At 39.3% G+C, this 72,089-nt stretch overlaps 1 protein-coding gene across 1 annotated transcript; it reads left to right on the top strand.

Annotated features, from left to right (window-relative positions):
* Positions 1-42,042: 42,042 nt before the first annotated feature.
* On the top strand, positions 42,043-67,979 carry LOC121979548 (calcium-dependent protein kinase 20-like). The gene is made up of 5 exons (XM_042531540.1): positions 42,043-42,091; positions 42,414-42,529; positions 42,642-42,809; positions 42,915-43,287; positions 67,774-67,979. Exons 1-5 carry the CDS (start codon positions 42,043-42,045, stop codon positions 67,977-67,979), a joined length of 912 nt encoding a protein of 303 aa, XP_042387474.1.
* The last annotated feature ends 4,110 nt before the right edge of the window (positions 67,980-72,089 follow it).

The following is a 72,089-nucleotide window of genomic DNA, read 5'->3' as shown; positions in this document are numbered from 1 at the left end:
GTTTTATCACATGATTCCCCTTTTTTCTATTGCTTAACAGATGTGAAACAACCCATCATTCATGTGTGGTAGTTGGTGTTTAAAGCTGGGCAGGTAATGATAGTAATTGGCCTTTATTTGGCCATTGAAAGGTAAACCCACTATCTTAACTAAAACATCCCGTACTACTTAGGTATGACTAGACCATACAACCATAAAAGAATAAAAAAATAAAAATAAATAAATAAATAAACAACTACTCTGGTATGTGATTTTCTAGAAACTGATCCATAAACTCCACATTCAAAGGAAACACCATTGCATCATACATTTGTCTAATATAGTGGAAGATAAAATGTCAAAAGAAAAAAAATCCTTATTTAAAGAAACATATGTGACCTCCTACCAAAGCAGGCTAACAAGTAGTCTCCATCCCGTACTACCATAACAATCAAAGGAAAATGACTAATACTGACACCTAGAGCCCTAGACAGCGTGTGATGCATTCAACCTCACCTCTTCGGCTACTCTGCCCCTGAGTCCACTGTCCCATTTTGGACGACATCTTCCTCACCTGCAATCATGAAAGGATGAGTCCACCGACCCAGCAAGTATAATCCGCTAGTAGGTATATAACATAAATCACAAATTGAAGCATAACGTAGGAAGTATAGAGTCGATATCTATTATACATGAATGAAGTCATAGAGTTAGCTTAAAAGAAGAGAAGCTGAATAGTGTGGAGCATGATAACAATAATACATAGAAACAAACTACAATCATCGGTATAACTTATTAAACATCTACTTAAGAGAAAACTTGGTGGTAACCATCAATCGAGTCTGTTTATTCAGTCTATGATCATATCCTAGAGGTACCTCTTTGGGAGACATAAATTGTCTAACCATATCCATTCTACATTCATTTATCATTCATGTTTGAAAGACCCCTCCCTGGAGCTCATCCCAGGACACCCATCCCGTATTGTCACCACCCATACTCATACCTTCTATAATCAACAACACACCATATAAACATTACTATTTCTCAACTCATCGGGCCTATTGATTTAACGAATAAATCTCACCCATTGATAAGTTAAAGAAATAAATACTAATTATAAGTATATGTGCTTGTTATTATATAAGGATTAAGAGGACGCACATCCATAATAACAGAGGTTCTGTTCTTTTATGTAGTCAGTACAAATCAAACAACCTCAAATGGTCCTGCTCAATATATACATAGTATACTAGTGTAATTTTATAGTCAAGTCAGACTAATACCAGATTACACTACAATCGTTCCAATAGTTTGTCCCTATCCATCTTGGTTGTGAGCTACTATTTATAATTTATAAGGAACCGATAACATGATCTTCTGTGTGGCACCACACACCATGTTATCTACCATATAAATTAAATGGACAACCGCACTAATATATATATATATATATATATATATATATATATATATATATATATATATATATATATATATATATATATATATATATAAATATAAAATTCAAACATTTGACCAAAGTGATTCTCATTTCAAAATATTTCAAAACAGATGTTCATACAAAAGCTAGGCTTATAGTATACATCCTAACAATCTCCCACTTATACTAAAAGACTATGCTGCCATAAATATTGTCATACATTTGATTCTCATCCCCTCAACATGCCTATCAAAAGCTCTCGCCGGAAGGGCCTTAGTGAAAGGATCTGCCAGGTTATATGCTGATGTAATCTTGGCGACAACAACCTCTCCTCGTTTTACGATGTCTCGTATCAGGTGGTACTTGCGCTCGATGTGTTTACTTGCCTTATGGGCTCGTGGTTCCTTCGAGTTTGCTACTGCACCACTATTGTCACAATAAATTGTGATAACTTTGGGCAAATCAGGAATCACATCTAAGTCCATCAAGAAGTTTCTAAGCCATACAGCTTCTTTAGCTGCCTCAGAGATTGCTACATACTCAGCTTCTATGGTGGAGTCTGAAATGCATTTCTACTTAACACTCCTCCATGCTATGGCTCCACCTCCTAAAGTAAACACATACCCCGAGATTGATTTACTGTTGTCCCTATCTGATTGGAAGTCCGAATCCGTGTAACCTACAGAGAGCAAATCATCTGCCTGGTAAACCAACATATAATCGCTAGTCCTTTCAGGTACTTTAATGTATGCTTTACAGCAGTCCAATGTCCCGGTCCTGGGTTACTTTGATATCTGCTAACCATGTTCACAGCAAAACAGATATCTGGTCTCGTACATAGCATCACATACATTAGGCTTCCTATAGCCAAAGCATAAGGAACTACTTTCATCTCCTCTATCTCCTTTGATGTATTAGGACACATCCTTTTAGATAAAGGTACTCCATGCCGAAAAGGTAGAAAACCTTTCTTGGAGTTTTGCATGCTAAAATGAGCTAGGATAGTATCGATGTATGAAGCTTGGGATAAGTACAACATCCTTTTCTTGTGATTCCTTATTACTTTGATCTCAAGAATATGTCCATATTCTCCCAAGTCCTTCATATCAAACTGCTTAGACATCCATACCCTTACGTCTGACAACACTTTGACATTATTGCTAATGAGCAAAATGTCATCTACGTATAGTACAAGAAATAGCACCACGTTTCCGTCACTTTTCTTGTATACACAAGACTCATCCGGACACTGAATGAATCCATAAGACTAAATCACTTCATCAAACCAGATGTTCCAAGATCTCGAAGCTTGCTTCAGTTCATAAATGGACCAATTGAGCTTACACACAAGATGCTTTTTGCCCTTCGCAATGAATCCCTCTGGTTGCTTCATATAAATGTTTTCTTCAAGACTTCTGTTAAGGAAAGATGTCTTAACATCCATTTTCCAAACCTCATAATTAATATGAGTAGCAATAGATAAAAGAATCTGGATAGACTTAAGCATGGCTATCGGCGAAAAAGTTTCCTCATAATCGATTCCCTCTTTTTGAGTATACCCCTTCGCAATAAGCCTTGATTTAATGGTTTCCACCTTCCCGTATGTTCCTCTTTTCCATTTGTAGAATCATTTACATCCAATGGCTTTTACATCATTTGGTGGTTCTACAAGCTCCCAGACCTGATTAGAATGCATAGATTCTATTTCAGAGTTCATTGCACTTTGCCAAGATGCTGCATCTTTATCTTGGAGTGTTTCATCATATGTCCAGGGATCAGCTTCATGTTCACCAGGGATCAAGTCCGAAGACTCTTCCAAAAATATGGATCTTTCAGGTTGTTTAACAACCCTCCCACTATGACGAGGCACTACCTGTAATTATGCATCATTTGTGACGCGTGTTGTAGTTACTTGTGGTGTCTCATCTTGTACCATTGGTACTAAAGTAGAAGTGTCCTCTCTTATTTCCTCAAGAACAATTTTACTCATGGGCTTTTGGTTTATTACATAGTCCTCTTCTAAAAATCGGGTATTAGTGCTAACAATGATCTTCTGATCTTTAGGACTATAGAACAAACCAACTTTCGTTCCTCTAGGATATCCCACGAACAAGTGAACTTCTGTACGTGATTCCAACTTATCAGCATCTCCCTTCAGCACGTGTGCTGGACTAGCCCAAATCCAAATGTGTTTCAAACTAGACTTACTCCCATTCCACAATTCTGTGGGAGTAGAGGGTACTGACTTAGAAGGTACCAAGTTTAGAATGTACGCCGTCGTTTCCAGAGCATATCCCCAAAATGAATTTGGTAATTCTAAATAACTCATCATTGATCTAACCATTTCCATAAGAGTCTTATTCCTTCGTTCCGCCACACCATTCTGTTGAGGTGTACCAGGTGCAGACAATTGGGATTAAATCCCGACCTCTGATAAGTAACTCCTAAACTCTCCTAAGAGGTACTCTCCACCATGATCAGACTGCAGTGTCTTGATACTTTTACCATGACGTTTCTCCACATCAGCCTTGTACTCTTTGAACTTATCAAAGCACTCAGACTTGCAGTGCATCAAGTAAATGTACACATATCTGAATAGTCGTCTATAAAAGAGACAAAGTATTCGAAACCACCTCTTGCCTGAATAGTCATAGGCCCACACAAATCAGAATGAACCAATTCCAACACTTCTTTGGTTTTACGCCCCTTTGTCTTAAAAGGCCTCTTGGTCATTTTTTCTTCCAAGAAAGACTCGCAGGTTGGAAATTTTTCCACTACCAATGAACCCAAAGGTCCATCGGCTATTAACCTTTGAATCCTACTCAAGTTAATATGACCCAACCTTAGATCCCAAAGATATATTTGGTTCATTTTTGAAGGTCGCTTTCTCTTATTAATACAACACACACATCCAATCACATCAGGGTTAAGGGTCATAACCATGCACCATGTCACATAACATTCACAATATTTTATGACATAAAATCTACTATGATTTAAATAAAGACTTATGAGTCACAATGCCACGGTGGCCCTGCTAGCTAGTTAGTGAGTGAGATCAAGGCGGCAGCGCCCCCTTGCAGGGTGAGGGGGCAGCACCTCCGAAGCAAAAAAAAATTTTACAGTCATTGTATGAGTTACTGCCATGCCCAAGACCCTGCTACCCATAAAATTTTAGTCAAGACCGTTGGTCAAAATTATACTCATAATCATGTAAATGATAGTAAAATCTCATGCAATTTCTATATCACATATAAAATCTACTACAACTTAGTATATGCCTTCACAACCTTGCTCTGATACCACTGTAAGCAACTAGGGTGCTAAACACTCGAAAGCGCAGTGAAAAATATCTAGTTCCTTTCCAAAAGATCCATGCGAAAGGAAACCACATACTAAGTTTCTCATAAAAAGGAGTTATCCCTTTGTTGTGTGCCCTTCGTAATCTTGACAGCAACGTTTCTTTAGATGCGGATCTTAGCGCGATCAAGTGGTCGTGCCTCTATGGTATCCACACGAACAAGCCTCATTTGTCTCACAAGCTCACAAAGTGGAGAATGAAACAACCAAAGGTTGTGCTAGCAACCCTTCTTGGAAGTTTCGGCCAAGTGAAGAGAGGAGGAGGAAGAAGAGTAAAAACACCAAAAACTCATTATGAAAATGAATCTAAAAATCCCTTTTTATAGATTCATGAAATTACCTTATGCCTTAATGTCAATTTTCTTAATTGACATTAATATTTGTCTTCATCCAATGAATCCAATGCATCCAATGCATGAGTAATTCAAATTGTTCACTCTTCATCCAATGCATCTAATGCATGAGTAATTCAAATTATACACTCCTCTTTCTTCATGAATTCAAATTTATGAAATCACTTAATGAGTCCAACTCATTAATCATCGATTCAATTGACACAATGAGTCTAATTCAAATTAGACTCAATCCAATAGTTGGATCCAATTGAGTCTAACTCAATGAGTCCAATTTGAATTAGACTTAATCTGATAATCCATCATATGAATCCATCTCCATTGACTTGTTCTTTGTGTGTGTCCCAATAGGTTCTCATAACATTGGCAATATCTCTAAAACTATTTTAGATACATAAACAATGAGTGACATCTAGCAAGACATCATTGCTACCCAAGTGATGAGAATGTCGAGATTTGACCTAACCTTTCCGTGTCTATTATCTTGTATGACTGAATCCTTCTATCATTGATATCTAGATTGATCAATGAGGCATGGACTGTGTCATCATAGTATCAATCTTTGTGTTTATTGATCTCTAAGTAGACACACTCAATCAAATAAGCTCAATATCGCATATTGACTCATTTAAGCATGACCTGCATTCTTGTGTCCTTCTAATCAAAGGGCCCACGTATATCACTTTTGTTATATGGAAGGGATAGATATCATCTATATCACTCACATCCCTCTACATAACTTATTGTATACCTAGTGATCAACTTTATGGTTCACCCTATTACAGGTGATGTTTGTCGATACCAAAGTATACAACTCCTTATGTAGGAAACCGTAGTGACTTCAGGTCTAAGGACTATTCATACTAATAGTCATATGAGAATGTTTATAACACTCATATAATGATCCATGAAATATTCTCATGGCGGGTCATTCAATATATATTCTCTAATATATACTCATGTGTCAACCTGATATCTCATATCCATGACTCGTGAGATTAAGTCATCCGTTGACCTACATGCTAGTCTCAACGCATTAATATTATCCTTGCATATTAATGCTTGACTAGGAATAGTTAAGAGTAGTGTTCAATTTATATCTTCAATATTTCACTATCAATTCAACGAATTGATATGTTATATATTAGAATCTCTTATTCTAGGATATTATTATACTTATTCATTCGGCACTGAATTGAAGTAAATATAATAACCAACTTTGCCTTTATGAATAATGAAATATGATACAAAATGAGCCCTTTACAATCATGTCATAATTGGTACTAGGGAAAATACTAAAAAAAATCATAGTTCCACTGAAGTTCATAGGCCTCTTGGACAGTAAATGTGGAAGAACATTGAGTGTACCACTCGTTGAATGTTGACATTGTTAGAAGGAAGGATTAGTAAGGATGAAAAGAAAAGCTAGTGAGAGGTGGAGAATGAGAAATAGGAAAACTAGAGGAAGAAGATGATGCATTAGGGATTTTCCTCTTTTTTCTTTTTAAAAGCCTTAGCCAAGTATCGAAAAAGGCGTCTTAAGTAGAAGCATCAGATCGAGATGATAAAAAAGGTGGGGTCAAGGGTGAACCATTGAATGGATTGATAAGGCGATGGATATAGTGATATGAGTACATTCAAGACATCAGAAACACACATGTCACCAATAGGAGATCGGTGTCAGCAATCGATACAAGGGGTTATGTTCCCAAGGTATTAGTACCATTACCAAGATCAAGCTCAAAAGTTCTAAGATCCCAAGGAATGCCAAATATTTATAATATAGAACATGAGTTATGTTATTTTTGCATTGTTTATATTCTTTTTTATATAAGTGAACTCGATCGGCCATTATAAGTCGACTGAGTCTTAAGACCAGTTAGGAATATATATAAGTATACATGAACTTGATCGGCGGTCAAAGGCCAGTCGAGTATTAAATACAAGCAGAAATAGGCATAGGGGTAAACGAACTCAATCAACTGATAGAGGTCGAGCAAGTGTTACGATCGGGAGATAGTAAGTATGAATTAAAATAAGAGCGATCAACCTTTAGAAGACTAACAAACAATAAATCTAAAGGAAATGGAACAAATTCGATTAGACATTAAAAGCTAAATGAAAGCCAATTCTGATTAAAGGCAAATATTAGTTTGATCAGTCAATAAGAGAATCAAACCAACTTTAGAAAAAGTCAACATAACCTCATTTGGTTATACAAATTTTCATGTATTTAATAGCTAAAGCTAGGGATAGATTGTGCGAATATTTGAAACATCATAGGAAAATATTTGTACTTAAAATTGTTAAAAAGATTCTCCAATACAATGATAAGTTGGAGATTACATCAGCTTAGGAAATAAATCAGGAGGCCTATTCCTAAGTAGCCTCCTGTGGTCAAGAAAGTTGGAAGGAGGGTCAAAGACTAGATATCCTTTCTCTTTTAATTGTTCTATGGCCTTCTCAGCCCCATGATTGAAAGCTTTGACAATAGATTCTACAATAGGAGTATTGAAGTCGGTCGACTCAAGAAGTATCCTCTTTCTCTCTACAAATCAATCATCTTCACCCACTTGATAGTTTGTTAAGGTATCTTGAGAAGCTTTCAGTTCAGCCTCCTTAGCGGAAATATCTGCTTGAGCCTTAGTTAAGGATGAGCATAAAGAGACTATTTCGGCATCCTTAGAATTTAAATCTTAGACTTTAGTAGCTAACTCTAGAGCATGAGAATCGTTTAGCATTTGCAACTGAGATGATAGTTGAGTATTCTCTGTAGCGTGCTTATCTAGTTTTGTTGTTAACTCAGCACGAAGGTTGATCTCTGATTAAACCTGAGATTCAAAGTTTTTGCAGAAGTTTTTCATTGGCTCAGGTTTTTAGATTCAACCTTGAGTAGTCTGCGAGTCTCTTGTAGTTGTGCAGATAATTCAGCTATCTGTTTAGAGGCTTGGGTGGAAGATGCCTCAGAGGATTGTTGCTTCAGCATTTCATTCTCTTGAGCCAAGTTGTACAGTTGATGGGCCATACTTATGTTGGTGACCCAGTGCTATAGAGTGGAAAGTTATCAGTAAAGTGTATGAATGAGAGAATAATTGAATGAAGAACATTTTACCTTTGTTTCTTCGAAAGAAAATTTATCTACTAACTTAGCGATAGTGAGCTTCTCAATCTATTAGCGAGTTTCTGCCCAAGCTGTTGTTAAAGAACCTCCCAATAGTATTTGGAGGGTAGAAGAGGGTCTGGATGAGGATGATAAGGAGGTGTGAATTGAAAGAGGGGGGGGGGGGGAGAGAGAGAGAGAAGGAAAGGAGGATCCTGAGTTTCTTTGAGAGGTAAAGGGATTTGTTCCTGAAAAGTCATAACAAACCTAGGATCTGAACTGGTACTCTGAGTTGGGAGGTCCCCCTGGGGCCAGATAGATGGTGAAGCAAGAATAGGATATAAGGAGGATAATGTGGGTTCAGGAGAAGTAGTTTAGATGTCTCCTTGGACCACATCTTCAAGAACAAAAATGGTCCGCCTCTTGGGGGAGGGTGCTAGGGTCAGTCTGCGCCTTGGACGTTTTCCTTTAAAATCAACTCCTTACACCTTCTCTTACATTTCCAAAGGAGTAGCTTCTAGAAATAGAGGTGAATTTTCAGATATTTCCTTCGAAATGGCTTGTGAGCTAGAGGCAGCCACTTGCTGGATGGAGGTTTCATGCAAAGGAGCAGCAGAGACTTGATTTTGCTCGACATTAAGTTCTTGTTCTTTGGCCAAGAGTGCTCCTCTGCCAAACTATTTCTTTTGTCAACCAGAGCCTCGAATATAGCTTCCACTACACAGAACAAAGAGTATTTTAATTAGTAAAAGATTAATAATGAGGGTGTCATAACTTACCAAAGGAGTAGCACAATTCCTTTTGAACAGGCTTAAACCAAAGAGATACAAAAAATCACTATGTATCCATTTGTGAATATAAAAATGATGACTAAGTAATCTATTGGAATAAGCAGAAAAGGTTGGTTGTTGGTGGAGTTCTTTTATGTTAGGAAAGGGGGGGGGGGGGGGGAAGAAGATTGCCATGAAGAGGGCCATGTGACAGGGTTAGGAAATTTTATGAAAAAAAGTGTAACTTCCAACCCTTGATGTATTAAGGCATTTCTTCGAAGAAAATCATTTTCGGATGGGATTGGAAATGAAATACTCCAAATTCTGATTTTTTAGGATAAGAGAACATGAAGAAATTATGAGGCATAGGAGGAATACTAAAGAGGCGAAACAACATGTACAAACCACATAAATACCGAAAAGGATTTGCGATGAACTGCTACAAAGGTTTACCAAAGTATTGGCTTATGTCTGCTAGAAAGGGATGAATGAGAAAACGTAGGTCTGCCACTAGTTGATCTTTAAAGAAAGTAGCATACTTGTTGGGAGGAAGATAAGGGCAGGCATCAGGGAGGGAAACCTTGATACAATACTCCTTAGGAATTTTGTATTAAAGACGAATGGAAGTTCTATCGGTGGTACCGAAAGATGAATGAACCTGAGCATACAAAGGGACAGACGATTCTTCGGCCATGGCAGAACACAGAAACAACTAAGGGATAAACGACTTACTGAGGCCTTAAGGAAGGGATATAGCAGGAGAAGGTCGAGAAAGATGAAGGGGAGCAAGGAGTTGGAGAAGGTTAAGAAGAGAAATTGTCGGAGGGTGAGTTGAAGAAGGCGAAGGGTAAAGAAATAGGAAATGCTTAGGGGTTTAGTGAGACATAGATAATAAAGATCATCGCTGGATTAAAACGGTTCGTAGAAGGAGAGTCATTGATTTACTGAGGAAAATAGATGATAAGACACTGGTCAAGAAGCATTTGAATGATTGGTTCAAGAAGTAGAAGAAAATGCCACATAGTGCTCACTCATGAATGGGCATTTGTGATGGACATGATAGACCAAATCATGTTAGAGCTGAGATGCCAGGTCTTCATGTGCCTCTAACATTCTCTTTCCATTGAAGGACTAAGTACCAATGAGAGAATTTTGAAAAATTACTCGATCCTCTAGGTATAATTAAGGGAGAAAAGAAAAAAAATATAAAATAATCAATTAGATAAGTGCACAAAATTGGAACTCGTGTCTAGTCAGTCGGCTACACCTCCTTCAACTAGACTTGAAGGGGAGACTAGTGATGTGGGTTATAATAAGTCGGCTCCTCGAAATAGAGGGGAAGGAAAGGTACCCAGCTATGAAGCTGGTCGAAAATATGACGAGTAAAGGATGACTGAATAAAGTGTGCCTTATGCTCGGCAGGCAAAGCCCAACCAATCTTAAAGGCACTTAGCCTTATATAGCTTATAGTATATTACCGGTCGAGTGAAGGCTGAGTGAGGGCAAGTGTGCCTATATGCGCTTGGCCGGGCAAAGCCCGACTGAGCTTAAAGGCATTTATCCTTATATAGCTTACAGTATATTACTGGCCGAGTGAAGTTTGAGTGAGCGCAAGTGTGCTTATATGCGCTCGGCCAGGCAAAGCTCGATCGAGCTTAAAGGTGTAACACCCACGAAATTATAGGATAAGTATATGAGTATTATTTTCTTTAGAGCATAGAAATAAAAAGGATAAGAGAAAAGGGAAAATAGAAACCAAAAATAGAATAAGAAGAGGTGAGGTCAAGGATTGAACTTTGAACCTCCCACAAATAATGGAGATAAATTGATGTATGATAACCACTAGGATAATGAATAATATTTGGATAGAAAGGAATGAAAAATCTAGTTAAAGGTGAGAAGGAAATAAAAGAAAACTAAACAAAAGAGCAAGAGAAAACCAAGTGGCTTACCTCCTCTTCCTCTTGGGTAAGAGAAGAAGCAAGCAAAAGGTAAATTGCCTACTTCCCTCCCTCTCTCTATTTTTCGTGGGAATTAAAGGAGTGGGGGAAAAGAGGAGTTGAGGGAATGAATGAAGACATGTTTCATTGACAAAGGAATAAATAGATTGGGAGAAGAAAAACAAGAGATTAAATCTCTTTTCTTCCTCCTTCTTTCTCCTTCCTCATTCTTCACTGAAACCAAGAGCCTTTCCCTCTCCTCATTCCAAAAGCTAAGCTAAGTTCCTCTTCAAGAAAACTAAATTTTGAGAAGAAGCCTTCAAGTTCTATCCCTTCCAAGCAAAAGAAGAAAAAGGAGGTACAAGAAGAAGAAGCTTTCTCCTTCCTTGGCACTTAGGATATCTTTTTCCTTAAGAAAAACCACAAGTGAAAGGATGTAAGTTTCCCTCACTTGTGGTACAATATCTTGTGTATTCTTTTTATGAGATTTGGTTGCCTAAGGGCCTAGGATACTTTTATCAAATTTTCGGCCAAGACAAGACTAAGAAGAAGGGCCTAGGAAATGTAAAGACCTAAATTTTGACATGCTCAATATGTTTCTTGTAACACGTATCTTATGGTAGGGATTTATCTAATGCTCATATGCTAAAATGTTTGGTTAGAACTTAGAATCACACCCCTAGACTCTCGGCCAAATATGAATAAAGAAGATAGGTAAGCTAAGACTCAAACCAAGCATGTTTCTTATGTTTGTTTTATGATATGTGCCTCATGATGAGGAAGTTGTTAACATGGTATGCTCATATGATGTTTAAACTTCATTTCATGCTCATAGGTATTTCGGCCATGATAGGATTAGGGGCCTAGAAAAAATTGTTAAACCTAACTATGCTCATGTTGTTCCTTGAAATAATTGCTATGAAAGTTGTTTAAGGTTCTCATGCTTTTATGACACTTGAACCCTAGCTTTAAGTTTTATAAGTCTCGGCCACATCATGTTTAAGGGCATTGGAAACTTAGAACCTAACCTAACTATGCTCATGTTGTTCCTTGAAATAATTGCTATGAAAGTTGTTTAAGGTTCTCATGCTTTTATGACACTTGAACCCTAGCTTTAAGTTTTATAAGTCTCGGCCACATCATGTTTAAGGGCATTGGAAACTTAGAACCTAACCTAACTATGCTCATGTTGTTCCTTGAAATAATTGCTATGAAAGTTGTTTAAGGTTCTCATGCTTTTATGACACTTGCACCCTAGCTTTAAGTTTTATAAGTCTCGGCCACATCATGTTTAAGGGCATTGGAAACTTAGAACCTAACCTAACTATGCTCATGTTGTTCCTTGAAATAATTGCTATGAAAGTTGTTTAAGGTTCTCATGCTTTTATGATACTTGAACCCTAAATTCAAGCCTTACAAGTTTCGGCCACAACATGTTTAAGGGCCTAGAAAACTTAGAACCTAACCTAATTATGCTCATGATGTTCCTTATCATAATTGCTATGAAATTGGTTTAGGTTCCATGCTTTTATGACACTTGAAACCTAGTTCCAAGCCTTAAGGGTTTCGGCCACAACAAGTTTAAGGGCCTAGGAAACTTGGAACCTAACCTAATTATGCTCATGATGTTCCTTGTAATATTTGCTACGAAATTGGTTTAGGGTTCACATGCTTGAATGATGATTTCAACCCAGTGTAATGCTTGATAAGATTCGGCCATGATAAGTTTATAAGCTTAAGAAACCTAGAAACCTACCTAAACGTGCTCATGATGCTTCCTTATGGTATATGATATGATATTGGTTTAGGATTCACATGTGGGTATGTGGTTTGTTTACCTAAATCCCAACTATATGTTTCGGCCACTATATGACATTAGGGTTAGAAATCTAAATATGATTCCCATGTATCTCATGTGCAATGTTTTATGATGTGGTAAGAGCTTGCTATGCTTCAATGTTTAATTATGTACACTTATGATCTATGTATGATGGTAACCCTTATACTATGCTGTGTGCCCAAATTATGCATGCTATTTATGATGAGCTGTGTGTCCAAATTATGCATGCTATTTATGATGAGCTGTGTGCCCAAACTATGCATCTATTTATGATGTGCTGTGTGCCCAAATTTTACATGCCATTATGATGAGCTGTGTGCCCAAATTCTGTATGGTATGATATGATAAGAAATACGATGTGCATGAAATAATAAGAACCATGATATGTATGACATGCTACTTTACTTTATATGGCTTGTACCAAGGGTGGGCTCCATAAGCGCCCCGGGGTCGATGGACTAAGAAACGTGCCTCGTTAGGGATGGGCTCCTAAGTGCCCCTAGGTCAATGGACTAAGAAACGGGCCTAGTATGTATGCCTTGTAGGGTTCAAGACTTGCTATCTTGGACCTACACAGGACGCGCGCATTTATGTATGTGGTACAAGCCGGGGCCCTAATCATGTTATGATTATGTTTAAGTATGTATGTAATAAGTTTTCAAAGGACATGTTATATATATTATTGCATGAATCATGTTTTTGAAAGTCATCTCGCATAACCCTTTATGATTATGTTACGATATACCATGATGCTTATGATTATGTTATGTTATGTTAGGATGAACTTTATGATTATGTTATGATATGCTATGATCATGGTTATGTTATGCTAGGATGCACTTTATGATTTTATCATGATATGCCATAATGTTTATGATTATGTTATGTTATGTTAGGATGAACTTTATGATTATGTTATGATATGCTATGATCATGATTATGTTATGCTAGAAAGAACTTTATGATTATGTTATGATATGATGCTTCTATACATGATATGATGAGTTGTCTTTATGCTTTATGCCTTGAAGTTTTAGTTATGCTATACGGTTTTTGTGAGTAGGAAAGGATCTTACTGAACCTTGAGTGCTCACAGCTTACTTTTCTTGTACCACAGATAAGGGCAAAGAATGGATGTACTAAGGGAGCAACAGGAGGGGGCAAGAAGGACGTGTGTAGTAGTGACTCGGTTAAAGAGAAAGACCTGCTTTTAGTTAATAAGAATTATGTTTATGTCGTTCTTTTATGACTCCATGACATTTCATCATGCTCTTTAGTATTATGGTTTAAATTTATGTTAAGCATGTTATGTGATTCATATAATAGGTAGTTAGTGATGATGATTTGAAAAGTAAAGAAAAAAAAGAAAAGTTTTAAAGAAAATGAAAATATACTATAGATAAGACTTTCGCTGTTTTAAGGAGAAATGATAAGCCCCCGTCAGCTTAAGCAGGAAGGGGCGGGGCGTTACAAAAGGCACTTTGCTTTATACAACTTTTAGTATATTGTCGACCAAGTAAAGGCTGAGCAAGCACCAGTGTGCTTATATGTGCTCAGCCGAGCAAAGTCCAAACAAGCTTAAAGGCACTTAGCCTTATATAGCTTATAGTATACTACTGGTCAAGTGAAGGTCGAGTAAGCACAAGTGTGCTTATATGTGCTCGGCCAGGTAAAGCCTGACCAAGCTTATGGGCATTTAGCTTTATATAGATTTTAGTCTATTACCAGCCGAGTGAAGGTTGAGTGAACACAAGTGTGCTTATATGCGCTCGGCCGGGCAAAGCCCGACCGAGCTTATAGGAACTTAGCCTTATACAACTTTTAGTATATTATTGGTCGAGTTATGGCTAAGCGAGCATAAGTGTGCTTATATGCGCTTGGTTGGGCAAAGCTCGACAAAGCTTACAAGCACTTAGCCTTATACAACTTTTAGTATATTACTGGCTGAGTGAAGGCTGAGTGAGCATAAGTGTGCTTATATGCGCTCGGCTGGGCAAAGGCCAACTGAGTTTAAAGGCACTTGGCCTTATATAGCTTTCAGTGTTTTACTGGCTGAGTGAAGGTCGGGCGAGCACTAGTGTGATCATATGTGCACGGATAGACAAAGCCCGACCGAGCTTAAAGGCACTTAGCCTTATAAAGATTATAGTATATTATTGGTCGAGTGAAGGTTGAGCGAGCACAAGTGTCCTTATACGCTCTCAGCCGGGCAAAGCCCAACCGAACTTAAAGTCACTCAGCTATAAAGCTTATAGTATATTATTGGTCGAAACATGCTTAACAGAAGGTATTCTCAATATATATATGACCGGATTGAATGATCGGTCGAGACATATTTAACAGAAGATGGCATACAAGTAGTAAATAGTTTTATGACATCTTGGCAAATTTAACGAGAAATATTCTCTAGAAGCTTCTTCAATTATAGGGGTATATTCCTATTCATATTTCATTAGGAATATGAGTCATAAACAACAAAAGAGGTACATCTAGAGTACAAAAAAGATTCCTTGAAAGATTATTGCACGAAGCCTAAAGTGGTACTTCATCTTCTAACAAACTCTAACAAACCAGGGATCACCTCACAATTGTAAAGGTTATGTAATGTAACAAACCAAATTTTCTCATTTCAAGTACTAAAAGTAATTTAAAAATATTTAAAAATGCTATATAAATATTCTAGGGATTTTTATAAATTTTTAGAGTATTTTTATGTAATTTTTGGAGGTCGTTTGGTATTTTTACTAAACGAAAGAAGTTTCGATAAAAAAATGTCCAAGCCGAGATTCGAACCCGAGACCTCGGATTAAGCCGAACCCTAAGCGAGTCCGGCTGACCAAGTGTTCACGCGGGCGTTTCCAATTAAAGAAGGAGAAAAATCTGTTTAAGCAGTAGTTAAGGAATAGGAAATAAATTGAAATAAAAAGGAGTGGAAGAGGGATCGAACCCGCGATCAGAGGTTTCGGTGGAATCCAGCTGACCAAGTGTGCCAGCGATCGATGTTGATTAGATATGCAATGACAAATATTTAAGGTATAGTATTTAATAAAAAAACCCTAGTTATAAGAGGAGAACTTAGGTAATAACCCGAGACCTAATTCCTCTCCTCTCCTCTCCTTTTCTCTCCCGACGACGCAGCTTTTCTCGGCGAAAACGCAGCAGGGGATCTAGGGTTCCTCTCTGACGGCCGGCCAAGGCTATTTCGGAGGGTTTTCCACAGAGCCGCGATCACGTCGTCAAGGAGAGCATGAGGATACAAGAGGACGCTGAGTTTTTGCGAGATTCTCCGAAGCCCTAAAGGTCGATCTCGGCTGTGAGTCAAGGAAACAAAAGTAAGTCGCTTCTCACCTGCGGTAAGAGTGGTTTCGGATGTTTTCTCCTTGAATTCGAAGCATGTTGTAAGATTTTTTTTAGTTTTGAAATTTTTGCCGTGAGTTCAAAGGAAGAACAGTAAAAGGATGAGTATGGGGAGTAATTTTTGTTTCTTTTAGTTTTTCTGCTGTAGTACTAAACAGGAGAAATTAATGGTGGTTCCGGTTTTCTTTGTTTCTTCTGCAATTCCGAAGCTTGTTGTAAAGGATGTGGTTTTGAAGCTTACGGCCGAGAATCTTAGAGGAAGGAATTAAATTGTATGAACTATGCTTATAGATTAGCCCTTTCAGTCTTATAAATTTGAGTTTCATGGTTTGAGTTCTATCTGCTGTTACCCTAAAAAGGGCAGTTCGGTTGCTGCAATGAAAAAAAAAGAGACAGTCCTTATGATTGGCTTTTCAGACGTAGATTTCCTTGTTACCATACTGTTAGACCAGTTTGTCATAGGATATAGTTAGTATGGCAGATTTAGATATAATTAGTATTCCAGTTTTAGTTTTGTTAAGCATTTCAGTTTTAGATTAAAGCATGCGATTTAATATAGTGCAGATTTTCTTAAGGAATTCAGATGTGGTTTCCTTTATTTAATTCTGTTGTAGCATACTTAAAGAAGTTAGATTCAGTTTTCCTTTGATTTATATCTGTAGTAGCATGCTTAAAGAAGTTAGGTTTGTTTTCCTTTGATTTATATCTGTTGTAGCATGCTTAAAGAAGTTAGGTTTGCTTTCCTTTGATTTATTCTGTTGATATATGCTTAAAGAATCCTGTTGCTCTATAAAAACTCTAGGATCTGCATGTAAGTGGAAAAAAAATAAGAGTTCTATTAAATCCTTAGAGGTTTATAAGTAGTTATAAGAAAGAGAGACCAAGGTCTTAATAGGATCCCTAAGTTTAAGAATTAGGATCAGTAGCACACCAAGTGCTCAAAGAAATGTCAAGGCATTTTGTTATAAGAATATTAAGATAACAAGTATAAGAAAGATAAAGAAAAGAAAGAAAAAGTTCAAGACCTTAAGTAGATCCCAAAGTCAAGACTTTAGGGATTTTGGCACACAAGGTGCTTGTTAAAATGTCAAGACATTTAAAGAAGAAGTAATGAAGATATTTTACTTTGAAGAGACTAGTACCCGACTTCCGAGGATGTCGTTAAACAAATTCAGGTGACCAATTCCGAGGTCTTGGCCCTGGTAAGACCGAGGTCTTTACCCTCGTAGAACTGGTGGCTTGCTACCCCAGTCTCTATTAGGGAGCGCGCATAAGATGGTACTACGCCTGGGCCCAAGAGAAGTTGATTATTATTTTGAAGTATTAAAGTATAAGTTTTAAACAAGTGAAATAAAAGAATAAGTTTTTAAGCAAGTGAAATAAGATTCAGAAAGTGTTTAAAACTCAGCAAGTTTTAATTTTCCTTATGCTAGCATGTTATTCTGATTAGCTTTACATGTTTAGCATTTCAGTTTGTTATTATTCTTTTACTATTAGAAGAGCATGATTAGCTTTACATGTTTAGCATTTCAGTTTGTTATGATTCTTTTACTATTAGAAGAGCATGAGTAGCTTTACATGTTTAGCATTTCAGTTTGTTATGATTCTTTTACTATTAGAAGAGCATGAGTAGCTTTACATGTTTAGCATTTCAGCCTATTTGATTCCTTTACTATTAGATGAGCATGAGTAGTTTTTAATAAGCATTCAGTTAGTTTATGTTATAGATATATGTACATGTATATCGAGATTTTGTGAGTTAGATAGCGCTTACTAAGCAATTTTGCTTATAGATTGCATTTCCTCTTACTGCAGATAAAGGAAAGGAAAGGATATAGCAAAGGAAGGCGACAAGGAGGTGTTCGATGATGTGTGATGCCAGGACTATGGGAGAGATCTGGGGATTTGCTAAGAATTTATTAAGACTGTTTTTGTCAAATTGTTAAAAGAATTTAGAACTTGTACATGCTATTCTATGGATCGTTTTATCGTGCTTTGCGAGAGTTGATTATTTTGGTTATATATGAACTGCGTGGTTGTTTGATATATGTTCCAGCCGCCTGTGGCTGAAGTAGATCGTTTTTGTAGAAAGTTGATTGCTAGAAAAAGAGGATTCTAGGTGCCCGGACATCTGAGCACTTGGAGTTGCTCGAGGCGCCTAGGTTAGCAGCGAAGAGGGAGTGCCTGCCCAGGTGGTTGTTGGGGCACCTAGACAATCCGGGCGCCCGGATGTGTCCAGGCCCCCAAACCAGAAAAGTTCATCTTCATTCTGGGTTAGAGCGTATCGACTGGACAATCCACATCAGCAGTCCAGGCATCCGAAGGTTGTCCGGGGCTCGGACATGGATAGACTTCCAAGATGAAGTTTCAATAAGAACTCACCACGTCAGCATACTCCAAGCGCCTGAGACGGGATCTAGGTGTCACGTCAGCATACTCCATGTAGTCCCTACCAGAAGAAATTTCGACAATATCTCCCCTGTATGGGTGACAATATGAACCATTTCTACATTGCCCTCAGGACCACATATACCTCGGCCAACAATGCCGAAATAATAATAATAAACTAACTAAACAACCACGCAGTTTATATAATCTCAGCCTTTGGCTGACACAACCACGCAGTTTATATAATCTCAGCCTCTGGCTGACACAACCACGCAGTTTATATTTAAAAACAACCTACTCCACTACACAACGGAAAACACAAAACACTACAGAGAAAACAACGCAACGGAGAAACAAATGCAGTAGACCAGAAGTCGATAAAATCCTCGAGCACAATCCAACATCATAAGTATATATGTAAATACATAACATAAAACCATAAGTCCAAAAGGTAGAAAACCGTCGTGACGTGAAGTGGTGGGGGGCTAGCGACTGGAACCTCCTGATAGCATCAACATGAAATATATCAACGGGGGTGAGTCCAACACTCAGCGGATACTAAGTTAACATGCATAGTAAATAATAACCAACAGTAATAAATATGCATACAGTCTCCTGAAGTAATGTAACAATGCATAACTAAAGATAAGGGAGAAGTGGTGCTCACCAGGACCTCCTATCAGGATAACAAGGTTGTCAGACCGAAAATAACATGTCCCTGTATGCATGTCAATTATATGCATCCATCCAATATGCAACAAACAAAGTGCAGCAAACACAAGCAATAAATGCAAATATTCATATGATGTCAATGACATGTCCTGGTCACCCCTGACGCCAGTCTGCCATCTCACACATGATGGTGAGATCGAGTGGGTAGGGCTATAACAAGCATGCACTCTGCCATCACTGCTCCTGAGCGATAGAGTGGACGGGATGCTGTCGGAGTACACCTATCCTCCTAACCCAAATCATAAGTGAGAGAGCGCAATGCTCTCATCTCCCTGAGACAATCCAGAGGAGGGATCCCTGCCGGCTACCACGCTGCATCACACTACCCATGAGCGGACCAACGGAGCCAAACAAAGCAAATCTGTCTGTCGGCTACCACGCTGCATCCCACTACCCAACAGTGGACCAGCGGAGCCTAACAAAGCATAAATGCCACACACCCTGCCTGATATACCACTAATCCATGAGTGGTTGTGTGTGCATATACATGTAACTGGTGATGTGCTCAACAATAATGGAGTTGTCAATCACTCAACATGCAATCATGCAAGATGGTGCATGACACTAAGCAAGCTAAAAAAATATCTTGTTCCTATCCATCTCTATATAATGTGTACCAAAAGGTATATGGATCAAATAGAATATCCTAGGTACACAGGTCAGGTACGGTAGAATAAATCTAGGTCCTGAACATAATAAGACATGGTATGGCATTACCTTAAGGACATAAATAATCAAAGGAACATGAATACAAAAATAGGAAATAAATACAGCATGCTCAGGTAATAGATAATGACATACCGATGTAAAAATGAACATAAATATTACTACTCGTTAAATATTACTAAGCATATCAACATGACATATCAAAATAGATAAGTCAAGGTGTCCGCCTCCAATATAGATCGAGCCAATCAGCCTCTATGTCGAAGTGCTCGTCCCGAATCCAAATCCTGTAATAAATCGTACGGTTTAGCTAAATTTTATTATAAACAAAATAGCTAAACCAAAATCCTAATCCGATTAAGAAACTAGGTTTTCAATTTCATTTAATCTCTGTTAACCACATAATCAGATCTAACCCCAAGCTTAGCTTAGATCCAACATTTTTAACTTAATTAATTCCACTCAACGATCATACTAACATCAATTATTTGGATTAAACCTAACGAACAAGATGAATAGCATCTAACTATGTAACCCTTTTCATACTAACATCAATGCATTTACCTCAATCCAAAAACTCACCCAAATCCGTATACTCAGCTGTTGAGTCACTATCGGAGACGTGTGCTGTGGGGATATAGTGGCTAGGGCTAGGAGATGGTGTTGTGAAAACCAGGTATGCCACTGCCTAACTCTGTTTTTGACTTAGAAGTTATTCAACTTATAATTTTTGTTAAGAAAGATAGAAAATTTTTTTAAACCCTTAGATTTTTTTTCGGAACTCCATTCTTTTATGTGATCAAAGGGGGAGAAGGAAATGTATAAGTCTAGGGTAGGTAGACAATTTTTTTTATCTTTTTGCACTTAATTGCAAATTTAGTTAGCTTATTTTTATGTCTATTTTTACCCTAGCTTAACTTTGGTTGCTCACATCAAAAAGGGGGAGACTGTTGGAACCCCAAGGTTATTTTGGTGTGATCAACAAGTTAAGTTAGGTCCTATGTGTTTTTAACCTTGTGTCTAAGTGTGCAGGAGCTTAGGAGCACAGGTAGTCGAGCAGAAGACACAGCTAGCGAGAAGGACGGCACGCAGTGCGTCCGACGGACGAGGCGCTGCGGAAGAGTACACCAGCGGACGAGAAGGAAGCGTGTAGTAGTTCCGAGGGAGGAGAAGCCGGAGCGGAAGACTACTCGAGGAGCAAGAAACACAGCTAGCGAGAAGGTCGGGGCAGGGTGTGACCGAGGGAAGACTGCAGATGAGTACGCTGGTGGACGAGAAGGAAGCACGCGGCGATTCCGAGGGACGAGAAGCCGGAGCGAAAGCCTGCTCGAGAAGACCGAAAGTTGGGTTTGGGTGAGCCCTATTCCGGATGGCAGAGATCACCCAAGTGAGTGGAAGACTCGGTCTGAGGCGAACGAAGCCAAAGCAGAAGACTCGGGCTGGAAAAGTCAATGGGGTTGACTTTTCCAGCCAAGGTGCCCGGAATAGTCCGGGGCGCCCGGAACCCTTCCGGCCGCCCAGAGTTGAATTTTTGACCAGATTGCATCAATCGTGATCTGAACATTATGGGATAAAGTTTTATCCCTCCAGGTCGCCCCAACCAAGGCTATAAATACAGACTTGGTTCAGAAGCTTTTCAACAACTCAAGCAATTCATTCTTTTTACACTTGTACGCTTTCTTTGTAGTTAAGCTTCTATTTTCTGCGCTTCATTGTTGTAAGAGGCTTCTCCGCCTGAAGGAGTTTTTAGTACGATCATTTTCCTTGGATTAACAACCTCCCCGGTTGTAACCAAGTCAAATCTGGTGCCTTGTTTTTTTTTATTTACTTTCTGTTTAGCTAATTTAGACAAGTGTTAGTTTAAGAGTTTGAGAATGTTTTTTTTTTATATTTTTAGGCTATTCAACCCCCCTTCTAGCCAGCCGTCGTGATCCAACAACTTCAACTAGTGGTTCAGCATCACCAGAGGTTACAAGGCACCCGTCGATAACGTCAGAATTCCAATGGGCACAGAACATTGGAAACCAAAAATGAAGAAGAATGCTCAGATCGACTTCAAGACTCTCAACACACTCTAGTGTGGGCTGATGAAGGAAGAACTGAACCGCGCTAGCCCACACGAAAATGCGAAGGAGCTATGGGATAAACTCATCGAATTGCACGAGGGAACTAACGATGCTAAGGTAACAAAACAGGATCTTTATTTAAATAAACTATTTAATATAAAAATGTAGGAAGGAGAATATGCAAGTCAACTTCATGTAAGAATAAGGACATTCTCAATGGACTTCACACCATCGGCCGCCAAATGGAGAATCGTGACCTGATAAGTTATTCCCTAAACGTGTTTCCTCGAAATGTACTGTGGGCATGTAACGACCCCACCCTCCCCTTAACTAGTCTGTGGGAGTGGGACGTTACTTAACTATTAACTATACACTTTACCAAACTAATATCGTCCACATGTTGATAGTAATACTTAGAACTCTTTGAAAACTCGAAGCATGCAATTTAGTAACAGCTGAAAACATAAATAACTCATCTCAACATTCTACTCTAGCATTTGTTCACAACTAAAACATATCAATCTGCACATGCATGCGACAATGATATAATTCAAATAATGGGACTAATGCGGATAGCAATTTAAACGGAAGAATTCTAAATATATAAAAACATTCTATGAATAAACCATCAACATAAAAGAATAATTCCAACAATGCAAAAATGACTCAATCCACCTACATTTCACAAAATGTCTAAATACAAAATCTTAATAAATTCTTTAAGAAAATCCCAAGGCTTCCATAGTCCAGACATCACACATCCATCCACACTTCCTTGTCGCCTTCCTTCACTATAGCTTTCCTTTTCCTTTATCTGCAGTAAGAGGAAATGCAACTATAAGGAGATGTTTAGTAAGCGCTATCTAACTCACAAAACTCGGATATGCATGTAAACAAGAAGGAATCTAAAAACTGAATGCTTTAAAAGATAAACTGCTCATGCTCTTCTAATAGCAAAGGAATCAAAACATACTGAAAATGCTAAACATGTAAGGCTGCTCATCTAATAACAAAGAAATCATAACAGACTGAAAAATCTAAATAACATGCTAGAATAAAAGAGCTAAACTTACTGATTTATAAACCCAAGTGAAACTTATTTCATTTGTTCCCAAAACTTATACTCTTATACTTCAAAATAATAATAATCAATCTCTTCTTGGGCCGAGGGGTAGTACCAAAGCGCGCTCCCTAATAAAGACTGGGGTAGCGAGTCACCAGTCCTACGAGGGTAAAGACCTTGGTCTTACCAGGGCCGAGACCTCGGAACCGATCGCCTGGATTTGTTTAACGACAACCTCAGAAGTCGGGTACTAGCCTCTTCAAGTAAAATACTTGTTACTTGTTAATACTTCTAATAAAAGAATGCCTCATAAATTACACAGTAAACTAAAAAAAAAATAACTGTTCATATTCATTACATAGCACAAACCGAGCCCAAACGGTAAGGCTATTCGTGCCCTTTTTATGGCACAAATCTGAACTGCACATCAGCTCCTAAGGGGTTGTTCGTGTCCAACAAGTTCCAAAAGAAACCAAAATCTGTAGTGCCAATTAATAAGACTCTTCACACTCAAACCAAGTCAGCAACAAAGATAAATCAGCATGGCTACGAACAGGCTGTCCACTCCTGTTTACTGGCAACAAACAATTTTTAGGACTGCATACTGAAAAGAGAAAACTATTCATGCTCGAATTTAACAAGGAAATTCCGAAATTGAAATACTAAGTTACACAACCAAGGGGTCTAAAAAAAACTGCATGTACAGGACTAATAACAAAAGTTCCAACAGCAGGTTAACCAATTAACAACGCAAGGTCTAAATAAACCACTGCAATCCACTGAACATTCCCATAACTAAAACTATCCATGCCCATCTAAACAATTCCCTTTTCATTTTCTTTATGAGACTCACGACAGCAAGTTTCAAAACAATAACCTTTACAGTATGCTTCAAAATCAAGAAGAAAACAAGAATCTGAAACTACTCCTACTACAAGTGAGAAGCTGTAACACCCACAAAATTATAAGATAAGTATATGGGGGTTAGTTGCTTTAGAACATAGAGGTAAAAAGAATCAAAAGAAGAAATAAAAAGAAGAGGTGAAGGTTTGAACCTTGAACCTCTCACAAAGAATAGAAATAAAACTATGTATGATAACCACTAGGATAATGAATAATATGTGAATGGGAAATGATATGAATTGTAGTTAAAAGTAAAGATAAAAATTTAGTGAGGAAACAAGAGAAAATCAAGTAGCCTTCTTCCTCTTGTTTACCTCTTGGTTAAGAAAAAGAGTAACAAAAGACAAGTTGTCTTTCTCCCTTTTTCTTCTCTATTTTCGTGGGGTTTAAGGGGATAATGAAGAGAAGAGTTAAGGGGAAGGAATGAAGACATATTCTCATTAGAAAAATACATGCATGTATTAAGGAGGAGAAGAAGCAAAGTTCACCTTTGTAACTTCCACCCACTTAGCATAAAAAGGAAAGGAACTAAAGGATTTCATTTTTTTTCCTTCTCCCTCACCCTTGCCGAGACTAGAAGCCTCCTTTCCTCATCTCCACAAGCCAAGTTTAGGTTTCTCTCTAAGAGAAAACTAAACTACAAGAAGGAGTCTTCAAGGTGTACCCTTCCAAGCATGAGAAAACAAAAGGAGTGCTAGGGGAAGAAGCTCTCTACTTCCTCTTCACCAAGGGTACGAATTCTTTAAAGATTAACAAGTTAATACTAGGTAAGCTTCCCCTCACCTGTGGTACAATAGTTTATACGGTTTTTCCATGGAGATAGATTGCTTAAAAACCTAGGACTTGCTTTGAGAAAATTCGTCCAAAAACAAGAAGAAGAGTCTAAGAAAGTTGTAATTAGATATGCTTACTATTTTTCTTGTGACATGTATTTTATGTAAGAGGTTAATCTAAGTTTTCCATGCTAGAATAAATAATGAAAAACTAGATCCATAAGCCTTAGACTCTCGGCCAAGCATGAACAAGAAGATTAGGTAAGTTAAGACTCAAACTAAGCATGTTTCCTTATTCTTTTGTTATGTACCTTATGATAATGAGGTTGTTAACCTTTTCTCTTACTTGTATGTTGTTTGAAACTCCATTTCCATGCTCATGAATATTCGGCCACATAAGAAGTAAAGGCCTAGAAGAGTTTTAAACCTAAGACTAAGCATGTTAAGATTTTTCCTAAGACAAGATATGAAGCTAAATGTTATGACATGATTGTATGTTAGTTATGAATCTTATACCATGCCTATGAAGGTTCGGTTATGATGAGATTTGAATGTCTAGGAAAGTTGAAACCAAGGCTAGGAGGCTCATGACTTCTTGATTAAACAATATGAAACTAGTTGATGATTTTATGGTTGCTTGTTACATAGAATTTTGGTTATATAAAACTTTCGGCCACACCAAGTTTTAAGGCTAGGATGTGTAGATTTTTAACTAAGTTTACTCATGTTGTTCCTTGTTATGATGCCATGAAAAATTATGTAGGGTTTCCATGCTTTTAGGCCATATGAAAAACAAGACCAAGCTCATATGTTTCGGCCACCTTTGGATTAAAGGCCTAGGAAAACTTAGAAACCAACTTATATATGTTCATGATGTTTCTTGTGGTAAACACTATGAAAGGTAGTTGTGTTTTCCATGCTTTTATGCCACTAGAAATTTAGTTCATACTTGATAGGTTTCGGCCAAGACTAGAGTAAGGCCTAGAGAAATTTTGAAACCAACTTACATATGTTCATGATGTTGCTTGTTATAAGTACTATGAAATGCAGTGTGGTTACCATGCTCTTATGCCACTAAAAAAACCTAGTTCCATGAGTTATAGGTTTCGGCCACCTTGAGTTAAGGGGTCTAGGAAGTTTGAAATTTTAAACAAACATGCTTATGTTGTTCCTCATGAAAATGTATAACATGTTGGCTTAAGGTTCAACACTTCCATGCTACTTGTAATCTAGAATGAGACAAGCTAGGGTTCGGCCATGATAAGATTAGGAGCTTAAGAAACTTAGAACCCAAACTAAATATGCTTAACTAGTTCCCTATGAAATATGATATGATATGAGTTTAGGGTTTACATGTTTGCATGTTGCTTAGAACTTGATTTCCCTTCATGAAAGGTTTCGGCCATGAAATAATTGGAAACCTAGGAGGGCTTAAAATTTAGGTTAACATGCTTCTGACCTTTCTTATGTTAGTATGTGAAGATACCATGAGATTTTTATGTTTGTATGTTGTCTAGAAATCATGTGGACCTTTCATGACTTTCGGCCATATGGGTTTAGTGACTAGATATACCTCACATGCTATGAAGAGATGATATTAAATGATTCCATGAATGGTTATGTCTTTTTATGATATGTGTTATGTTCTTTCATGTATGCTTATGACCCATGTAGGTGCTATGTGCTCAAACATGCTTACTTTATGACATGATAAAATGATACGTTCGTTATGCAAGCCTATGATTCATGCATGTGCTGTGTGCCCAAATATGCATGCTTTATGATAAGTGATATGTTCATGATGTATGTTATGATTCATGCATGTGCTGTGTGCCCAAATATGCATGTTTTATGATATGTTAAGAAATATGATATGCATGAAATGATAAGAACTATGATATGTAAGTCATGCTACTTTACTTTATGTATGGCTTGTACCAAGGGTGGGCTCCATAAGCGCCCCGGGGTCGATGGACTAAGAAACGGGCCTCGTTAGGGATAGGCTCCTAAGTGCCCCTAGGTCGATGGACTAAGAAACGGGCCTAGTATGTATGCCTTGTAGGGTTCAAGACTTGCTACCTTGGACCTACATAGGACGCGCGCATTTATGTATGTGGTACAAGCCGGGGCCCTAATCATGTTGAGATTATGTTTAAGTATATATTGTATACGTTTTCAAAAGACATGTTGCATATGTTGCATGATATATGTTTAGGGATTTACCATGTTTATGCTTTATGATTATGCCATGCTAGTTATGATGATGTTATGCTATGACCGGATACGTTTGATGATCATGTTATGTTATGCCATGATACTTTATGTTATGTTAAGATATGCCATGATATGCTCTTGACATGATATAATTGTCTTTATGCATATGACTTGTGATTTTAATATGCTTATCGGTTTTTGTGAGTAAGAAAGGAACTTACTGAGCCATGAGTGCTCACAGCTTACTTTCTTGTACCACAGATAAAGGCAAGGAATGGATGTACTAGGGGAGCAGCAGGAGGGGCTAGAAGGATGTGTGCGGTAGTGGACTGGCTAAAAGAAAAGACCTGCTTTTGTTTAATAAGAAATTTACCATGTTGATGTTTTTACTTTATGACTCTATGACCTTAAGTATGTGTTGGGTATTAAGACCCAAAATTTATGATAGGTATGTTATGTGGATCTTTTATGTCTATTGTGATTTTTAAGTAAGAAAAGGTTTTTAAATTCTCTAAGTAAGACTTCCGCTGTGTTAAGTATGTATGTGTGACAAGGTAACCCCCGTCGCCTTAGCAGGAGGGGCGGGGCGCTACAGAAGCACTTACCGAATCCCCTAGACTCACAGCTGAGATCTGCTTCTAGGGCTTCGGAGAAACTCGAAATCTCGACAACTTCTTCACGTCTACACGTTCTCCTCGACGAGGTGATCGTGATGGTGTGGAAGACTCTCGGATTTGATCCTTGGCGGGCCGCCGGAGACAAAACTCTAACTTCCCTTCTCTTTTCGCCCAAACAATGTCGTCGCACGAGAGAGAGAAGAGGAAGAGATTTTAGGTCATGAGGAAATAACCCAATTCCTTTTTTTATACTAATGGGTATTTTCGGTTTCAATTATTACTTAAATTTATTTCACCATCACTTTGATCATGAAACACCTGTTTGAGCGCTTGGCTATCGCGCTTCACTTAAGTCTTGGATCAGGTCAGAGGTCACGGGTTCGAACCTCAACTGAAACTCTTTATTTTTGCAACTTCCTTCTTTTGGTAAAAATACCAAACGAACTCCGAAAATTACATAAAAATACTCTAAAAATTCCTAAAAATCTCTAGAATATTTTTAAAGCATTTCTAAATATTTATAAACACTATTAGGACTCGTAATGAGGAAATTTGGGTTGTTACAGGGCATCCATCGTGGATGCCTACAAAATTTTGAGGAACCTATCTAAATTAAAATTAGATAAATTTTTTTGTGAACTTGAACTCCATGAACAGACTAACTCAAAGCAGGTCGAGAAAGGTATTGCTCTTTTTGCAGGTTCCTCAAAAGAAAAGTTTAGAACCAAACCTGAACCTAGACTTGACCACGGTTCAGAACTGATGGTTCGATAATTCAGAACCGCCGGTTCGACGGTTCCAAACAGGTTGACCCTTAACCTTAACCGCCCAAGACAGTTATGGTTCACGGTTCGATTCACGGTTCGATTCATGGTTCGTCACGGTTCACCACGATTCAAGATTATTATGTTAAAAAAATTATAAATTATAAATTATAAATTATAAATTAAACATTAAAAATTACAAGTTAAAAATTATTGGAAAAAAGGGCTTGCACTTATTTAAGTTGTCTACGTATCTCCTTAGGGGATCAAAGCCCACGTAGTTCTTTTACATTTTTATTCTTTTACATTTTCACTCACTTTCATTTCCCGTTCCTGTCATATTCGTTCCTTCAGTATCAAAATCTTCGACTTCGTCATCTGAAAGTTGCATTCCTTGGATTCTTTTTTCCACTCTGGTCCAATCGTCAAGTAATGCATAGGCTTCCAATGAGTCAGGAGACAAAGTTGATCGTCGTTCATCTAATATGTTGTCGCCGGCTCTGAACGCCTGCTCCACAGCAACATTTGACACTGGACAAGCTAAAATTTCTTTGGCGATCATGGAGAGTACGGGAAAGCTTTGAGCCTTCTATGACCACCACTTTAAGATATCAAAATTTTCGCTATCTGTATCATTAAAATCAAAAGAAGTCGTAAAATAATTCTCAAGTTCCTGTGTAGGAACTTGAGGATCCTTGTGGATGTTTTTTCCATTTTTTTAATAAAAGTTGTGCTTTTGTAATTTTTAAATTACTACTAGTAGTTTGTTGTATTTCAGAAATATTAATTTGTGTTCCATATTTTGCATAATATTGATTATAAATATCATATAAATAAATTCTAACATTATATATAATATTAACTGGATCAGGAGAAGAAGAATCTTTAATTGGAATTAAAACGTCATAATATAAAGTTAACATTTCTTGTAAAACTTCTAATTTAAATCTAGGATCTAAAGTAAATGCAATTAAATAAATTTCAAGAATAAAATAAAAATATTTTTCCCATTTAGTTTTCATAGCTAAGAAACAAGGAGATAAAGATTCATTATTAATATGTTCATTTAAAGCTAATACTATATTAGAAAAATTTTCTAAAACTAATTGAGCAATGGGATAATAAACACCGGAAAGTTGTTCGGTTGCATCATTAAATACTTTTAAATTTTCACAAATACTACTACAAATATTCCATTGTTGTGAAAATAAATATATATTAGTATTAGTATTTTGTGCAAAAAATAAACATAATAATTCTTTATATTCAAATGAATCTTGTAATAATTGGTATGTTGAATTCCAACATGTTGGTACATCACGTGGAAATTTTTTAGGTCTCATTCCATTAGTTTTACAAAACCTACCCCATGGTTTCATTATAGATGGATGAGACCATAAATAAGAAATTGCAATTCTAATTGGTTTAATATAACTTTATAAAATTTTTAAACCATCTTGAACACATAAATTCCCCATTATTTCATTATAGATGGATGAGACCATAATAAGAAATTGCAATTCTAATTGGTTTAATATAACTTTATAAAATTTTTAAACCATCTTGAACACATAAATTTAAAATATGGCATACACAACGAATATGAAAAAATAAACCACCAATAATAGGTTGACAAACAAATTTTAGATCATCTATACAAGCGGTATTGGAACTAGTATTATCTAATGATATTGAAAATATTTTATGAGTTAAGCCATATTCTTCTAAAATTAAACATAATAATTGTGTGATGTTATGAGCATTATGTGATTCATCAAAAACTCTATAATCTAACAATCATTTTTGGAGGTTCCAAGAGTTATCGATCCAATGGCAAGTCACACCCATATACGAATGTGTTTGCCAATGATCACTCCAAATATCAGAACATAAAGAAAATTTATTATCTAATTTACTAAATTCATCAATTAAATTTTTTTTCCCTTATTTTACTAATTTTTTAATTGTATGAGTAAGTGTAGTTCTAGGAACACGTTTAGCACATGGATTAAGAGATTCTTTACAAAAATCTTCAAATGTGCATTTAGATCCAAAATAAAAGAAAGATGTTCAACGGAAACAAATTTTGCTAATGATTCTCTTAATTTATTATCTGAATATAAAAATAAACCAGAATCGGTACTACCGCCAGTTGAAGAAAATCTTGATAATTGTGTTTGAGAACGGTCAAGTCCAAATTCCGTCGGGTGCTTCATTTCTACATGTCGTTTCAACGACCCATAGCCGCCGCCGACTTGGAATTTGTAGGAAGCATTGCAGTGCTTACATTTTGCACGTATTTATCCCGACGGAAGAGTGACCTTCTCAAAAATGTTTAGTGAAAATAGAAGACTTTAGAGGAGGAAGTTCCTGAACCTTAGAAGTAATTGCATCGATACTTCCTTGTGTTTCGTGTGTCGGATTCGGGAGATGCTCGATCTCATCATCGGTGGATTGAATGTTGGGGTCCTCCTCCCACGGATTCATTATTTCCTTTCCCTTCCGAGCTCAAGATGATGCACCTCCGCGGCCTCCTTCCATTGTAATTAAAAATTAGAAACGAAAGTGTGTAGAGAATACGAAATTGAGATTAAGAGTAGAGAAGATGTGTGTAAAAATGATGAAATAAGCTCTCTATTTATAGAGTTTTGATAGTAACGGACACTAAATCATAGCCATTGATCAAAAATGATCAAATGATCCTAGCCGTTAAAAAAATACCCAACCCCCCCCCCCCCACCCTCTCCCAACGGCTATGAACCGCCGGTTAACCAGTGGTTCAAGCCGGTCAAAAAAAAAAAACAAATGTTGAACCGGTGGGCCAAACCTGTCACGCCCCAAGTAGTCCCTGTCCGAAGAAATTTCGACAGCATCTCCCCTGTACAGGTGACAATATGAATCCAGAATACATATATCTATACCTCGACCACACACGGCCGGAACAATACAATACAAATAAGAAACAAACCACGCAGTTTATATCAACATTCCACACAATTCAACATATACTCATTCCACGCAGTTTAATAAGGAAGGACGATATAGAATCCTCGAAGATATATGTAAACATCCTACTCCACTACAACGAAGAAAACAAATCCACGAAGTAATGAGAAAATCCGCAGCGGAAAACAAAAGTTGCAAACCCGAATTTTCAATGTCCACAATACAAACCCACAATACAAGTATATAAGATGCAAAAGCAAAATATAATCCGACAAAGAAAATCCTCGCGATAATGGAGCTAGCGACTGGAATATCTCCCGACGGCCTCAACCTGAAAAATAGTAACAACGGGGTGAGTTCAAAGAACTCAGCAGGTAATCCAATAGATATGTATAGCAACATATAACTACCAGTAATATCCTAAGGTACAGTCTCCTAAACCATAGAACCTACAGTACAGTCTCCTAACAATATAACAGGTATACATAGCTGAATAAACTGTAATGAGTAACAAGAAGCATGTAATACAGTTTACAGCAAGAATAATAAGAAATGCATAACTGAAATAAACTGTACTCACCTGCGAGGCTTGTGCAACTGACAGTGAACATACACAAATAAACATAGTCAGAGCAAAAGCATGTATCCTGTATGCATGTCAATCATATGAAATCACCAAAATGCATCATCACAAGGAATGCAATCTGTGCATATGATGCAAATGACATGCCCTAGTCACCCCTGACGCCAGTCTACCATCTCACACTCAATGGTGAGACCGAGTGGGTAGGGCTGTGACACCGTGCACTCTACCATCACTACTCTTGATGAGTGACCGAGTGGACGGGATGCTGTCGGAGTACACCTATCCTCCTACCTCAAACATAGTGAGGGAGCACAATGCTCTCATCTCTCGGTACGCGATGACGGGGAGGGATCCCTGTCCTGCTACCACGCTGCGTAACACTAACCCATGAGTGTACCAGCGGAGCCCTCGACAGAGCAACCTACCATGCACACCCTGAGTGCTGTGCCACTACCCATACAGTGGACACGTTGTGTGCAGGCCCTCATGTAGCCGGCTGACGAGCTCAACAATAATGGAGTCGTCAATCGCCCAGCATGCAATCATGCGGTATGGTGCATGCGGCTACAGAATGTCATACCTGAACATATCCTCCTCCATATGCGTAGGTGCCAAAAAGGTAAACGCATATATAACAGAGATATAAACAACATGAATCCAACAATATATAACCAGTATCTCCAGCAACTAATCATGGGTAGATAAGCACCACAAGTAACCATAACCACGAACACATATAAACATGGCAAGAGATAAAAGTAAACCAGACTAATGTAAAACATCTAACAGTAGAAGCATGTGATAGGTATCAACTAAGCTAAGACCAAGGAAGAGATAAATCTACCATCTACTACTAGTAATTATATATAAACTACACATATCATAAGACAATATCAAAAAGATAAGTCAAAGGGTACCCGCCTCAAATAGAAGGTACAATCCAAATCCGAAGTCGAGACGCCCGTCTCGAATCAGAGTCATGCATCAAACACATATAAATATTTTATTTAGCTAAATCCAAATGAATAGCTAAATAAAATCCCTAATACTAAATTAGGGCAAAATCCTAATCAACACAACCTCAATCTACCTAATTAATCTAATGGTTAATTAGGATTAGTTACCTAATCCTTAATCACCTATTAGATTAGAAATCCAACGGTTAACTAGGGTTAATTACCCTAACCCTAACAATTCCATTAGATTAATTCTACATAAATAAATCCAAACATAATCACTAACCATCTAGTAATCATGTAATCCAAATCATACCTAAATCTACACATCAAGTATCAACCTAAATTCCACTAATCAATGTGATCCAACTCATCTCTAATTCATCAATACATAAACCTAATTCCTCAACATGTAACAAAATCCCTACACCTTACCTCAATCAAGCTTCTGGAATGGGGTTGCTGCCGAAACAGGAACACACAACAGAACAGAACAACCTACTGGGATCAACTCCTCTGTTCGGATCAAACTTGCTGCTGACAACAAGAGAAGTTGCTGAACTAGAAACGCTGTTGTAAACCACCTCAATGACCACAATTCCAGCATCACAGCAACACAACCTCGCTGCTAAAATCCTTCCTACTGATCGGATGAAGATAACATCTCAGGCGATCAAGAAATCAACACCATAGAAATGGAACAGAACCTCACCTTGCTGCTATCAATCGGATCAAGCAGGAATCCAGCAGGAAGACTACTGATCAAGCACAACCATAGCTCAAGAAACACCTCTTCAACCGAATCCCCACAAAATAGACTCATTGATCCCCTCCAATCCGTGACCTAATTCAGCCGCAAAGAAGAATAAGGATTAAGATCTGATAGGGTAAACATCTAGCACCAATGATCCGAAGGGGCAAAGCACCGGCAATGGATCTAGGGCATGGATAGCAACCAGAATGCAACCACAGCGAGAAAGAAGGTTTGATTGCTTACCCGTGGAACCCTAATTGTCCCTTCACGCCGGTGATCGGCGATGGCACGACTCGATCCAGCTACGCCGAACCTTGTTCCTCACCGTGCCCTAGCCACCAAAGGGTCGTCGGCTCATCCGTGAGAGAACAGAGAGATCAGAGCTAGAGAAAGAAGGGCTTCGGCTGGATCGGAGCTCAATGGATGTCGATGCCGGCGGAGAAAGCTCACCGAAGCTGAAGCCTCACTCCCGTCGCCGTCCCCCGTCCGCGAGAGAGAACAGAGAAGGAAGAGAGGGGAGATCGGGATCGCGTCGGGGCAGAGAGGGGAGGAGAGGAAATAGAATCGGGTTCAGCGTTTTGGGGGAAACGACGATTTGGGGAGGAAATAAAAGAAAAAGAATTATATAATAAAAACATTTCCTCCCTTAAACGGGTATCCCAAACAGGTTTTATCCGAATTCCCCAATCGATCCCCTCAAAACCCTCCGTATGAGCTCCGAAAAATTCCCAGAAAATTTCTAAAAATTCCAGAAAAATTTTATGAGACTATTTCTGAAATAACCCTATTTATTTAAATTTTCCGAGATCTCACAGAACTAGCGGTCCACCGATTTTGCACCAACAGAACCGGAACTGGCCCATCAAGTTGCTGAGCCGATTTCGATTCAACCCGACGAACCGGGTCAACCGGCAACTGGCCCGTTGACCCAGTTACAGGCCCAGAATGGATCTGGGCCAGACCCGGCTCGGGGTGGGTCTACCTGAACCTGACGTTGAGTCTGACCAAGACTCAGAGGATGAAGAATGTAACGACCCGGCCCTTTGGCCCATTTGGCGACCCATTTGGCGACCCATTTGGCGACCCTTGGGTCGTCGACCGTCGGCCCTTATGTTGTCGGCCCATTTGGCGACCTCTCATGTCGTCGACCGAAGACCCTTGGCCGTACCGTTACTCACTAGGACTTTCCACCCCTGGCAGTGGATTTTTGCCTCCCCCAGGATTCGAACTCTAAACCTCCAGGCTTAAGTATTAGAGTTTATGAATCCTGGTAACCAAGTGAGATGATCTCACTTGGTTACCAGGATTCATAAACTCTAATACTTAAGCCTGGAGGTTTAGAGTTTGAATCCTGGGGGAGGCAAAAATCCACTGCCAGGGGTGGAAAGTCCTAGTGAGTAACGACACGGCCAAAGGGGCTGCCAAATGGGCCAAAGGGCCGGGACGTTACAATAAAAAGGCGCCTTTTATTGTAACAACCCGACCCTCTTGGCCCATTTGGCGGACCATTTGGCAACCTCTCATGTCGTCGACCGTCGGCCCTTATGTCGTCGGCCCATTTGGCGACCTCTAATGTCGTCGACCGACGACCCTTGGCCGTGCCGTTACTCACTAGGACTACTGGCTAGGCTGTGAGGCCGGACCGTCACATTATGCTGTGCTAAACTATATCCGTGACCATCACTAAGTCTAGGTGCGGAAGCTGTACTAATTAAAACTTTGCTAAACTATTACCATTTCTTGATTCTATATGTGCTAAGGGGTGTAATCTAAACTATTCATGACATATATTACATCCCCCAATGGTCAAGGAACTTAACTAAGGGTTTCTTACTTACACCAGGCCTCCCAATCTATCCACGGATCGATTGGAATGGCTTGATCGATCCATTGATCGATCCAGGTGGCTACTGTATACGGAACTTAGGTTGGATCGATCCAGTGATCGATTCAGCACGCTACTGTGCTTGGGGCAATATTCTGGATCGTTCGGCTGATCGATCCAGACTGACCAATCGATCAAGTGATCAATCCCAGAGCTTTCTGTTTGCGACAGAAGGCATCCGGATCGATCGGTTGATCGATCCAGGAGCTTACTGTTCGCGGTACGAACTTCTCAATCGATCGGCTGATCGATCGAGAAGCCTCCAATTGATCGGCCGATCGATTGGGGTTTCTGATTTCATACAGAAGTCTGATTTCAGCACTGTTTCGTGCCTCAATCACACACACAAGTTCTAAAATGACTAGGACACAATCTAGCATCACATAACTGATGTTCTAAGCATGGTAGAGTGCATAATTTACTAGTTCATGGCATTTAACATACTAAGGTGCGGAATAATAAAATGTTAAAAAGTTCTAATGTTCAAAACAAAACTCGCTGAGATGCCCTAAGATCTTTGTTCCAAGTTCCATCCACACACATCTTCATCACTGCATTGACCTCCAACCTCCACTAGTCCATCTTCCCTTTACCGTTATCTGCAGTATAAGGAAAATAGTATCTGTAAGCTTGAGAGCTTAGTAAGAAACCATCTACCTCACAAAACATGCATACGATGCAGATTATGTTTTTAAAACATGCTATTTGAAATACATACTGAATATGCTAAGCATGGCATGGCAAACAACACATAGAAACAAAACTGATCATGGCAATAAAGCTAATTATAAACTATCACATTGTATCAATAGAAAGCTAAACTGATACCATGGTTGAGCTAAGCTAATACTAATCTGATGCTAAAGCTGTACTAAATTCACATAACTATTTTGTGATGTTTGAAAACTATATATAATAAGTGAAAATACATAATCATGTTGTTTTTTGGGCCCGGCAACTGTACTTGCTGTGCGCGCATCCCTAACTAGATCCGGGTTTGCAAGTCCCGAATTTAGTAGGGTTACTAGATTATCTGAACCTAGGGACGACTATGGGAGCCCAACCCAATGGATATCTAATCCGGTACAGTGCCACTGAGAAAGTAAAATACTGCACATAGCTAATTATTACTTGTCTTTCTCTTTCTAGGTTAACTAAACCTATAGCTAGGTTGTCTGAACCTAGAGGCGACTGTGGGAGCCCACCCATTGGACATCTAGTCCTATAAGAGCTGTAGCAAGACTAAATAGGCTGTGAAAATGCTTCTATTGTATTTATCTAAGCTAATAAAATGCCTAAGTTGCATTTTAACTGTGCTAACAATTTATTCGAACACTTGGTATGCGCTAATTCTCATCCTTGGTGCCGAAAATCTACATACTCCTACGCTGAAGCATAAAATTCATACGGAAGCTACTTATACTGCAGGTGAGGGGTTTCTTACCTCCTGTGCTAGTTTTCTTACGATTCTAATCGCTAAATTTCCGGAGGAGACGATCCTTTCGACAATCTTCTCGCGTCTATGCGTTCCTCTCGCGGAGGGGAGCGTCCTCGCGTCGAAGTCGTCGCCAGAAAGTGCCCTTGGCGACGGAACCCTAGCCTTGCTTGTGGTTGGCATCGAGAGATGAGGGAGAAGGAGGGGTCGGCGGGATTAGGTTGAGGAGAAGAAAAGTCACGATCAAAATAACTCTTCACTAATTTATTTCCCTATTTATATTAAGTGGGTAATTCGGCCCAACTCAAACATAAATATAATTGTTCCTCTCTTCTTTCAGCACACCCCTGCTGGGGCCACATGGTTTACTAAAGCTATCTATAAGTCATAGGGTTCGTTAGGTCTCGGGTTCGATTCCCGCTTAAGCTATTTTACGTTTCTATTTATTTTTGCTACTTCCGCTACTCTAAAAATTCCATAAAAATATTCTAAAATTCCAAAAAAATCATAGAATATTTATAAAATAATTTTGAGAATTTTCGGGCATTACAATCCCCCATACCTTATAAAAAGATCATCCTCGAACTTAGAATAACTCTGGATACTTCTGTCTCATACTAGCTTCAGTCTCCCAGGTTGCCTCTTCTGCTGTGTGACTTTGCCAAATTACTTTCACTAATGGTACATCCTTGTTCCGTAATTTGTTAACTGCTCGGTCTATTATCTGAATAGGCCGACTATCATAGCTGAGGTCTTCGCGAACTTGTACCGACTGGGGCTCAATCACCTGGGTGGCATCTGGGGTATGCTTCTTCAGCATAGAGACATGAAATACATTATGAATAGTTGACATCTCCTGACGTAGCTCTAGCTCATATGCTACCTTGCCAACTCTTCTGCTGATACGATATGGTCCCACATATCTGGGACTTAGCTTTCCCTTCTTCCCAAAATGCATTACTCCCTTCATGGGAGCCACTCTGAGGAACACCGAATCCCCAACTGAAAACTCTAAGGGTCTGCGCCGTGTATCAGCATAGCTTTTCTGGCGGCTCTGAGCACTACAACAAAAACCCTCATAGACATCGGTGGAACAACAACAGTTTTAAGCAAAAACCGATGTCTATGAGTATTTTACACCAGTTTTTCCAAAAACCGGTGTCTATGAGCGCAGATTTTCGCTCATAGACATCGGTTTTTTAGCCGATGTCTATGAGCGCCTTTTTTTTTATTAATAGACACCGATTTTAACAGCGGTTTTTAAAATCCGATGTTAATGAACCAAAAAAAAATAATTTAATTTTTCCACTAGCCAAAATTTACAACACTTCATTCCCTCCAAACCTAAACTAATATCGCGCCGCTTCTCTCAGCCTAAACCTAAACCTCCTGACCATCTCTCTCAGCCTCATCTTCCCCTTCCCCTTCCTGGATCTTTTCCCCTTCTTGGATCGATGCCCCCTCAATCGGATCAAAACCAACAGTCCGACGGCTCTGGCCTCACCGGCATCCACGGGGGCTCCGTTGAAGGCCCTTGCTTGCTCAACGACGGCGGCAAGCTCGTGTTGAGGCAAAAGGAAGCAGAGAATAGGGATGCGTCTCCTCCATTTCCTTGTTGCCGCTGAAGCTCGAGAATCGATTCCTCCAACCTTTGAGCAACCTCTGAGCAAGCTCTTCGACGTCACGGTGGATGCCGGCGATCCCTGCACCCTCAGCTACACGCCTTCCCCCGGATCTCAAATCAACTCCGTCAAGTGGAACCACACCAGTAAAAACGCTTTCCCGCCTCATTTTATATCACAGTGTCTGTTTGCTTCCTCTTTGCTGTGCATTTCTGTTATGCTTGTGTCGGAGGGTTTTGTTTGCTCGATTTTAGCCTCTCTCTTTTTTTCCCGATAGTGTGGGATGCGATACTCTCTGAAGCAAAATTACTAGGAAACTGCGTATCTGCATTTTTTTACTTCTCTTGGAAATTTATTGCTTTGCCTTGGATCTACTCTATTCGAATTGTATAAGGGCATGTTTCATCCTTGCCTAGTGCCGTCAGAATTTAATTTTCCCATGACTCATCATTCAAGTTTATTTTGTATCTTTTATAACTTAGTTAATTTTGTTAATCCAGCGGATGGTGGCTGACTTTAACGGTGGAAAAACCTAAAGTACCTAATGTGGGATAACTGTGATATTATATGCACCTCATGTGCATTAGAGTTAATATATAAACCTAAAGTACCTAATGTGGGATTAAACTCCATTACATGACTCAAAATACTCTAATAACTTGAATACTCTTAACTGCTACAAAGCACAGTGGGAAATTCTTAGGTCCGTGCTTTGTGAGAATTATATTGTGATAGAGCTTGTAATTGGAAATCATCTGTCTTTTTCTTCATTCATATTTGCAAATAGCATCTTAAAATCTTCTGTTAAATACTTATTCCAGGTTTTTATGAATGTGTTTGCAGTATGTTCTGTAATCTTTTTGAAAACTATTGGTAATATTTTGGCATAGCTGGTATTGATTTTCTATATACCTCCTTTCCTTTAAAAGCATTAGTTCTTCTTACTATTTCTGAACTTGACTTCTCAATCTTGGGTTACCAAATTTCTCAGTAACCTGATTTACAGGTCTTAGCTAGAGGCATAGAGTGCGACATTGCATTACTTGCAGTTGAGAGTGAAGAATTCTGGAAAGGTGCTGAACCACTTCGTTTTGGTCAATTGCCTTGCCTTCAGGTTGCTGTTGTTCATGAATTGCAAAAATGTTGCTCTTCCTTCATGATAAGCAACTTTTCCATAAGTAATTTGTGTTTCTTTTGATGCATCATTGAACCTGGTATTAGCCCTTCTCCAGTTGTTCATTGAATTGGCTTAATTATTTTTTAATTCCTATAAGCATTTTGCTTCAATGATACAACATATGATTGTTTTTTTTAATCCCTGACTTGCAGGATAATGAAGAGCTGGAAAATTGTAAATAACTGGCCTACACTTCTATATCTGTAATTTTGATGAATTAAGTGTATCAAAATGCCATAATTAGCCTTTTTGTTCATCAAAGCAAACTCCAGTTACCAAGTTTGATAGATTGCTTGTGGTTCTTGTCACATAGTGGTTAGGTATTTATCCAATGTGAAGAAAGTGAGGAAATTTTATGTTCCATTTTGAATCACTGGTAGGTGATGGGCTATTATAATATAATCTATAATGTTCTTTCAGAAGGCAACGTACTCCATGTTTCTCCAAGTGAATTTATGCTTTGCCACTTGCAGCATGTTTTCTTTTGAAACAATAAAGATATTGATTATCCACACTTGAATTTTATCAGTGGTAATATGTACTTTTCGTATGCCAAGTCTGTATTTGTTGTCAAATCTTTATGTGATGAAGTGTGATCAAGTAGAAGTTCAGTTGTTGCAACAGTTAACATTTTCTAAGGCTCTCTTTTCTATAGGGTTATTTAATCTAGTTGTTCTTCCATAATTCATCAAACTAACAAGTTATATAATACACAGGATTCAGTAACTGTTGTAGGATATCCACTTGGTGGAGATACAATCTCTGTGACAAAGGGTGTGGTATCACGAATTGAGGTTTGATTTCATGAAATTGTGATCATAAGCTTTTAGTATTTTTTTGGTGAATTTTATATTCTTGTTGAGATTGTTTTATAGATGATAAATTGCTGACTTAAGTGTTATCAATTTTAAGTTGGTTGAAAATTTTAGAACATGGTGTCCAAATGAGCTTTTTAATATTAATCACTTTTTTTTTTGCTTCTGTTTCAGGTTAGTATGCTCATGGATCCTATGATCTGCTTGGTATTCAGATTGATGCTGCAATAAACCCTGGTTGGTAACTCAACCTAGTTTCCTTGCTAGAAAGATAGCATTTTATTTTTTAGATAGTTGGATGTTATTGCACCACTTTCTCTGGCAAGGTACAGATATATTCTTGTAAAAGCATATTAATGTTGTCAAAGAAACGTACTTGTTTTGCAGGAAACAGTGGTGGTCCTGCCTTCAATGATCATGGTGAGTGTATTGGTGTGGCATTCCAGGTATTCCTTCTGCTAAATCTGCCTTTTATTTTCCCTACTTTATCTATTCCAAACTTTTCAAAAATCTTTTATAGATTAACTTTGTCCCAGAATAATGTTTAATGGAAATGCATCTGAGTACTGCTTTTGCACCTAAATTAGCATTCTACCTTCTTTCATATCTCACTAGATATTTCATTTAGGTTTGCAGATCCGAAGACACTGAAAATATTGGATATGTTATTCCATCCACTGTGGTTTCTCATTTTCTTGATGATTATGAAAGAAATGGGAAGTATACTGGTAAGCTGACATCGTGAGTCATCAGGAGCCTTCTCTGCATGCAGCTGTGATGCTTGAACAAGCATCCTACTGCTATTTGCTTTCCATCCCACCAATGTTACGCAAGTATGGTTTTCATCTTGTTTTGTCTGGAAATCGTTACTACATTTCTGATCAGGTACTCGATTGCATGTCAAATTCATCTTCATATTGAAACTTGTCTCAGATATTTAAAGTATGTTCAAAGTTTTATGTGCTAATTGTAAAACATTCATTCTGTAAAATGTAGAGACAACATGCGATTCGAGCTTACAGGAATGCACTCTTCGTTTACATAGAAAATGGTTGGAGTTATATATCTAATCATGTTCACTACAATGTTGGAAGGTTCTCTATGCTTTGTTTGTATATTTGTGAATTTATCTTTGATGCTTTTGACCTTATCTCCTTCCATTTACTTACATGGTATTCTTTTATTGGAGTTCTTGATTTGGCTATCAAGCATATGCTAGAGGTTTTGGCTTGCAGTCATCTATCCCTAGCCACACAAAATGCATTCCTTAATGAATTTTCCCATGTTGTCCAGGTACTTCTATAGATTCTTCCTCATGATATTTTTGCAAAACCAAAGTAACTAATTTATTAGGTTGAAATGATAGATAGATGAGTGATCTCAGTCTTGGCTTTTGAATGCTCCTCATTTTATAGATTCTTCCTCACAATTGGGAGACTTTGCAAAACCAAAGTAACTAATTTATTAGGTTGAAATGATAGATAGATGAGTGATCTCAGTCTTGGCTTTTGAATGCTCCTCATTTTATAATTTATAGATGCTCGAACCAGATCCTAAGAAGAGGTTGACGGCTCAGCAAGTTCTTGGTAACTTTTAGCTCCTCGCTTATTCGTCCTTTGTAAAGAGAGTATTAAGTATTGGTTATGTTAGTTTCTCTGTATGATCGTTCATGCTTTGTAAGAGTAGAGAAACTTATTTCTCATTGAAAATGATGTTTTACTCGTTGAGTCAGTATAACGCATGTTCCATCATTCTATTATGTATGAAGGTGCCAGTCATCAGTTTGAAACTCATCTTCACTGATAGTGCCTTGCTTACATATAGAACATCAACAAGCAGTTATATAGATATCTTTTCTAATCGAACCAATTTAGTTATATAGAATGTACTTAATCTATGAATTCGCAGATCATACATGGCTGCAGAATGCAAGTAAAGCTCCCAATGTTAATCTAGGTGAAACCGTACGAGCAAGACTTCAGCAATTCTCTGGGATGAACAAACTTAAAAAGAAAGCTCTACGGGTAAGTGATCATAGCTCAACACTCTTAAGGCATGCAACTTTTGATTTTGATTATCTATTTGTTGATTAGTGAATTATATTGCATGATAAGTCTGCTCTGCTCTTTCTTACAGGTTGTGGCTGAATACCTCTCTGTCGAGGAAGTTGCAGACATAAAGGAAATGTTTGACAAGATGGACATTAATCAAGATGGGAAACTATGCTTTGAGGAGCTGAAACTCGGTTTGCATAAGCTCGGTCACCAGATTTCAGATTCAGACATTCAGATATTAATGGAAGCAGTGAGTGCTTAACCGAACATCTCATTGAGCAGGATCATCTTCGTTGAAAATATCATGATGCCTTACTTAAAACCTCTGTCTCTTATTCGATCTTGTTGATGACAGGCTGATGTCAATGGAAGCGGTACCTTAGAATACGGAGAATTTGTTGCTATCTCAATCCACTTGAGCAAGATTGGAAACGATGAACACCTGCACAGAGCCTTCTCATACTTCGATCTGAACAAGAGTGGATACATAGAAATTGAAGAACTCAGTGATTCCTTAGCTGACGACTTGGGTCCAAACCGAGAAGAAGTTATTAATGCAATCATCCATGATGTCGACACAGATAAGGTCAGAAATTTAAGTCTTCTGTCCATGAACCATTCATCTTCTTTATACTTTTGTCTGCGGACATCAATAGTTTACGAAAATATGGCTGCATTTGCAATTATGACAACATCAGCTGACAATGGACGTCTTTCATCACAGGATGGTTAATAACTAGTCTTGGCTTGTGAACCACTAAAGATCCTTATTGCAAGCATTGAAGTAAGCATTGATGTGGTTGAGATAAATGATGAATATGTCTCTTTTTAAGCATTCAAATTAATCATCTTGTTACCTGGTGCTCTTACTACTTTTTTAACTATGATTTTTGGTCTTGGTTTACTAATATATTATTTATGTGTTTTTACAGTTTACAAATCTCAAGTACTCCAGAGTTGAAATTGATGAAGTGCGGTTCGAGTGGGCTGAATGCATGCTAGATTACATTTGAAGTGCGGTTCTACCTTGATGTGTTGTAAAAAGAATGTTTTACCTTGATTTTGATATCTATTAGCTAGCTTTTGATGTAAAAAGAATGTTTGGGTATTTTATGGATACTGTTGTAAGAAGATTATTTATATAATTTGTGAATATTTGTGTATTTTATGGATATTGTTGAATGAAGAATATTTGTGTAATTTGTGAATATTTGTGTATTTTTTTTTTATTATTGCCGGTTTTCATTGTTTCGGAAATCAAATTTGTGCTGTTAAAAAATATTCATATTACATCGGTTTTCCACCGCTGTAAAACCGGTGTTATTAAACTACTATTACATCGATCATTTACCGCTGCCAAAACTGGTGTTATTAATATACAATATTACATCGGTTTTACACCGTTGATGAAACGGTGTCGTTAAGTGATACTACATCGGTTAATAATCGATTCGAAGACCGGTGTCGTTAAGCGATACTACACCGGTTTTAACCCGATGTCTAAAATGGCAGACCTTTTACATCGGCTTCATAGACATCGGTCGAAAATGAAATAGACACCGGTGGAAAACCGATGTCTATGAGGGTTTTTGTTGTAGTGGAGCTGTCTCTATCCTCTGACGGATCTGCTGTATAGCTACTGTGGTATCTGCTACTAGATCTGTCTGAAGTTCTAGTTCTTTCTGTTCACCACTCTCATACCAGCAGATTGGAGATCTACACCTCCACCCATAGAGAGCCTCGTAAGGTGTCATACCGATAGTAGCCTGATAGTTATTGTTGTATGCAAATTCTGCTAAACTCAGATATTTGCACCAACTTCCCTTGAAGTCTAGGGCACATGCGTGGAGCATATCTTCGAGTACCTGATTTACCCGCTCCGTCTGACCATCTGTCTGAGGATGGAAGGCTGTGCTAAATTTCAACTTAGTGCCCAATGCTGACTGTACACACTCCTAGAAGTGAGAGGTGAACCTACTGTCTCTATTTGATATAATGGTCCGTGGGACACCATGCAATCTGACGATCTCCTTGAGATACAACTGAGCTAGCTGTTCCATGGAGTAGGATATTCTGATAGCTAAGAAGTGGGCTGATTTAGTCAACCTGTCGACTATTACCCAGATGGTATCAAAACCATTCGTGGTTCTGGGTAGTCCCACTATGAAATCCATAGAAATGTCTTCCCACTTCCACTCTGGAATCTGAATAGGCTGTGGAACTCCTCCTGGTCGCTGATGTTCTGCCTTGACCCTCTGACAGGTCAGACAGGTGCTAACATATCTAGCGATGTCTCTTTTCATCCCGGGCCACCAAAAACGTTTCTTTAGATCTTGGTACATCTTGGTGGAACCTGGGTGCATCGCATAAGGAGTCCTGTGAGTCTCATCTAAAATCTTCCTCTTTAGTTCCTCCTGATCTGGAACACAGAGTCTGTCACCGAAATATAATACCTCACTATCAGACACTCTGAATTCTCTACTTTCTGATTCTGCTAACCCTTGCTTGATTTTCCGAATTTCAAGGTCCTGCTCCTGAGCTGTCTGAATTTCACCAAGCAGGGTAGATGCTAATGTCATAGTAGAGAGCTGTCCCACTATAAGTTCGAGACCAAAATCTGTGATCTCTCTCTGTAGGAGCGGTGACATGGCTGCTAGTGATAATAAGGTAGCATCGGACTTCCTGCTAAGTGCGTCTGCCACCTTATTGGGTTTTCCTGGGTGGTAGAGGATGTCTATGTCATAATCTTTGACCAGCTCGAGCCATCTACGCTGTCGCATATTCAGATCCTTCTGAGTGAAGAAGTACTTCAGACTCTAATGATCTGTATACACTCTGCACTGAGCTCCATACAATTAATGTCTTCAAATTTTGAGAGCGAACACCATTGCTGCAAGCTCAAGGTCATGAGTAGGGTAGTTCTTCTCATATTCCTTGAGTTGTCTGGAGGCATAGGCGATCACCTTGCCACTTTGCATCAGCACTGCTCCTAGTCCCAACTTAGAGGCATCACTATATATATCAAAGCTGTCTGTATTCTCTGGTAGAGTCAGAATAGGTGCACTGGTCAATCTTCGTTTTAGCTCGCTGAAACTGTTCTCGCAGTCCTCGGTCCACTGAAACTTTCTGTTCTTTCTGGTAAGAGCTGTCAGTGGGGAGGCTATCCTGGAGAATTCCTCTACAAATTTTCTATAATAGCCTGCTAATCCCAGAAAGCTTCTGATCTCACTGGCGTTCTTGGGTCTTTTCCAACTACTCACAGCTTCTATCTTACTGGGGTCTACCATGATACCATCCTTTGAGATGATATGACCCAGGAAGGACACCTGATCCAACCAAAATTCATATTTTGTGAACTTGGCATACAATTGGTTCTGCTGAAGGGTCTGCAATACTATTTTCAGGTGCTCTGCATGTTCTTCCTGAGTTCCTGAATAGATAAGAATATCATCGATGAACACGATGATAAACTTATCTAAATACTCCCTGAATACCCTGTTCATGAGATCCATGAAGGTAGCTGGAGCATTCGTCAGGCCAAAGGGCATGACTACGAACTCATAGTGTCCGTATCTAGTCCTGAATGTTGTCTTGGGTATATCCCCTTCTTTAACTTTCACCTGATGATAACCTGATCTGAGGTCTATCTTAGAGAACACTGCTGCTCCCTTTAGCTGATCGAACAGGTCATCTATTCTGGGAAGAGGATACCTGTTTTTGATCGTGACTTGGTTTAGCGCTCTGTAATCTATACACAGGCGCATGCTCCCGTCCTTCTTCTTCACGAACAACACAGGCGCTCCCCATGGTGAGTGACTAGGGCGTATGAAGCCTTTGTCAAGCAGCTCCCATAGTTACTCATGAAGTTCCTTCAGTTCCGCTGGAGCCATGCGGTAGGGTGCTTTGGAGATAGGATTTGTACCGGGAATGAGTTCTATCTCAAATTCAATCTCCCTGTCTGGTGCTAGGCTGGTAACTCTTCAGGGAAGACTGCTGGCTAGTCACATACGACTCGGACCTCTGCTAGCTGTCGGTCCTTGTCCTGACTAGTACTAACTACGTGTGCTAAAAATCCCGTACATCCTGAATCCATTAATCTCTGTGCTTTCATAACTGAGAGAAACTTTTTGGCCTTTCTCTTGGGTTCTCCGATGTACTCGAACTGTACTTCTGTTTCTGGTTGGAATACGACTTTCTGTTTACGGCACTCAATGGAAGCACCGTATTTGATCAAGAAGTCCATTCCGAAAATGACATCGTAGTCAGTCATATTTAGCACTATCAGATCACAAAAGAGTTCTCTATCTGCTATAATGACTGGCACTGCTCTGAGCCAGTGCGTGGATGCCATAATTTCTCCTGAAGGTAATGTCGTCAGAAACTGACTACTGAGTACCTCTGAAGGTATTGCTAAATTCTCGGCAAATGCCTTGGATATATAAGAATGGGTTGTCCCAGTATCGAATAAGACAGTTGTACTTTGCTGTAAAATACTAATCTGACCTGTAACAACTGTCGAGGCATTTACTACGTCCTCTCTGGTGAGTGAGTAGATCCTCGCATTCGTCGTAGCTGGAGGGGCTTCTAATCTGCCCTGGCTGATGTGGGGACCATCTAGAGCAGCCTGCATCTGATGTAACTGAGCTGGCTGGCCTCCGTACTGAATCGGCTGTGGTTGAGGAAGACTAGTCTTGTTTGGGCACTGCTTAGCCATATGCCCTTCCTGTCCACACTCAAAGCATCCTCTTGTGCCCTTATAACAAACTTCAGGGTGGAATTTCCCACAAGTAGCACATTTGGGATAACTAGGCTGTTTGCTGGCTGATCCTCCCTTTGGGTAACTCCCTGGTTTGCGCTTGTTGCTGGAGTTCCCTTTCCAGTTATAGTTGTGGCCCTATTGTTTCTGAGTACCTGAGCCTCCTTGCCCTTTGGATTCTGAGAGAACTTGTTTCTGTTGCTTGATATTGTTCTGATAGTGCTCGGTAGTCAGAGCACTGCTGACTAGTTCCTCAGTGGTTTGCGGCCTATGAACGCCGCCTGCCACGTTCATTGCTATTTCCGGCCTCAGCATCTTGAGCATCAACCGGACTCGTTCTTTTTCTGTGCTGACTAGTTCAGGGCATAGGCGAGCCAATCTGTTGAATTTCTTCACAGCTTCCTCCACTGAAAGGTTGCCCTGGCAAAATTCAGTGAACTCGTCGTAGTGACGGTTCATGACCCGCATGTGAAAGCACTCCTCAAAGAATTCTTTCTCGAAGTCTGCCCATGTCATCTGGTTCACTGGGCGCTTCGCTCTAATTCTCTCCCACCACATACGTGCATCTCCTGTTAAGCAGAAGGAGGCGCACTTCACCTTCTCATGTTCTGGCCAGTCCAGAAGCTCCATTGTACTCTCCAGTGTTTTGAACCAGGCTTGGGCATCCCATGGTTCACTGGTGCCTGAGAAGTTCTCGGGCTTGACTCTCTGCCACTGGATCAGATAGGCTTCTCTTCTTGCCTCTGTTGCTGGGGCTACTGGTGATGTAGGCTGGACTGGTGGAACCTCTAAGACTACTGGCGTTGCTAAGTTTGGTTTAGGGGTGACTGTGGGAGTATTTTGCTGATTAGCCTTTAAGGTGGCTATCTCCTGTTGCTGTTCAGCTAACTGCTGCTGTAACTAAGCCACTAATGCTGTAAGGTCTGGGGGAGGCATTGAACTGCCTGCCTCATGCTGGGGCTCAGTGGCTGGTGCCCTTCTAGCTGTTGGGTTCGTCGGGCCGCGAAAACCGCTTTTTCGCGTTGCGGAAACCCCCAGTTACCCAAAGCCATGGATCTCGTGCAAAGATTCGTAAACAAATCTTTTCGAAAAACCTTTTTTCTTGTACGAGTTTGTAAAAACTTTAGATCTACACTAAAGTTAAGATCATTACCCTTGTAGCGAAGCCCTTCGCGTTCCCGCTCGTCCAAGAAGTTGCCGGATCTCTAGACCGTCAAGCGTCGGTCCTCTAGAAGTATCCACACGAACAATTCTTGATGGAGAAAACCTAAACAAAGGTGTGCTAGCACCTTGATAGGTCACGGCAAGGAAGAGGAGGGAGAGCAAGGAGAGAACCCAAGGAAGGAGAAGGAGTTACACCACTTGAATGGAAAAATGAATTCCTACACCAACACAAAGTGGCCGGCCACTCTCAAAAAACTCACAAATTAATTGCATTAATTGCAATTAATATGAAGCCATTAAGAGAATGGCTTTGTAACTTCCATGAGGTGGCACCCATGATGATGTGGAACATCATTATTGGTCCACCTAATGCCAACTCACCAATGAGGTGGCAAAAGGTCAATTCAAAATTGACCTTTGGTCTTCCTTCTCAAGTCAAGTCAAACTTGACTCAATCTCTACCATGGTTGATTTAATCTAACCATTTGATTCGAGCCAACTTAATATAATGAATCTAATTCATTAAATTAAATTGATTCAATGAGTCAAAATCTAAATTAGACTCATTGAACACATGAATCAACTTGAGTCGAACTCAAGTTAGCCCAATTAGGATTACTCTTAATCCAATTTGATTCATCAAATGAATCTAATCCTCTTGGTTCATCATATGAACCTAATCTCCATCTAATTATCCTAAGTGTGTGACCCTATAGGTTCTTGTAACGTTGGCAATGCCCTAAACCCATTTAGGAGCAAAAGTAATGAGCGGTATCTAGCAATACATCATTACTACCCAAGTTACAAGAATGTCGAGATCCGACATCACCTTGTGACTACTAATTGTGACTCCTCACAATATATGAGACATTGTCCTTCTATCCTAGACATCTAGATTGATCAATATGAGGCATAGACCGTGTCATCCTCTAATCAATCTAAATCTTGAACTCCAAGTAGACTCACTCGATCAAATGAGCTCAACATCTAATGTTGACTCATTTGGGCATGGCCATGCACTTAGTGGTCTCACTCTATCAAGAATACCGATGTCGCTCCCGTCATATGGGAGGGATAGATCCCATCTACATCACTCACATCCCTCTACATAATTCGTTATATACCCAGTAATCGCCTTTATAGTCCACCCAGTTACGGGTGACGTTTGACGAAACCAAAGTACATAACTCCTTATGTAGGGATCCATGGTGACTTCAAGTCTAAGGACTAATAGTCATACTAATAGCCACATGAGAAAGTATATGACACTCATATAACGATCCATGATACTTTCTCATGGCGGGTCATTCAGTATACATTCTCTAATGCATACCCATGTGTCAGCTTGATATCTCTATATCCATGACTTGTGAGATCAAGTCATCGAGCTGACCTACATGCTAGTCTTATTGTATTAACATTGTCCCTAAATGTTAATACTCGACTAGGAATGATTTAGAGTAGTGTTCCCTATATCATCTCACTATCGATTCAACCAATCGATTGATATAGGTAAGAACCTTATACTCAAGGACGCTATTATACTTAGTCTATTTGGCACTAATATAAGTATAATAACCAAACAAATGCCTTTATTAATATACAAGAATATGATACAATGAGTCCATACAATCATCAAATGATTGGCTCTAGGGCTCTAACTAACAATCTCCCACTAGCACTAGTGCCAATCAGTATAGGCTCTAAGGCCTAATGACCTAGTGTGACCCTCATGCTTCCTCTGTGCCAAAGCCTTGGTCAAGGGATCTGCGATGTTAGCCTCTGTAGGTACTCTGTAAATCTTCACATCTCCTCTATCGATAATCTCTCGAATGAGATGGAAGCGCCGTAGTATGTGCTTGGTCCGCTGGTGTAAGCGAGGTTCCTTTGCCTGTGCTATAGCTCCATTGTTGTCACAATAGAGCTCAATGGGGTCGAATGCTAGGAACCACCCCAAGTTCGATGATGAACTTGCGGATCCAAGCGCCTCCTTCTGCCTCGATGCAAAGAATGTACTCTTGTAGAATCACCATCGTATCCTGCTTGAACTCTTCCACACCATCATTTATGCAAAATACGAACCCCGATTGCGATCTATAGTCATCCTGCTGGAAGCTAGCATCACTGTAACCCTTTACAGCTAGCTCATCATTGCCTCCATATATCAAGAAATATTCTTTAGTCCTTCTTAAGTACTTAAGAATATTCTTGACCGCTATCCAGTGACTTTCACCTGGATCTGACTGGTATCTACTCGTCATGCTCAAAGCATACGAGATATCAGGTCGAGTACATAGCATAGCGTACATGATCGATCCTATGGCTGAGGCATAAGGGATCTGATCCATGCGGTCTCTCTCCTCTCTAGAAGAAGGACCTTGAGTCTTCGAAAGACTCACGCCATGTGACATTGGCAGAAATCCCTTCTTGGAATTCTGCATGGCAAACCGAAGGAGTACCTTGTCAATGTATGTACTCTGACATAGGCCAAGCAATCTCTTAGATCTATCTCTATAGATCTGTATCCCTAGAATGCGGGATGTCTCACCTAAGTCCTTCATTGAAAAGCAACTCCCTAGCCAAGTCTTGACAGACTGAAGCATAGGGATGTCCTTCCCAATGAGTAGTATGTCATCCACATACAATATGAGGAAGACAACTATGTCTCCTACAATCTTCTTGTAGACACAAGGTTCATCTTCGTTCTTGATGAAACCAAACTGTTTGATTGCATCATCGAATCGAAGATTCCAGCTCCGAGATGCTTGCTTTAGTCCATATATGGACCTATGCAGCTTGCATACTCTACTAGTATGTTGTGGATCTACAAAACCCTTAGGTTGTGTCATGTACACATCCTCGAGTAGGTTTCCATTCAGAAACGCGGTTTTGACATCCATCTGTCATATCTCATAGTCATGGTAGGCTGCAATAGCAAGCATGATCCGAATGGACTTAAACATCGCTACTGGAGAAAAGGTATCATCATAGTCAATACCATGAATCTGCTTGAAACCTTTAGCTACCAAGCGACCCTTATAGATAAGTCCATCCATGTCAGTCTTTCTCTTAAAGACCCACTTGCACCCTATGGGTTTTACCCCTTCAGGTGGATCAACCAAAGTCCATACTTGGTTGGTGTACATGGATTCCATCTCGGATCTCATGGCTTCTAGCCATTTCTCGGAATCTGGTCTCATCACAGCTTCCTGATAGGTGGTAGGCTCATCCTCTATGAGCACAATGTCATCATGGTCAGACAAGAGAAATGAGTTTCTCTCAGGCTGACGACGTACCCTATCAGACCTGCGAAGAGGTATGTCTATATGAACTGGTTGTTGTTCCTCAACTCCTTGTGGAACAACATCATCCACAACACTTTGTGGTTCCAATTCAATTTCCATCGAGGCATTAGTGCTATTGTTCGCATCTTGAACTTCTTCAAGATCGAACGCGTTCCTACTAGTCTTTCTAGAAACAAAATCCCTTTCTAGAAAGACCCCAGTCTTTGCCACAACTACCTTGTGCTGACTGGGAATGTAGAAGTAATATCCCTTAGTTTCCTTGGGATATCCGATGAAATAGCACTTGTCGGATTTGGGTCCTAATTTGTCTGAGACTTGACGTCGTACGTAAGCCTCACAGCCCCAAATCCTCATGAAAGACACCTGGGCATCTCTCCCAGTCCATATCCTATATGGTGTCTTTATCACGGCCTTTGATGGAACTCGGTTGAGTATGAAAGCTGCCGTGTCTAGAGCATATCCCCATAGATATGTCGGAAGATCTGTGTGACTCATCATAGATCGTACCATATCTAATAGGGTACGATTCCTCCTTTCGGATACACCATTCCACTGTGGTGTTCCAGGAGGAGTGAGTTGGGATAGAATCCCACATTCAGCTAGGTAGTCATGAAACTCATGGCTAAGGTATTCTCCACCTCGATCTGATCGAAGTATCTTAATACTCTTGCCAAGCTGGTTCTGTACTTCATTCTTGAATTCTTTGAACTTTTCAAAGGATTCAGACTTATGTGTCATCAAGTACACATAACCATATCTACTGAAGTCATCGGTAAATGTGATGAAGTATCTATAACCGCCTCTAGCAGCGAGATTGAAAGGGCCACATACATCACTATGTATGAGTCCTAACAAATCAGTCGCTCTCTCGCTGTGTTCACTAAAAGGAGTCTTGGTCATTTTGCCTCGTAGGCATGACTCGCATATCTCATATGATTCAAAATCAAATGAGTCCAGCAAACCATCCTTATGGAGCTGGGATAAGCGCTTGTCATTTATATGACCTAAGCGATAGTGCCAGAGATAAGTTTGGTTCAGGTCATTTGACTTGAACTTCTTGGTATTTATGTTATAAATAGGGCTCTCAAGGTCTAGAATATAGAGTCCGTTTATTAGTGGTCCACTACAATAGAACATATCTTTTAAATAAACAGAACAACATTTGTCTTTTATTATAAAAGAGTATCCTTTCTTATCTAAACAAGAAACTGAAACTATGTTCTTAGTAAGAGCAGACACATAACAACAATCATCTAAATCTAGTACAAGCCCAGAGGGCAGAGATAGCTGATAAGCAGCAACCCGTGCTCCATTGCCTACTCGTAGGTCCACATCGCCCTTTGCCAATGCTCTGCTATTTCTCAGCGCCTGCACATCAGTACAAATGTGAGAAGCACATCCAGTATCTAATACCCATGATGTAGAAATAGATAGATTGACTTCTATAACATATATACCTGAAGTGGAAGTCTCACTTCGCTTCTTCTTAAGATCCTCCAAGTATACTTTGCAGTTCCTCTTCCAGTGCCGGGTCTGACCGCAGTGTCCTTGGCGACCCCTCCTTTAGGTTTCAGTGTCTTGCCTTTGCCCTTGGTTTGGGACTTTCCCTTACCTTTGGGCTTGCCCTTGCCCTTGTACTTCTGGACCATCAGAATGGGCTTAACCTTCTTAAGGTTAATCTCAGCAGTTCGTAACATACTAAGTAGCTCGGGCAGTGGCTTGTCAATCTCGTTCATGTTATAGTTGAGAACGAATTGACTATAGCTATCCGGCAAGGACTGCAAGATCAAGTCAGTGGCCAACTCTTGGCCAAGTGGGAACCCCAGTCTTTGTAGGTTCTCTATGTACCCAATCATCTTGAGTACATAAGGACCTACGGGAGCCCCGTCTGACATCTTGCACTGAAACAGTGCCTTAGAGATCTCAAATCTCTCATGCCTCGCTTGTCCCTGATATAGTTGGCGAAGATGCTCAACCATATCGTAAGCGCCCATCAACTCGTGTTGCTCAGAGTTCATGGTCGCGAGCATTAGACAGGACACATCTAATGCATCATCTTGATGCTTCTTGTAAGCATCTTTGTCAGCTCGCGGGGCATTGGCAGGAGGAGCCTCCGGAATGGGCTTCTCCAGAACGTACAGTTTACATTCCTGGGTGAGAACTATTCTCAAGTTCCTGTACCAGTCCAGGAAATTCGCTCCGTTGAGCTTGTCCTTCTCAAGGACAGATCACAGGGAGAAGGAATTCGTGTTCGACGTCATGGTTATCTATAACAGAAAATTTGCAGAAATAAATATCATATTCTTTTAAAATCATTTAATTAGGCCTTTAATTAAATGATGCTCCCACTGAATACAATAATTCTTGTGGGACAAGATCCACATCATACTAACCCTTGAGTTAGCTTTGGCTAATACGCCCAAGGCATAGTATGATCGGTAGGTAACGATTACCAATTACATCTCTATGCAACTCTTGTTTATAGAATAAAATCCGCATTTATATTAAAACTCGAGTTAGCTTTGGCTAATACGCCCGAGAATTAATATAAACGTGATTTTGTCCTACCTTTCCAACCATTGGAATAATGCCTATAGTTGACTCGATCCAACCGAGTAACTAGGAATACTCAATCTAATTGAGTTTGTATTCACCCATGCGTTGATAGGCGGGACCAAGATTGTCCCTCCGTACCCTACCAAGATAATATGTATTGCTCTGCTTTGGCAGATTCAACAATACATGTGATCGAGATAGTGATAGGTATCACGGCACGGTTAGGCATTAGAGTTGAGTCGATTGAGATCTAATCTAATCGAAAAGGATGCATCTTGTGCACGACTTAGATCTAATCTAATCACAAGGGTGCATCATGTGCACGACTTAGATCTAATCTAATCGTAAGGCACTAATTAATTAACTACTTATTAAATATGCATCACATACACAAGCAATTAATTAATCTATTTGTGATTTAGTCATGGCCCTACTACGATCTTCTCAAGCCAATGAGAAGATCGATTGGTCAACCTAGGGTCAACAGCTTCTCCAAGCTCCTCCCTTTGACCACCTTGTGTTGCTCGTGCCCGCCTCGGAACTCCGTCTCGTGTGGACCCTCCACCGCTCCAATTTGTACATTACAATTTGAAACTTGAGTTACATTCGAGTCTAAATCTAATTTACAACAAGAATATAAGAGAAGGCACGACGCGCAGGTCGCAAATATAATACAACACTCGCAAACACATAACGGCACGCAGGCCGTATTATGAATTACAACACAACCAATCATATTGGGTTTTTGGGCCATGACTATCACAAAATTAATATATAATTCAAAATTATATATTTTCATAATTTTCTATAATTTTAAAAATAATTTTTACAATTTTTACGAGTAAAATTTCCCGGCGGTCCCGTTTAGCGGTTTCGGGCGCAATCGCGGAACGGATCCCCTTGCGGGGCCCAGGGGCAGCGCCCCTACCCGCGATCTAACCATCGTGAGGGTTCCTTTGTGATCCAACAGCGCCTAAACCCGCTGTCCCAAAACGATTTGGGTCGAGACATTGCCGTTTCGGAAAAAATCTTCCCGGCGGGTTCGTTTTTAGCGATTTCGGGTGCAATCGCGAAGCAAATTCCCTTGCGGGGTTAGGGGCAACGCCCCTACCCACGATCTAACCATCGTGAGTTGCTCCTTTGCGATCTAATGGCACCCGACCCCACTGTCCCAAACGGATTTGGGGCAAAACGAAGCCGTTTAAAAGAAAACTTTCCGGTAGCCGAAGCCTATAAGTGCCGAGACACTTGTGCTTCGCTTCTACGGAAAAATTACTCATAAAAACTCTAAACACTCAATTTTTACAGAAAATCACAGAAGGTATATTTTTCATAAAAATACAAATGAACTCGTACAAGTCTTTGCACGTGGCTCTGATACCACTGTTGGGTTCGTCGGGCCGCGAAAACCGCTTTTTCGCGTCGCGGAAACCCCGAGTTACCCAAAGCCATGGATCTCGTGCAAAGATTCGTAAACAACACTTTTCGAAAAACCTTTTTTCTTGTACGAGTTTGTAAAAACTTTAGATCTACACTAAAGTTAAGATCATTACCCTTGTAGCGAAGCCCTTCGCGTTCCCGCTCGTCCAAGAAGTTGTCGGATCTCTAGACCGTCAAGCGTCGGTCCTCTAGAAGTATCCACACAAACAATTCTTGATGGAGAAAACCTAAACAAAGGTGTGCTATCACCTTGATAGGTCACGGCAAGGAAGAGGAGGGAGAGCAAGAAGAGAACCCAAGGAAGGAGAAGGAGTTACACCACTTGAATGGAAAAATGAATTCCCACACCAACACAAAGTGGTCGGCCACTCTCAAAAAACTCACAAATTAATTGCATTAATTGCAATTAATATGAAGCCATTAAGAGAATGGCTTTGTAACTTCCATGAGGTGGCACCCATGATGATGTGGAACATTATTATTGGTCCACCTAATGCCAACTCACCAATGAGGTGGCAAAAGGTCAATTCAAAATTGACCTTTGGTCTTCCTTCTCAAGTCAAGTCAAACTTGACTCAATCTCTACCATGGTTGATCTAATCTAACCATTTGATTCGAGCCAACTTAATATAATGAATCTAATTCATTAAATTAAATTGATTCAATGAGTCAAAATCTAAATTAGACTCATTGAACACATGAATCAACTTGAGTCAAACTCAAGTTAGCCCAATTAGGATTACTCTTAATCCAATTTGATTCATCAAATGAATCTAATCCTCTTGGTTCATCATATGAACCTAATCTCCATCAAATTGTCCTAAGTGTGTGACCCTATAGGTTCTTGTAACGTTGGCAATGCCCTAAACCCATTTAGGAGTATAAGTAATGAGCGGTATCTAGCAACACATCATTACTACCCAAGTTACAAGAATGTCGAGATCCGACATCACCTTGTGACTACTAATTGTGACTCCTCACAATATATGAGACATTGTCCTTCTATCCTAGACATCTAGATTGATCAATATGAGGTATAGACCGTGTCATCCTCTAATCAATCTAAATCTTGAAATCCAAGTAGACTCACTCGATCAAATGAGCTCAACATCTAATGTTGACTCATTTGGGCATGGCCATGCACTTAGTGGTCTCACCCTATCAAGAATACCGATGTCGCTCCCGTTATATGGGAGGGATAGATCCCATCTACATCACTCACATCCCTCTACATAATTCGTTATATACCCAGTAATCGCCTTTATAGTCCACCCAGTTACGGGTGACGTTTGACGAAACCAAAGTACATAACTCCTTATGTAGGGATCCATGGTGACTTCAGGTCTAAGGACTAATAGTCATAATAATAGCCACATGAGAAAGTATATGACACTCATATAACGATCCATGATACTTTCTCATGGCGGGTCATTCAGTATACATTCTCTAATGCATACCCATGTGTCAGCTTGATATCTCTATATCCATGACTTGTGAGATCAAGTCATCGAGCTGACCTACATGCTAGTCTTATTATATTAACATTGTCCCTGAATGTTAATACTCGACTAGGAATGATTTAGAGTAGTGTTCCCTATATCATCTCACTATCGATTCAACCAATCGATTGATATAGGTAAGAACCTTCTACTCAAGGACACTATTATACTTAGTCTATTTGGCACTAATATAAGTATAATAACCAAACAAATGTCTTTATTAATATACAAGAATATGATACAATGAGTCCATACAATCATCAAATGATTGGCTCTAGGGCTCTAACTAACACTAGCTGGGCGTCCTCGTGTCATCTCTAAAGGAACAAAGGACATACATAACTAAAGCATCATGTTTACCTAGCTAATACTATCATGTTAGTTACTATCACAGATAAGCATACTCTAGTTATCTACAAACATGAAAGCAATAAACATAACAAAGTGAGAGGTATTCTTACTTGGAAGCTGCAGGTTCAATGTCGATGTGTGTGTAGGAAGTATGGAACCTGGCTCTGATACCACTCTGTAACGACCCGCCTTCTACTGGCTAGGTTGTGAGGCTGGACCATCACATTATGATGTGCTAAACTATATCCATGACCATCACTAAGTCTAGGTGCGCAAGCTGTACTAATTAAAACTTTGCTAAACTATTACCATTTCTTGATTCTATATGTGCTAAGGGGTGTAATCTAAACAATTCATGACATATATTACATCCCCCAATGGTCAAGGAACTTAACTAAGGGTTTCTTACTGACACCAGGCCTCCCAATCGATCCACGGATCGATTGGAATGGCTTGATCGATCCATTGATCGATCCAGGTGGCTACTGTATACGGAACTTAGGTTGGATCGATCCAGTGATCGATTCAGCACGCTACTATGCTCGGGGCAATATTCTGGATCGATCGGCTGATCGATCCAGACTGGCCAATCGATCCAGTGATCGATCCCAGAGCTTTCTGTTCGCGACAGAAGGCATCCGGATCGATCGGCTGATCGATCCAAGAGCTTACTGTTCGCGGTACGAACTTCTCAATCGATCGGCTGATCGATCGAGAAGCCTCCAATCGATCGGCCGATCGATTGGGGTTTCTGATTTCGTATAGAAGTCTAATTTTAGCACTGTTTCGTGCCTCAATCACACACACAAGTTCTAAAATGACTAGGACACAATCTAGCATCACATAACTGATGTTCTAAGCATGGTAGAGTGCATAATTTACTAGTTCATGGCATTTAACATACTAAGGTGCGGAATAATAAAATGTTAAAAAGTTTTAATGTTCAAAACAAAACTCGCTGAGATGCCCTAAGATCTTTGTTCCAAGTTCCATCCACACACATCTTCATCACTGCATTGACCTCCAGCCTCCATTAGTCCATCTTCCCTTTACCTTTATCTGTAGTATAAGGAAAATAGTATCTGTAAGCTTGAGAGCTTAGTAAGAAACCATCTACCTCACAAAACATGCATACAATGCAGATTATGTTTTTAAAACATGCTATTTGAAATACATACTGAATATGCTAAGCATGGCATGGCATACAACACATAGAAACAAAACTGATCATGGCAATAAAGCTAATTATAAACTATCACATTGTATCAATAGAAAGCTAAACTGATACCATGGTTGAGCTAAGCTAATACTAATCTGATGCTAAAGCTGTACTGAATTCACATAACTATTTTGTGATGTTTGAAAACTATATATAATAAGTGAAAACACATAATCATGTTGCTGTTTGGGCCCGGCAACTGTACTTGCTGTGCGCGCATCCCTAACTAGACCCGGGTTTGCAAGTCCCGAATTTAGTAGGATTACTAGGTTATCTGAACCTAGGGACGACTATGGGAGCCCAACCCAATGGATATCTAATCCGGTACAGTGCCACTGAGAAAGTAAAATACTGCACATAGCTAATTATTACTTGTCTTGCTCTTTCTAGGTTATCTGAACCTAGAGCTAGGTTGTCTGAACCTAGAGGCGACTGTGGGAGCCCACCCATTGGACATCTAGTCCTATAAGAGCTGTAGCAAGACTAAATAAGCTGTGAAAATGCTTCTATTGTATTTATCTAAGCTAATAAAATGCCTAAGTTGCATTTTAACTGTGCTAACAATTTATTCGAACACTTGGTATGCGCTAATTCGCATCCTTGGTGCCGAAAATCTACATACTCCTACGCTGAAGCATAAAATTCATACGGAAGCTACTTATACTACAGGTGAGGGGTTTCTTACCTCCTGTGCTAGTTTTCTTACGATTCTAATCGCTAGATTTCCGGAGGAGACGATCCTTTCGACGATCTTCTCGCGTCTATGCGTTCCTCTCGCGGAGGGGAGCGTCCTCGCGTCGAAGTCGTCGCCGGAAAGTGCCCTTGGGGACGGAACCCTAGCCTTGCTTGTGGTTGGCGCCGAGAGATGAGGGAGAAGGAGGGGTCGGCGGGATTAGGTTGAGGAGAAGAAAAGTCACGATCAAAATAACTCTTCACTAATTTATTTCCCTATTTATATTAAGTGGGTAATTCGGCCCAACTCTAACATAAATATAATTGTTCCTCTCTTCTTTCAACACACCCCTGCTGGGGCCACATGGTTTACTAAAGCTATCTATAAGTCATAGGGTTCGCTAGGTCTCGGGTTCGATTCCCGCTTAAGCTATTTTACGTTTCTATTTATTTTTGCTACTTCCGCTACTCTAAAAATTCCATAAAAATATTCTAAAATTCCAGAAAAATCATAGAATATTTCTAAAATAATTTTGAGAATTTTCGGGCGTTACATTCCACCCCTGGTCAGTGGATTTTTGCCTCCCCCGGGATTCGAACTCTAAACCTCCAGGCTTAAGTATTAGAGTTTATGAATCCTGGTAACCAAGTGAGTCACTTGGTTACCAGGATTCATAAACTCTAATACTTAAGCCTGAAGGTTTAGAGTTCGAATCGTGGGGGAGGCAAAAATCCACTGCCAGGGGTGGAAAGTCCTAGTGAGTAACGGCACAGCCAAGGGTCGTCGGTCGACGACATGATAGGTCACCAAATGGGCCGACGACATAAGGGTCGACGGTCGACGACCCAAGGGTCACCAAATGGGCCGCCAAATGGGCCAGAGGGTCGGGTCGTTACAAAGAATACCGTGTGAACTTGGTAAGAAAGATGTTCACCAGGAGAAAGAAGAACTTCAGGAAAAAGGACTTGCAAAAGATCAACTCCACCTCCAACTCTAACAACAAGAATGTGACCTGTTTTGGATGTAACAAGAAAGGGCACTACAAGAACGAGTGCCCAAAAGTGAAAGACAACAAATCAAAAACAACCAGAAAAAAGGTGCTCAAGGCAACTTGGGGTGAGTCGTCCGGAGATGAATCAGGCAACGCAGAACCAAAGCACAGCAACTACCTCGCGTTGATGGCTTATGAATCAGAACCAGAGAACGAATCGAAAGATGGGTCCAAACCCGAATCAAGCCACGAGTTCATACTCGTTTCCAAAGGTTCCAATGAGGTATACTTTGGTTTAAGTAAAAAGTTCTTTAAAGTTATTGAATGCTTGAATAAAAAATTAACTATATCTGAGAATGAAATAAACAAACTAACAAAGGAAAATAATAAACTTAATGAACAATTAAAATTGAGTGCAACGACTGAACCAATTCAAGCTGAAATCCCAACTCAAGTTGCAAAACTTGAAGAGGATAATTCCAGATTAAAAAATGAAACAATTAAACTAAAAGAGTTACTACAAAAATTCACAACTAGATCCAAGTACCTCGATATAATACTTGGATCACAAAGAGTTGTGTACAATAAGTTCGACTCGGATATAAGCCCAGCTCAACCAATAAATCTTTTATATCTTTAGTTAACCAAAATAAAAATCAAAGTAAAGCTTGGGTTCTGAAAGTGTGTCTAATCACGCAAGTAGGACTCAATCAATATTACATACCTAAAGATAAAATTTATTATATAAATCAAAATAAAAAAAAAAGACTCTCCCTTAAACTCTAAATTTAAATATTTAAAAATAAGTACAAAACAAACAACCTTAAGTTATTTAAACTTAACTTAAATAAATACAATATAAACAAAAACTATAACCAAGTATACTACAACTATAAAACTAATCGACGTAAACCCAAAACATAACCCAAAAGATTCAATAATTCAGGGGGAGGCTCTAAATTAGTTGGCACCTCCAAAATAATAATTTACCCGGATGGGTAATTAGGACTAGGCCAAAGAGGGTCAAAAGTTTAACTTGACCTACTGTACTGGTGATGTTTTGGATGATAGTAGGTTAGGAAAGCTCAGTCTGTGCATGTCTAGGAAGATATGGCTTTGACCTGGTGCATTTGGCTTAGTGGAACTAACTGAAGCTACCCCTTACGAATCCTAACTAGTTAGACCAAGATTTTGTACTAAGTTCAGTGGATAGGACTATTTGAAAAACCTCAAAGGCATGGTTACTATAATGATATCTAGGTGACTCACCATAGCCCAGAAGTTTATCCAAAGAATACCTGTTTGTTGAACCCAAAGCTAAACTTAAATTTAATACAAAGTTAAATCAAATCTTGAAATTAAATTTTAACTCTTCTCACAAAATTATAAGATTCCCTAATTGAAAACGTAGATCGGGTGAGATAACTAAGGACTAAATTTAATCTAAATTCAAATCAAATTCAACTTAAACTTAAAAATTAAACTTAAACTTTAAATTAAACTAAAACCTTAATTTAAACTTAAACTTTAAATTAAACTTAAACTTTAAATTAAACTTAAACCTTAAATTAAACTTAAACATAAATTAAATTTAAACTTTAAATTAAAATTGAAATTAAACTTAAAAATTTAAAGTAAAATTAAAAATAAAAATAAACTTAAAATTTAAAAAATTAAACTTAAAATTAAAATTTAAAAAATTAAAAAAAAAACTTAAAATTAAAAAAGTAAAATTAAAATTAAAAATTTTAAATTTAAATTTAAAAATAAAATTAAACTTAACTTAGACTTAAATTTAAAATTAACTTCAAAATTAAAAAAAAATGAAAAGGGTGCCTCCCGAAGGTGCCTCTGACACCATCGGAGGCACCCCCAAGAGAGGTGGGAAAAATCTCGCCTAAACTGTGGAAGGCGCCTTTAGCCGTTTGAAGGTGCCCTCCATAAGATATGGAAGGCGCCTTCCATGAAGCTTGAAGGCGCCTTCAACCGTGTCTTTCAACAAATAGAATCGAGTTCTGTTCGCGATTTCAGCAGCAACAAAGCACCTTCCAACCCAGATTTCTCAACATTTTCATCTCAAAGTCTCAAAAATGCCTCCTAGGTATACCTTACCTCAATATGTATCTTCAATACTTAGTTTATATACATTTTTCTTGTCTATTTATACCTATATGTGTATAAAATTAGGATAAGACGACATGTTTCCCCTAGCACTAGTAATGCTCCATTTGTTGATGCTAGGTTTCCCACCGAGCGGCTTAGGCTAGATTTTATTAAGCATACATATAGTCCATTGAAATCTAGGTACTTGAATAGGACCTTTTTTACCCAGTATTGCACCCCTATTACACAGGTCATTGAGCATTACCAATTAGAAAAACTGTTTATTGCAGTCATGCAGTAAATCTTGATTTATGTGCTCAGTTCTATAATAACATAGAACGGATAGATGACCTGACCTACTCTACCAGAGTTGGTGGAAAGGATTTTCATTTTTCACCTACTTTATTATATACTAGCCTAGGACTCAAGACATCGGCATGTCTATTTTGTGTTACCCTAGTAAGGATCTACCATTTGGTGAGCCCTACGCCCATATTACATTAGATACTATCTTCATGTATTTTTTTGGGGAGGAGAGAGTACCTACAGTGACTAACTTTAGGTCACTCTCACTCAGGGTCCAGGACTATATCCTGTATCGAGTCTTGACTACATGCATTTTGCCGATCACATCTTGTGACATTGCGATGATGAGACCTTCCCACTCCTTCTTTTTGTATGACATCTATCAGTGTCTAGTCATTGGCATTGCATTACATATATTTCATAATATTATACATGCATCTGATCTTATCACTAGGTCTGAGGTCCACATGCCCTATTGTCATATTTTGACATATATATTTTTGACCTTAGAGATAGATATGACCCAAGGGAGGACTACTTCCCTTAGTGCATATGACAAGTTTGGTTAGCATCAGCTAGCATTAGCACATATAGACATCACCGCTCAGGAGATTCTAGCTTGGAGAGGTGTGCCTTACTAGTCATACTAGTCAAGGCCGAGGATGAGTTTCCACCTTTTATTCCAGCCAAGGGAGAGGAGTAGCCAGAGTTTACGGCTGAGGAGATATTTGGATATCCTCCCACTTTAGCCCAGCCCCCGACCTTGACCCAACCCTCGACTTATATATCCGTCGAGAATCGAGTAGCTCGAGTTGAGGAGTCTTCTACACAGTTTCGGCCGTCAGTCTCGGATGGATTCAGCACACTCTAGGGGGAGATGACCACTAGATTTACTTCTCTCTAAGACAACATGACCACCAGATTTTAGCAGATTCTTTAGGCTCTGCGCACTCCTAAGCGACCCTTACCACCACCTACTGACGATGATCAGACCTAATCGTGTTACATACATTATTATGCATTGTACATGACTTGACTTACTATTTTCAGTTCGTTTTTTTGTCTGATTGTTAAAATTAGGAATATGTTTCATAGACTAAGGCCATCATTTTTAAAAATTATTTTCAAAATTTCTAAATTCTAGGATAAAATTCTTTATTTATTTTTCTCAAAATTCCCTTATTTTTAGAATTTCAAAATCAATTTTATCCTTAGTCTAAATCAAATTCTTAGAAAGCATGTTCCTATAGATCTAGGACTTGAGCATCTCACCAACACATTAGAGTTACCTTGTTTGTGTATTCCTAAACTTAGAAAAGGGTGAGATGCATAGGCATATTGCCTGGACTTAAGATGCTTATATCAGTGCGTCAACATAAGTTTGGGCGTTAAATACCAAATCTATAGCAATCAGGTTAAGTAATTCAGGTTAGTCAAACACTAACTGGATAAAATAACTTAATCTGACTAACCAAGTGCTATCTTCTAATAGTTAGTTAGTAACTAACGGTTAGGCAGTTAAGGACAACTCATAGTTGATCAACTTATTTTGAAGTAATCTTAGGTTCGGGGAGAGGATAAATAAGTCAACAAAATTTTGAAAACATTCCATTTTACTCTTTCAAAAATCCATTTTTAAATTATTACATGTTTCAAAAAATTATTTTGAAAACTGTTTCAATTTTTTCAAACTACTGTAAAACAATTTTAAATGTTGCGGCACTTAGCATTTTAACCTTTTTTTTAAGCTTTTAAAGTTTTTCTGGAGCACTTGGCATTTTCAAAATTATTTTTGGCAAACCTTAAAGTTTCTAAAGGTAGTAGATTTTAAAAGTATTTTTAACTTTATTAGTCTTATGAAATACTAATATACAGTGTTTTAAAATTTATTTTGAAAAATATCTTTAATCTGCTTTACAAGATATTTTGAAAACACTTTGAAAAAATATTTTGAAAAGGTTCTTTTCAAAATCATTTTTTTTAAATTTCATGTTTGCTTTATCATTTTGAAATGCTAAGTGGTTTCAAAACTATCTTTGCATATATTTTGTAAAATAGAGTTTTTTGAAAGGTTTTATGGTTATAGATTTTTTTCTCCCTCAAGTAATCCTGAAAACTATTTATTGTACACATTTCTTTATTTTACTTTTCTTAGCACATCTTTTTCTTAAATATCTATTCCTGTTTTGTTTGATGAATGCCAAATGGGGAGGGTTAAGGGGTTAAGTTGATTAAATTAGCAAACTCTGAAACGAATTAAATTGAATAACTTAAACCATATTCTTTGTGTGTTTTTCCTAACTTAACCCAGGTTGTCAATGCATCGAAAAGGGAGAGATTATTGGTGTAGTTTTGCACTAACGGTCTAACTCAGGTTTTGATGAATGACAAGTAAGTTAAGTTAGGTTTTGCTTGTGATCTAACAACTTGATTAAGTGTGTAGAAGAAGTCCAGATAGGTTGACAAACTAACCATATATCTAGCAGGAAATCCAGCTAGGTTGATAAGCCGACCGGATAGTTGGTACGAAGCCCAGATAGGTCGACGGGTTGACCGGATATCTAGCATGAAGTCTAGGTAGGTCGACGGGATGACCGGATGTCTGGCAAACTGGTAAGTTAAGGTAAGTCACTGGAGGAGAGTGACCAAGTGAGGATGCATCCCGATTAAAGGGACAGTAGGCATTGATCTAGTTTAGGTCTATTTGGGATCCCTAAGCTGAAACCTTGACTAGTTCCTAGTCTTGGGTAAACATGAACTAATTACTACTCTTTATTATTATTAAATTATCCTAATACTTGTTTTGTAGAATATTTTGGACTAACATTATTTTGCAGGGCAAGGAGAAGAAAATTACCTTCGAATGAATAGTGCCTAAAGGCGCCTTCAAGCAGTGAAGGCGTCTTCGTACTGTTCATAAAAGGCGCCTTCCATAGCTATGGAAGGCGTCTTCCACAGGATAAATTTTTAATGTCACAGCGGATAAGTATCGAACTATTTGGGATTGAATTTACCTCATTGGAGGCGCCTTCCAAACCTTTTATAAGGCTATCTCGAGAAGGCATTGAAGAACAACACATATACGAGCTACTACGCGTCCATTTGAGGCTCCGACTGCTCCGGGCTCCTGCTACGACTCTACTAAAAAGTTGTTGCATCCAACGACTGATCCGATGACTTTTGATTATGATAGGCAGACTGACTCCGACACACGAGCACTTTCACATCAATTCCTAAAGTGTTGGTAACAAGATTTCTAGTTGTAATTAAATTCTGCAAAAAGAAAGTGTAGTCTGTTACACTTCTCCGAACTTTCTCTGTACTTGATTCCCTCTTCCAGAGATACCAAAAGAGGTTTTTAGTAGATTACCTATCGATAGGTCCATGGGACCTAGGTCTTGGAGTAGGAATCGCTGAATGCTCTGAATCAAGTAAAATCACTCATGTTTTCCTGTGTTATTCGCCTTTTTAATTAATTTCCGCTGTACATACTCGTGATTTCAAAACCAAAAAGAACGAGTTTTTGAAAACCACGTGATTCACCCTCCTCTCATGTGCGTAATCGATCCAACAACTATTACATTATGCTATCAACTAATTGATATTCATATAAACATCGGGTTGTCAACTCATTAATATATATACATCATATATATATCACCCAACTTCACCTCTATCCACATTGACCTTGGAGTGAGTCCAAAAAAATTAATGCTTCAAGTTAAAGTCAGTTGGTTAATCATGAGATCATATCTCAATAGTTCGAACATATTTAATTTTAAGTTGGATTTGAAGTGAGTCCAATAATCCAATCAATAAATCAAAATCTGGCTCTTACATATTAATGGAAAGTGTATGTTTTAATAATTTCGTAAGGGTTTTTAGGTCTCATCCCCTCTTCCATTCAAATAATAAAGCAATCTATATAGCAAATATGGTATGATATAATTAATGTATCTAATCATGGAATATGACATGGCATGACACAATTAATACAACTAATTAAGGCATAATTAATGTCATAGCTATCATATATTTTTATTTGAAAATAAAATATGATTAAGAATTGATTTCTATAAATCAAAATGTCTTAATTAAATTAGGAAATAATTTCCAAACTTAATTACATAAATAATTCTTAATCAAGAAAATCTAATTAATTAAGAAATAATTTCCTAATTTAAAATCTCTTAACCGATTATGAAATATATTCATAATTATAATTTCTTAATTAATTCCTAATCTTTCTAAATTAGAATTTCGTAAATTATTTTAGAAAATTTTTAAAATTAGAATTTTGTAAATTAGAAAACTTTTTAAAATTAGAATTTCTTAAAAAATCAAGAATTTTTTTTAAATTGAATTTATAACCAACTAGGACTCATAAAATAATTTTATGATTATATTGAAGCACGATCAGGCTCTAATACCACAATTGGAGAGCCCGATGGATGAGTGCATTGGACACATTTTGCAAATCTGCAATGGAAGACAAATAATAATTAAACTATTTTACAGGAATTTAGGAACACAAGAAGTCAAGTGGAAGACGTAGCTAGCGAGAAGGATGATATAGGAAAGGAGTCGACAGGCTCAATGCATCCGAAGGATGAGGTGCTATGGAAAAGTACACTGTTAGAATAATTATAGGGGTATTTTTGTCATTTGGTGTATATCTTCTTTTCTATATAAAGACCTAACTCGTGGTTCCCAATATACGAGAATTTAGGTTTTACTTTGTACATGGTATCAGAGCCAAGTTAAAACCCTAATTTCTTTCCTCTACCCCGCGTCGTCTTTCCTCTACCCATGTCGTCTTTCTATCCAGCGACTTTCTGTCCTCGCTTCCAGATCACGCATCGCGACTGCGAGATCGACACTCCTCCGAGGCCTTCCCAGCGACGTACCTCCGCTTCCTCCGCCTCGGCCGATTCCTTCCGAGGAACAGTCACGGCCGCAAAAGAAGACTCGCCGCCTCCTCTCTGATCTCGTGCCTCCTCTGCCGCAAGTTCTTTGTAGCCATCCAGCGTGTAGGGAGCGACGACTGCTTCCTCTGAGGCTCACGACCATGGATTTAGCACAAACCCCTGTGCATGAACCCCTGTGCCCAGGTCCTCCTTTCGTACCTTCAGATCCACTCGCGTTTTGATCCCTCGCGGGAGAGGAGCACGAACCCCCGTCTCTGCGTTCTGATCCCTCACGAGAGAGGAGCACGAACCCCTGTGCCCAGGTCCTCCTTTCGTGCCTTCAGATCCACTCGTTGGGGAATGAATAGAAGAACCTTCACCTCTGCCCCTGCTCTGTCACCAGCAGCCAACAAGCCCGACGCCAGAAGAAGCAATCTCTTTCAGCAGAAGCAAGCTCAGTTTATCTATTCATGGCTACATCTGGCGCCCCAAAGCCAGATATTTCAATCTTTACCAATCATATTACTGCACCCCTTTCTTCCGAGCAGTTGGATGGTAAAAATTATATCTCCTGGGTATCTCACATTGAACTTTGGCTTGTTGGACAGGGGTATGAAACACATCTCACTCAAACTGAAGAAGATGTTCAAGACGCCGATCGTCCTCTGTGGAAGAAGGTTGACGCTCAGTTGTGTTGTATTATCCGAGCCACCATCCATCCATCTCTTAGGGATGTCTTCTATACTCACAAAACTTGTAAAGCTGTTTGGACACAGGCTCAACAACTCTTTACAAACACCTCTCGGCGACTCTATCAAGTTTGTGAAGATCTCATGACCATCCTCAGCGCTCATCAGATTAAGGATTCAATGTCAACTTATCTGGGTTCAGTCTCTAGTCTTCTTTGTGATTTCAATGAACTGCTCCCACCTGCGGCCAATCTTGCTGAAGAGCTTGAAAATCGGAAGAAATTTTTTATGTCTCTGGCTTTATATGGTCTGCCCACAGATTATTCTCATGTTCGTGATCAGATCCTGGGTAGCCCCACAGAAGCTACCATGGACAATACCTGGGTGACTCTTCTCCGTGTCCCGGCCAAAGTCTTGACGATACCTGCCGACTCGTCAGCGTTGGTCTCTCGACACAAAGGACCTCCACCTCGCAAGGGTGGCAAAGGACGCCCTTGGTGTGATCATTGCCACAAACCGAGACACACGATTGATAAGTGCTGGAGTCTACATGGTCGTCCTCCTCGTGCTGCTCAGATCATTCAGAGTTCTGTTGCTTCTTCAGCTTCCACTTCATAGTTACCACCTGATTCGACTCCAACACCTTCCTATACTGACTTTCTGAAATGGTTTGAGGATCGTCAGGCTTCTGGTTCCACTGCTACCATTGCACACGCTGGTACTTCCTTTGCTGGCATATCTCGTTCTTCGGGTCCTTGGGTTCTTGATTCTGGGGCCACCGATCATATCAGTGGTAATAAATCCCTATTTTCCTCTCTCACTACTTCTAGTACTTTACCAATGGTTACCATGGCCAATGGTTCTCAAACTCAATCCCAGGGTATTGGTATTGTTCATCCTTCTTCATCTCTTTCCATTCATAATGTTCTTTATGTTCTCGGTGCTCCATTTAATTTATTGTCAATAAGTCAACTTACTCAATCTCTTGATTGTGTCATTTCTTTTACTAACACATCTGTCTCCTTACAGGACCGGAGTACGGGGAGGATGATTGGCTTCGGATGTGAATCCCATGGCCTATATCTGCTTCAACAACCCTCTTTTGTTGGTTTGGCGGCGGCATCTCCACTACTTATTCATGCTCAGTTGGGGCATCCAGGTCTTCATAAATTGAAACAGTTACATCCTAATCTTTCTCACTTAGAGTCTTTATCTTGTGAGTCGTGTCAATTAGGTAAGCATGTTCGTAGTTCTTTTTCTCCTCGCATTGAGAGTCGGGCTATGTCTCCTTTTGCTTTGGTTCATTCTGATGTTTGGGGTCCGAGTCGTGTTTCTTCTACAATGGGGTCAAGGTATTTTGTTACTTTTATAGACGATTTTTCCCGTTGTACATGGTTATATCTGATGAAGGATCGTTCAGAATTATTTTCTATTTTTGAATCCTTCTTCCTTGAAATAAAAACTCAATTTGGTACTTCCCTTCGAACTTTGCAAAGTGATAATGCACGCTAGTATTTGTCTACTCAGTTTCGTAGCTTCTTGACATCTCATGGTGTGTTGCATCGCACGTCTTTCCCTCATACCCCTCAAGAGAATGGGGTTGCAGAACGCAAGAATCATCATCTCCTTGAGACCACTCGGACTCTTCTTCTCCATTCTCATGTCCCTCATCAGTTTTGGGGTGATGTCGTACTTACTGCGTGTTATCTCATCAATCGCATGCCTTCAACCACTCTCTAGGGTAAAATACCTCATGAGGTACTTTATCCGCATCAGTCCCTTCATCCTCTACCACCTCGGGTCTTTGGTTCTATATGTTTTGCTCATGCTCTTGATCCCAGCATTGATAAACTCTCTCCCCGGTCTCATAAGTGTGTGTTCCTTGGGTACCCACGGTCTCAGAAAGGGTACAAATGTTATTCCCCTACTGTAAAATACCATAAAATTAAATAGTAATTATTATTAGAGTATTCTTATTGGTGGAACGATATGAAGAAAGACATCGCAGATTTTGTAGCTTGATGTCTATTATGTCAGCAGGTGGAGGCTGAACATCAGATGTTAGTAGGATTGCCTTCGTTAATTTGGATATTAGAACGGAGTTGGAAGCATGTTTTGATGGACTTTGTTGTGGGATTACCCAGGACATGGAGAGGATATAATGGTTTGGGTAATCATTATTGGGCGATGACTTACTCCCTAGCTATTGATTTGTAGGATAGATTCTTTTGGATTGAGTAGTAGGATTATACTCTAGAGAGATTATCGGACTGGATGATGTATCTCTGAGTATTGTTTTGGATGGAGATCAGTGATTTCATGTCATGGTTTTGATTATGGTTACAGCAGATTTTGGATTAGGAGTTTCACTTTAGTATAGATTTTCATCTCAGATTGATGGATAGTTTGAGCGCTCTATACATGTGTTGGAGGATTTATTGATAGTGGATTTTGGATTTTAGAGGTGTTTGATTTATCCACAGTTGGCTAGATTGCAGAGTGAGAGTAGCGGGAGTAGGGTGAGTTCATAGCTCACAGAGTTGTCGCTAGTCACTTGGAGGAGGATTATCATGTTTAGAGATATGCTTATGATACTAAGGTTGGAGATTTGTTTATGATACTTGGATGAGTGGCATATGAGTATGTTGATTGGTAGTTACCTTGGAGGAGGGTCCCTGAGTTGACCAGTAAATTTGGGGACCAAATTTTTATTAGTGGGGGAGAATGTAAAATACCATAAAATTAAATAATAATTATTATTGGACGAAAAATCTTATTGGATTTTACCGGAATTTTTAGAAATTTTTTGGGATTTAAACGGAGTCCGTATGACCCGTTTTGAGGGGATGGATTTGGGGTACAGTGAAAACCTGTTTGGAATACCCATTTAAGTGGGAGTTGATTTGGGAATGGACTTAGGATTTAATTAATCTAACCTAGGTTTTATTTCTTCTAATTTCTTTTCCTTTTCTCCTCCCCGAATTCGCCCGAACTCTTACCCTTTCCCCGATAACTCCTCTGCCCGAGCTTTCCCCTCTCCGGCGATTTCTTCCCATCGACACCAAGCACGCCACCGTCCGCCGGTGTAACCTCGGCCGAGCCTCCCTCTTCCCTCTCCCCCTCAAGGTGTGGAGCCTCTCCTTCCTCTTGCCGATCTTGTCGCTGTGCCCTAGACTTGCCGATCCGAGTCTTCTTCTCCTCTTCGTTAGCACAGCCCCATCGCCGATCACCAGCAAGATCGCCTCGACCGGCTGAATTCTCTCCTCATCTCCTCTGCGATCTTGCCTCACCCGAAGTTGTGTCCTAGAATGTAGCTGCCCCTACGCCGGAGTTGATCATCTGTCGCCCTTTGTGTGAGGTTGGATTGGCGACGCCGGTCATCGCCTTCCTATTCTTGGTCGCGGACATCAAGCCATGGCTAGGAGCCGAGAACTCGATTTCACCTCTTCAGCTGATGCCCTAGTCGTCGATCCACAACCGACCGGGTGTGCTGGATATCTACTGGAGGTCGCCCATTGTGTCGGATCTGGGCTTGACATCGCCACTGCTTTCCAATGCCCTAGTGTGGTCG

This window comes from Zingiber officinale, chromosome 5A, assembly GCF_018446385.1.
Source record: "Zingiber officinale cultivar Zhangliang chromosome 5A, Zo_v1.1, whole genome shotgun sequence".
NCBI classification, from domain to species: Eukaryota; Viridiplantae; Streptophyta; class Magnoliopsida; order Zingiberales; family Zingiberaceae; genus Zingiber; species Zingiber officinale.
Note: the sequence above shows the minus strand (reverse complement) of the source record. Positions and strands in the feature narration are given on the sequence as shown.

Coding starts and splice junctions, on each gene's coding strand:
- LOC121979548 (XM_042531540.1), top strand. CDS start 42,043: ATGCTCGAACCAGATCCTAAGAAGAGGTTGACGGCTCAGCAAGTTCTT. Junction 42,092..42,413: donor GACGGCTCAGCAAGTTCTTG/GTAACTTTTAGC, acceptor ATGAATTCGCAG/ATCATACATGGCTGCAGAAT. Junction 42,810..42,914: donor TTCAGATATTAATGGAAGCA/GTGAGTGCTTAA, acceptor TGTTGATGACAG/GCTGATGTCAATGGAAGCGG.